Source organism: Excalfactoria chinensis, chromosome 2 (genome assembly GCF_039878825.1).
Source record: "Excalfactoria chinensis isolate bCotChi1 chromosome 2, bCotChi1.hap2, whole genome shotgun sequence".
Taxonomy (NCBI): Eukaryota; Metazoa; Chordata; class Aves; order Galliformes; family Phasianidae; genus Excalfactoria; species Excalfactoria chinensis.
Window position 1 is genome coordinate 63,713,564 of NC_092826.1, and position 72,089 is coordinate 63,785,652.

Here is a 72,089-nt window from a genome sequence, read left to right on the forward strand (position 1 = left end):
TGGAAGGGACCTCTGGAGATATCTGGTCCAACCACCCTGTTCAAACAGGTTTATCTAAATCCATTTGTACAAAACCATATATATCCAGGTCATTTTTGATGTTCTTCAAGGATGGAGACTTCATAATCTCCCTGGGCAGGGTAAAGAAGGACTTCCTAGTGTTTATATTGTGTCCTGTGTATCCGTTTGTTCCCATTGTCTCTTGTTCTGTCACTGGGCAAAATACAAAGAGCCTGGTTCTTTCTTCTTTCCATTCTTTCTGTGAGATCTTTTTTTGGTGTTGTGTCTGTATATGCAGCTTACACACTTTGCCATTTATTCTTGATTTGGGAGAAAAAAATCTCCCTAGGATTCAAGAATAACAGTACCATTTTGCAATTGACTGAACTGCATGATTAAGCAACGGAAAGTTATAAAAAATGAAAACTGTGGTTACTTATAAACAGTGGAAAGACTCAAATGAAAACTTGATATTATACAATTTCTAACAAAGATATTGAAAAAAATATGATAGAAAATTAACATTATTTCACGGCAGAATTTTTGGTAGAATGTAGACCTGGAGTAATTTCAGATAAATCATTGATCTGTAAAACCCTGTGGAAAGTCCAGATGATAGATTGAATCTCTTGTCTTAATTAGCACATCAAGTTTAACTCATGCTGAAATCTTTTGTGTCCTTGCTCATTCATAACATAAAACTGAGACTAACTGGACTAAATTATTGGACAATGAACTGCCTCTGTAGTAAAGGGTTGTCTTATAAAGAGAATCCAAGCAGCGACCTGTCTTGCCTTAGATTGATTTCCATTGATTTTGATGAACTTTGGATCAGTCATGCTTTAAACTCATTTAAGAATTAATATATATTTCAATATTTTGTTTACCTATATATATCTTAATGAAGAAGTCCCAAATCTTATTCATTGACATTATCAAAAATTAAATTGTACTTTTGTTGAATGCACTTGAAAGAGTGTTGATTATATGTGATTCATGTCCAATTCAAAGACAGTAGAATTATAGAACAATTTGAACTGGAAATGACCTTTAAGATCTGCAAGTACTAGCTTCAGTGAAGGTCCATTTGGAGTGACATAGTCTTCTGTATAATTATCATGTCACTGAATGTCCTGAAATCACAATTACATTGTACCATATTTTTAGACTACAAACCCAGAAATATTAATGCAATGGTGCTGGCTGAGGTTCTGACTTGATACTGTTGTAAGTCCTGAATGACAGTGTGGATATCAGAAGAGACTTTAACTGATGTGAGTGGGATTTGGGCTACACTGATCATGGATACATAATGGAATTATTCATGCTCAGTGCATTGAAAGTGATCATCAAGCTTAATTTAAATATTGGTCGGCAAGTCTGCATTTCTAAGACTTCAGAACTGAATTCAACTCTTCCGAAAAATTATAGCAGGAATGTCCCTAGGAAAAACTGCATTTCTGACCAAAACACATAGAATATGTCCTCCAGAAAAGGGAGAGTCTAAAGGGTTGAATGGCTGAATGGCTCCCATATAATTTGTGATTCTACTTTCTGTGAAAAAGATGTGGAAGCAAATACATCTAAAGATGCTGGGCTTTGTGGCTCTTGATTTCACTTAGAAAGTACTTGTGTTTGTTGTATTTCATGGATCATACAAGGATAATTTAAACTCCACGAGTATAATTATTTAATGGATTATTATTTTTATTTAGTAACTCCAAATTCCAAATTGAACATACTCATAATACAGAGGGAATTTGTTTGTTTTTGAGTTTGATTTTGTTTTGCTTTTGTTTTGATAAAAACCGAAACCATCTTTTGTTCAATTTTTAATGAAATGAGCTGAATTCCCAAGTCTAAGTAAGAGCTGCCTTTTTCTTTACTAATCCCCAAGGTTTTCTCTCTCAGCTTTGGCTAGGGGTAGCACATGAAGATTTCTTGCTTATATTGGAGGCTCTTTTTCGACTCTATTTTGCAGTTTTCCACAGGAATTCACATACAAAGTAGCAATAAAGCCGGACTCTGAATTCAAATTTGTGTACATTTTCCATGACTAATTAAATCTCTCCCTTAAAAAATGTTGGTATGTATGTATGTTTTATTTTTTTATGATGCCTTTTTTTTTTTTTTTTTTTTTTTTTTTTTTTTTTTTTTTGCCTGTCTATAAATTAAGATACACCACTTTCTCCCTGCATAGAAAAGACAGTACTTTCAAGTGCAAAACTTCATAGGGGTTTATTTTAATTCAAGTATCATGCAGGATATTGAAAATTTAGACAAAATAAAAAAATAAAAATATGACATGGTGGGAAAAGAGAGACACTTAAGCTCACTAACTGCCTGATGTGTATCAGCTATTTACATTGTCACAACTAATACTGCTAATGATTGTAAAATAGCATTCCCCAAAACAAATGTTGAATATTGTGTTTCCTAAGACCATGCCACACAACTATGATAGATTTTCATCAGCTGCAGGACTTAATTTTCATATGGATCTGTTAAAAGAAATAAAGATCAAGGGATGTTTCCTATCACAAAATTTATGAACATGGAGTTCACAGAATCACAGAATTGTAGGGGTTGGAAGAGACCTCCAGAGATCACCGAGTCCAACCCCCCTGCCAAAGAATGTTCCATACACCAGGTCGTACAGTTAGGCATCCAGGTGGGTCTTGAATATCTCCAGAGAAGGAGACTCCATAACCCCCCTGGGCAGCCTGTTCCAGTGTTCCATCACACTCACCGTGAAGTTCTTGTGCACATTCATGCAGAACTCCCTATGCTCTAGTTTCTGTCTGTTTCCCCTTGCTCTGTCTCCACACACTGCTGAAAAGAGTCTGGCCTGGCCACTTTGTCCCCCCACACAGTAAATATTTACAGACCTGGATCAGGTACCCTCTCAGTCTACTTTTCTTAAGGCTAAACAGACCCAGTTCACTTAGCCTTTCTTCATAGGTGTGATGTTCCAAGCCCTTCACTATCTTTGTGGCCCTCTGCTGGACTCTTTCCAAGAGATCCCTGTCTTTCTTGTGCTGGGGAGTCCCCAGCTGGACACAGTACTCAAAATAAGGCATAACCAGGGCAGAGCAAGGGGGAAGATCACCTCCCTTGACCTGCTGGCTACACACTTTTTAATGCAACCCAGGATGACACTGGTCTTTTTGGCCATGAGGACATACTGATGGCTCATGGCAATCTGAAACAGTTTGTGGAGAAACCTAAAAATTGTTTATAACAGTTTATTATAACTGTAGGATCAAATTATTTCATTAAATGTTTCCATTCCAGAAATATTTTCCAATAGAATAATATATGTGTAGGTCTTTTTGTAAGTAATGTCTCCTATTTATTTCCAGGGAAATTACAACAGATGCACAGAGCACAATAATATGGTTTGATAAAGAAATTCTCAGCTACAAAACACTATTTTTCATGACCTCACAATGCTCATATCCACTGTTTGGTCTCCGTAAATATTCAATAAGCATCAGTGAGTATCAACAAGTGTCATTTTGTGAGCATGGACTAATTCAGTTCCATACCTTTGATTGATACACACTTCCATGTCAGGTTTCATTTTGTCAGACTGCCCCTCTGCTGCTGTCTTCTTCATAGCAGCAAAATGTAATTAAATATTTGTGGGAAGGTTGAACCTCTACTATCGTAGCATCAGTACTTGCCTTTGACATCATGGGACAACATGTAAAAGAGGAGACAGTATTTCAGAGCAGCCCTCATACAGTTAAATATATATCTTTATTACTTTGGAGTTCAGAAAGACAAGGAATATTCGTGATTGGTGCTATGGTGTTTAATGAAACAAAGTTTTCATTAAAAAAAAAAAAAAAAAAAAAAAAAAAAAGTGCAATAAACCCTAGCATCTCCTGAGAAGCATCATATGTCAAGTAGGTAGTCTTTTTACCCAAAATCTCATTCTGACATGACAACGTTCCACTTGATTATTAATGGAGAAAAGTTTGTCAGCACCCCTTCTGTTTTTATAAAACGTCTCTTGGTTCCATCTGTTTTGTTGTTTTTTTTTTTTGCAAGACTGTTCCAAAGGGAGATAACTGCTTTTAGAGGAGAGATGGAGATCTTGAAAAGCAATTCTTTTCTTCAAGATTAGTGACACCTCAGAAACAGTTTGCATAATTCTATTGTTTACTTGAACTGAACAATTGATTCTTTTGCACTAATAGTTCTACCTTTCTCCCTCTCAGTATATATGTATGGGATTTTCAACTGTTCTAGTTTATGTATTCAGTATATTCTAGAGCCAGCTTTAATTTTATGTAATGCAAAATCACTATAATAAGCTGAGAAGTTTGGAGCCAAGTTCTTATGCCCTTTGAGCCTGGGCATGTGATAGATTGTCATTTAATTCAGCTTTTATATGGGTAACTGTCTTTAAGATGCCACAACTGGCCATGAATGACCTAGACTAGCTATAGAGTAATATGTGAGTGTAAAACTGCAGGGTAGACTGCATTAAATTAAGCCTGTTCTACTGAGGTTTAAGCTAACATTTTTTTTATTTTTTTTTTTTTTCCTCTCCCAAAAATGTATTCACAAATAAAGTTAAGGCGTCTTAGCTTTTAAAAACTAACTTACTAACCTGCTGTATCTTGACAGCATTTCACTATATACTAATGACACTTTTCATTATAAGAACTAAGATTCAATATTATTAGTTATGGAAATGAAAGAGCTTGCCACAAAATCCAGTATGAAGAGCCTTTATGCAGCAAGCTGTTCGTATTCTGTTCTGAGACAAGATTTGGATAAATTCCACATTCTCAAGATTTGTCTTTTCACATTATTTATTTATTTATTTTCATGAATAGATGCACAGATTTTTTTCTTTTATCATCTGGTCACTTCTCCTTCAACTTAAAACCATTTCCTCCTTGTCCTGCTTTTATCTGCCCTTTCAAAGAGTTGATTCCCCTCCTGTTCTTATTCTCCCTTTAGGGGTTGAAAGCCTGCAATTAGGTCACCCCACAGCCTTTTTTCTCCAGTCTAATCTGACCCAGCTCCCTCAGCCTGTCTTTGTAGGGGAGGTGCTCCAACCCTCTGACTATATTCGTGGCTCTCCTCTGGGCCCACTCCAACAGCTCCCTATCTTTCCTGTATGGGTAACTCCAGACCTGGACACAGTATTCCAATGGGGCCTCTCAAGGGCATAGCAGAGAAGGACAATCATCTCCCTGTCCCTGCTGGCCACCCCTCTTCTGATGGAGCCCATGATACCAGTTGCTTTCCATGCTGCAAGAGCACATTGCTGGCTCGTGTTAAGTTTTTCATCCATCAGGACTCCCAGGTCTTTCTCTGCAGGGCTACACTCAAGAACTGCTCCTCCCAGTCTGGATATATGCCTGGGATTCCTCCAGCCCAAATGCAAAACCTTTCACTTTGCTGTGTCGATTCTCATTAGATTAACCTGGACCTGTCTTTTAAGTCCATTGAGGTCCCTCTGAATTGCATTCCTTCCTTTCACTGTGTCAACTACACCACCCAGCTTGGTGTCATCAGCAAACTTGCTGAAGGTGTACTCAATTTCATCACTGATATCACTGGTAAAGAGCACCGATCCCAAGACAGACCCCTGGGGGACACCGCTCATTAGAAGCCTCCACCTGGACACAGAACCATTTATCATCACCCTCTGTCTATGGCTTTTTCAACCGGTTCCTTATCCATTGGGTGGTTCACTCATCAAATCCAAATCCCTCCAATTTGGAGGATGTGGGGGGGACCATTCTTCTCTTGAAGATTATAACTGTACTTAATGTACTTGACCCTCCTCAGGCCATAGTTCTTAAAGATGAGGAAAATAAAGTTTATTTAAAAAAAAAAAAAAAAAAAAAAAAAAAGTCAGAAAAAGTTCACTTGGAAGTATCAACTTTCTATAATAAGATAACTTCAAACTGAGCCTGATTTTTGTCTCATCACTTTGGTCTCTCTCTGGACTAGACATTTTTGAGTTCTGATGATCTATCATTGATTCACATACCAACATATATAAAAGAATAGCCAGGCCCAGCGATTGTTCTTTGCTTATGTCAGATAACATTTGAGCACTGCTGCTAACTAACAATATGCGCTCATAAAAAAGACTCAAGCTGCTGGGGTAATAGATAATTACAGCCTCAATTGTCCAAGTAGTGAAATATCCAAATCTTCCATGGGAGACTGTGAATACATTGGGACCCAAAGGTACTGAGTTAACTGCCTGGCTTCAATAAATACAGAAAGGAAACTTCTTAAAAGTCTAGAATGTCATTAGTGTGAGATCTTTTGAAGATTTTTTTTCTTTCTGCTTTCTCCAAAGTACTCTTATTTAAGAGTCAGAACAATTCAGGGGACCGCTGTGGGTAGAGTTCAGAATGCAAAAGCTCTCTTAATATCACAGTGAAAATGAAAAATAGAATTTCTGATGATTTTTCAACTGTGTTACTTTCTTTGGGACAATGTATAAAAGTTAAAATATATTTCAACAGCTTTTCCTTTTTTACTTTTTAAATAGCCATGAAAAGGCATAATGTTGGCTTCCACTTTCAAGGTGAATTGCATATAATCTTTTTGTTTTGTATTATAGCTCAGATATATCTGTTCATTATTTTAGTCTTTCTCAGGGTTCCTGAACTGATGCTTAATGTCATCAAAAGAACAGCAAAAAAGAGGGACAAAAATGCAAAGTGAGAGTTGCATGGCTTTAGTTAGTCTGAGTAATCAAAAGGGAAATGTTGGCTATAATTCTCATGGTGAGAAAAATGGGATAGCAAAATATAGTTGTATCTGTATGAATAATATAAATCTTAAAATCTGGTCTTGTTGAACAGTGCGGCTTTCTGTTTTTAAGCTAAATGAATAGTTAGAGATTAGAGAGAAAAAACTAGTTCAAGTCAAACAAAGAAAATACATTTACACTTTTACCATTGGAAGTACTTTGTTTACTGATACATGATCTTTGTTTGCAATTATCATTATGAATACAAATAAAATATCTTGGGATTAAATCTAAATGATGCAATTGTTTCAAGCATACCGATAGTTATGGAAGAGGGGTGACAAACAAGTGAACTAAGGCTTTCAGTTGCTCAGCTAGAAGTAAAAAGCACTTAGAAAGCACAAATGATGCTCTTTCTTGAAGTACTTACCTATTTTTCTCTGGTATATGGAAAATATTGCATTTGTGTGCCTACTTCCTTCATTAACTGAGATCAAGTCCAGATATCTAGAGCTAAAAGGTTAACCAGTGTCATCTTAACATTTTCTCTGAAATAGTGGAAATGATCAGGGGATGTGGACTTTAGACTTAAGCAACTTTGTCGCAAGAACTTCTTTACGGTGAGGGTGACAGAGCACTGGAACAGGCTGCCCAGGGAGGTGGTGGAGTCTCCTTCTGCCTAACTGTACAACCTGGTGTAGGGAGCCTGCTTTGGCAGGGGGGTTGGACTCGATGATCTCTGGAGGTCCCTTCCAACCCCTACAATTCTGTGATTCTGTGATTCTCTAAGTTACGAGCTTAATTTGAGAGGGATGAACCTGGACCTGGAAACTTCTAACTTGATAATGCTATCTGAGATCACTACATATGCTTCCAACTTGCTCATAAATCTCTTTTGAAGGAGAAAATCTAGATGGTAAAGCCTCAACTGAACTGAACTATTTTCAAAGCAACTTTTCAAAATTTTAAAATAAATTTCAAATGAATATAATGTACTTTATCACAAAAAAATAAAAAATAAAAAAAAAATAAAAAAATTAAAAAAAAATTGTTTTCAAAAGCATTGTTCAAGGTTATTCTACAACAGATATGCATTATTCCTAGAAATGATAATCACATAATCACAGAATTATCAAGGTTGGAAAGACCTAGAAGATCATCCAATCCAACCATTACCAATACTTCCCAGCTAAACCATATCCCTCAACACAACATCCAAATGTTTCTTGAACACTCCCACGGTTGGTGACTCCACCACCTCCCTGGGCAGTGCATTCCAGTGCCTGACTACCCTTTCCAAGAAGTAATATTTCCTAATGTCCAGCCTGAATCTCCCCTGTCGCAGCTTGAAATCATTGCCTCTAGTTCTATCACTGGCTACACGAGAGCAAAGGCCGACCCCTAGCTCACCACAATCTCCCTTCAGGAAATTATAGAAAGCAATAAGGTCTCCCCTGAGCCTCTTCTTCTCCAGGCTGAACAATCCCAGCTCCCTCAACCGCTCCTCATAAGGCCTGTGCTCCAGACCCCTCACCAGCTTCATAGCCCTCCTCTGAACGTGTTCCAGGGCCTCAGTGTCTTTCTTGCAGTGAGGGGCCAAAAACTGAACACAGTACTTGAGGTGCGGCTTCACCAGTGCCAAGTACAGGGGGACAATTATCTCCCTATTCCTGCTAGTAACACTGTTTTTGATGCAAGCCAGGATGCTGTTGGCCTTCTTGGCCACCTGGGCACACTGTCGGCTCATGTTCAGTCGAGCATCAAACCCCCAGGTCCATTTCCTTCACACAGTCCTCCAGCCACTCTGCCCCAAGCATATAGTGATGTCTGGGGTTGTTGTGGCTGAAGTTCAGGACTCGGCATTTGGTCTTGTTGAATCTCATTCCATTGGCTTCAGCCCAGCTCTCCAGACTGTCCAGATTCCTCTGTAGGGCCTCGCTACCCCCAGGCAGATACACACTCCCAGCCAATTTGGTGTCATCTGCAAACTTACTGAGGGTGCACTCAATGCCCTCATCCAGATCATCAATAAAGATACTGAAGAGGACAGGCCCCATAAAGGATAAAGGTGAATTTTTTATAGAAAATCACATTTTTTTTCATGGGACAGGTACAAAAAGTAGCTGAACTCAATACAGAGATGAAGGTGGCTTTCCTGCAAAAATGTATTTCACAACAAGCATCTTTTCTTCACCCACAAAACTATATAGCAGAATTGTGTGCTGAAAAGTAATCAAATTAATTTCAAGAGTATGACATTTCTTATTATTTTTTTTCTGCGTTACGTTATTAATTGTTATTATCTTGTAGCACTGACAAAAGTGATTATTTTAGCAACAGACATCCTACAATGATTACCTGAGAGAAACTGTGTGATAACCTACTAATGTCTCTGAAACAGACGCCACTGCTGAAAACCTGGTGGTAAAGAAGAAACATGTATCTCTGTGTGGAAGCTGGTTGTGTAGAAATCAAAAGGATTTGCTCAGCTAAATGTACAAAAAGCTGCAAATTCTGTCTTCTCTATGGCTTCCATAACTAGTTTATGTATGAAAACAGTACTTTCATAGTGTGTTACCAAAGCTGTTTTGTGATGTGTGATAAATAAGCACAGACGAAGCTTAAAATTCCATTCCAAGACCACAACAGGGAATAACTGAGGCAACAGTTGAAAAAACACTGTGTTTTGAAGATAGTTAGGAGATACTGAGACAGTATGATTTATTTGTGTCCTTTGTGTGTAACAAATAAATGAAAATTTCTGCACTAGCTGAGAATGATTTTTCTCCCCCAGATCTCAAATTTCCCATATTCTTATTTCAGCGAAAGTACTAGTAAGTGCCCAGGGAATAGTGCATGATGCTGTTTAAATTAGATAACTGGCTTATAGTTTTTGAGGGCACCTTCATTACTTCATTTAGATAATTTTGGCCAATCAGACCAGATTGATCAGTTCTGCAGATTGATATTTCTATATTTCTAGATGAGGTGAACAGAGATATCAAGAAGTATACTAATACTCTTACTTCCAGGTTATGTGTCTCTTGTGTCTCTATCTTCAGGTGCTTTTTTTTTTTTTTTTTTTTTTTTTTTTTTGCTTACATAGTGTCTCACTCCAATTTATAGGAGGGAGGCAAGGTTCTTTGATATATTATACCCGGTGAGTGATTAAGAAACAATGGTTCAACTGTTGGTCCAACCACTTTATTACAAATAATAATCAACCGAGAAGATGGGGAAGGGAGAGCAGTGACTACAGTGAATTAGGGTGATGGGGAGGGGAAAGCAGGAGATAGGAAAGGTAGAAAGAAAGCAAGAATTGAGTTAAGTGGGGATAGTCACCACCTGGATGCAGCAGTGTCCCGTCACATGTCATTCTGTTGGTCCAAGGCAAAAGCGCAGAGGAAAGCAGCAGCAGAAGGGAGCAGCAGCAGAGTGACTGGCCAGAAGCAGCAAGCTGGTGCAGCACAGAGCAGGTAGTGGAGGAAGCAGCAGGATCTCATGCAGCAGGCCCAGGAAAGTCCATTGGCAGCAGCAGAGTAGCAGCGAGGGATCTGTAGCCAGATACCTGTCTTGTTCTTCTGCATGCAGGTGTCAGGTCGTGAGGAATCTGATGTCAGAAATCCCTCTTGTTCATGTTGTGAGGAATATGATGTCAGAAAACCTCACTTTCATGGTTGCTGATCGCTTTTTTATCCTCCTTTCTCCTGCCTGCCTAACATTCCTGGGTGCTTGGATAAGAGTCATGTGCAGCACCCCCAGAGATGGCCATCTTCCTCAAGATAAGCCCACACAAAAGACCACTTTACAGCCATTCATCTGCAGCTTATCTCTCTCTCCTTGTCCCTGGCCTTGTCCAACTGTGTCCCTCAGACAAAGGATTTCTCAACCCTTGCCCAGGACTTGCTTGGACCTCAGCAGACTTTGAGGAATTAGTGCAAAATCATGGCCTCTTACACATTACCATAAAGGGAATAGTTGTTCTCTCTCTTCCATACTTTTGTTTTCTTATGCTACTATCAATTAAACAAGGAGCACAAGCAGATCAGTTTCAGTAAATTATATTTTCTGTATTTTGAACTACTATCACACTACAATCTTTATTATTTTCCTTAGTGTCTTAAGGAGAATGCAAAAGGAAAGATGTGAGAGAGTTAGAGCTGTTCAAACTGGAGAAGAATTCATGGAGACATTATAGTGGTCTTCCAGTACCTAAAAGGGGCATACAAGAGAGCTGGAGAGAGGTTCTATAAGGAAGTGTAGTGATAGGACAAGGAGAAATGGTTTTAAACTAAGAGAGAGAAGATTTAAATTAGATATTAGGGGGACATTTTTTTACATGGCCTGCCCAGAGAAGCTATGGGTGTCCCATCACTGGAAGTATTCAAGTTCAGGTTGGATGGGGATTTGGGCAGTCTGACACAGTGACTGGCAGCCCTGTCCACAGCAGGAATATGATCATTCTTTGATTCTATGATTCTACAGCTAAGACTGTAATATACAATGCTACCATAAGTCATTTTGGAGGAAAAATATTTTAATCGGATTCTATTATATAGCAGTCATTTAAACTCTTTTTTCTCCTGCAGATGAATAATTTTTCCATTCTCAACACCAGTGATTTAGTCATAAAAATAAGTTTCCTTTTCCATGTGTGTGCAAAATACATGCTTACATACATATATATACATATATACATACATATATGTATATATACATACATATATATATACATATATATATATATACATATAGTAGGTCATTTTCTGTGTACATACTACTGCCATTCCTACTTCTTTGTCTTCTGATGAAAAATACAAAGTGAACAAGATCTGCTGCATTTGTGAAGACCATACTTCTCATTTTCCTGAAAAACAATAGACTGGAATAATTATTTTCTGGTTTGTAGAGGAAAAGATGTAATAATAATTAAAATTTAAAAAATAAATAAATAAATAAATCCAACCCCTAGAAATTCCCCGTGGTAAATGTTCAGAGTTCAATAAGATAAAAAGTGAGAGTCCTACATTGCTTCAGAGAAGCTGAGAAGTTGCCTGTAATGATGTGAGCATTTAAGAGGGAATAAAAACAGCAACACAGCAACACAAAGGCTGGTAAATTTTTAGGAAGAGGCACATTTCAGAAAGATTTGATGGGCTGTTACAGAGAACAGTAGGGGAATTTGGACAACTTTATAATGAAAATCACTCAATGACTAGAAATGTAACATAAAACAAATGGAGATAGCTGGTGTCTTGTCCCACATGCTGGGTTATGAGGAAGGTGAATCTTCTGAATACCACCAAATAGGCAGCTCTGTTTTCAGCTGGGTCATAAGAGTGATGGAGTCACAGCAATGACTCTGAGAAACAATATAAGGCAATTTGTTGAGACTTCTAATGGCAATTAATCAACTTTGAGGCAAAATTAGGTAGCATTCTAAAAACAATATACATTATGTGTAAAGAGTACTTCAGCACAGGTGTTATTTCCTTGTCAAGTACTTTAATGTTAATTTAGACAACAGTTGCTAAATTAAAGTAAGTAAAAGCGGCTTGAGAAGAAAGAGGGGGAGAGTGAGAGAAAGAGAAAGAGCAGAGTTTAACTACTCCTTGGATCCAGCATAGTCTTGCATCAGGGGTCTTGATCCATGGGTGGATCATGAGTACTGGCTTTTATTCTATTCTACTTTATTCAAGACTTCTCTCAGTATAGCAGCTGCCTCACATCTGCACAGTTAGGTATCCTAGAAGACCTTAACATATATATTAGTGTGGGAGATGGAGAGGTCAGCTTGGCCCCATCAAATACTAATTCACTGATAATGAAGGCTCTGGAAAGGAGACAGAAGATCTGAACAAACAGGAATGTCTTGTACCTAGGCATAAGATAAACTCTCTGCTGATTATGAAAACTTGTTATAGAATTTGCTTGCTTTCTAGCCAATGAATTGTTAGTGCAAATGTAGTGGATACATGTGTTAGAGTATAAAAAGGCTTGCTTAGAAGGTTGAGAGTGGTATATGCGGCATTATGATCATGATCATCATAGCAATAAAGAAAGCTTCCAGGCACAAGAGCCTTGCGTAGTGTTGCTAACTTGTGACATATTAGTATATCTAAGCTCACATATATTACCTGCACATTAGGCTTAGAGTGCAGAGAAAGAGAAAGCTCATAGCTTCAGGGACACTGATGCAGGAAGATGCATGCCTAGGGAAGCATAGATTTCCCTAAGACTGCTTCAACATTTGTCTTTCCACATCTCTCTCGTGGATCAGTAGTTATATGAGTGTGCATTATAGATGAGTTTGTATCTAATATTTGTCTATAGCTATACTAAGGTAAAGACAGTATTCATGCCAAAGATATATGCCAGCGTCCACTCACTGTTTGGTCTCCATAAACATTCATCCAGTGTTGACAAATGTCAGTGGGTGAGACTTTTTTCCACACAAAGAAATTCAATCACGCGTCTTTGATTAGAATGCACTTCCATGTCAGGCACCAATTTGTCAGATTGCCCCTCTGCTGCCATTTGTCACACAGCAATAAAACACAACAGAATATCAGTGGGAATATTCAGTTTCTACTGCCATACTAGTAGCCACCTCTGATGTCTTGGGTCAACATAATAAAACTGGAAGTATTACTGTCTGACCAGGTGTCATACAAATTGTTTCCTTATCTCTGACCAAAGAAAAGGCTTCTTTTTAGCAGGTTGCAATAATTAATTAATTAATTAATTACTGTTCCTTTATGTTCCTTTCTCACATGTCTTGAAAGGAACATGTTAGTGAATTTTTATCAGTGTCTTCTTCAAAACACAACCAAAGAATTCAGCCATTACTTTGAAACTGAATCTGTTTAAGAAAAAAAGTAGCAATTCGATATCCGTGAAAACAATGTCATTTTTTTTCCCTTGGTCCTCATAAGGTATAAATTCAGTTCCTCCTCTGTGTAACTTCACTTTTGACAATTGAAATGACTCAAAAACAAAAGCAGAAAACAAACAAACAAAAACAAAATAAAACAAAACAGTTTTAACTCGGCATAATTTCTCACAGAAGTTTCATGTGGTCTTTTTAGGTCTATTGCACTTCCAGTAATGTGCTTTCCTTCAAAATGGAAAACAAAACTCACTGATTTTTAAGCAGTGAACTGACATAAGAGATACTAGATGTTCAAATATATTTTAGTGATTTCTGAGAATTTTTTGAACCCATGAATACTGTATTGTTTAACACATATAAAATTTAAAGAAGTATGTTTGTCTTCTTTAGAGACTATATAATTAAGTGATAATTATTCTCCTTTAATTCACCATTCCAAGAAGCCTTTGCAAACATTTGACAACTGAAGAAAGTAATTAAACATTCTTCCACTTACAGCTAATCTTGTCAAATTCTTTGTCAAGGTACATGGAAGGTTCATTAACAAAGCAAGAAACAGTAACTTATTTTATTAAAAATTTTAAACATCCAGAATGTTTGTAAAAAACATGAAATTCCAGGGTTTCCTATAAATTTATAACACTTAAGTTCCTAATGTTGGCTTACAAAAACAATGTTTACACCTAAGATGAAGTTCTTCGACATTTGGTCTCCTTTTTGCATTTGTGTTGTTCAGTTCTGAGCAAGATCAGGTAACAATAAAAAAAAAAAAAGACTCAATTTTTTCTGTATTTTTCAGAGCATAAACTACAAAGCTCTATCACAAAGGTTTTGTTTTTTTACTTTAATTTTTATTGACAGAGGGACTCCTGGTTGTTTTTTGCTTGTTTGTTTGTTTTTATTTTTTTTAATTTATTTTTTGTCTATGGGAAAAATACTGCTTCTTTCCATCCATATTTCATCTGTGATTCTCAAATATAGAGTGGCATCAATTTTGCAAAAAAAAAAAAAACCAAACAGAAAAACATTATTAATGTTGCGCTTCTATAGCTACAGTTGGTATTTTAGTAATCTTTTAAAGAATATTTTAAAACCTTTTTAAACAACAATTTTCTTCATGAGCAAATGGAAATTTGATCAGCTGCAAAGGAGGACATATCCTTGCCAGCAAAACTGGCATGCAGTCACTTAAAAACATTTGACAAAGTTGTTAAGACAAAAAAAAACTGCTGTGTAAGTTTGGCTTCTTTGAGGAGCCTTTGAGGAAACAGCTTTTTGAAGAATGAGAAAAAGTGCCTGAGTATATGATGCTGTTCTACATGTTAGTTTTTTTCACCAGTGCATTTAGTTTGTCAGGGCTTATCCTGCGCTCACTAAGTAACAGGTTAAGAAATCTCAAAATCAGAAATACCATCAAACTAAACTGAGAAGGATAGTATAATAAGATTTTTGCAGCTTCTTAAATATTCCAGTTTCAAACTGGTTTTAAATGTGAACTGATGCAGATTTCTAAGTTTCTCAAGTCTGAATGCTTATGGTACAAATACAATTTCTGTTAATTTCTTGATCTGTGGGCTGGATTTGCTCATTTTAGGCACCTAAAATGCTGAAAATCAGGATATTTTACACTGGTAATCAAAATGGAAATTTAGACCCACCTGCAGATACTGATGAGGAGGAATCTTAGCATCCTCACTTTGCCACTAGAGAATGACAAAGGATAAGCAAGCCTAGCAACTTGGCTGATGAAAGGACTCCTCCATCTGTTTAGGAGTTGGACATCTGCTGCACAATTTCTTTCACAATAAGGGAAAAACATCAGTCATCTCTGGAAGTTTATACCAGTGTACAGAATAGGAGAAATATCAGTGGCTACCTACCTTAATGGCCTATAGAAACAATCTGTAGTGCCCAGATTAGGACTCATGTCTGACTTGGGTACCTACAGACAGATGTAGTTGGCAAGCAGAACTGCAGACTCTGTATGCTAATCCTCTGCTACAATAGTGCCATACTGTGCAATGAACTGAGCAGAGCCCTTGCATTGTTTTCTTGATCTCTATTTAAAGAACTGTAATTTACTGGAAAATGTATTCCTGAATATTACTGTAATAACACTCTCGAGTGTCTTTTATCACTGGCTGCAATCGAAAGGGCAGATCTTGAGCTACTGTAAATCATGCTAGCTCAATTGATTTCAGAAGAGATATATTGATTTACTGCTGCAGAGGATCTGCTCTAAAATATTTCTGTGGTATTGTGTGTTTTTCTAAAGGAGACGGAAGATTTACAGGTTGTATAATAGAACTGAGAGTCCTCAGCATAACCATTTTTAATAGCCAATGTAATTCTTTGTGGTAAAAAGTAGATAAACAATTAACTTTGCAGGCCCAAGTAGTATAAAACAAGAAAATGGGATTGTGTGTTGGTATTACCTTCTACGGAACATCTTAATCAGCATTAAAAGAAAAAGATTTCTTGTTATGTGCAGCATATTGGCATAGTCAGAATTCAGGGCGATGCTGCAACTGTTTGGTCTCATAATTGTAAGAGAGAAGACAGTTCAGTAATATGTCTTCTGATCAGATTTATTGCATATAGTTTTTACACTTCAGACAAAATGCTTATGGTGATAATTGACAAATATATCTCTGCAAAAAATATATATATTCTGAATGCAATGAGAGGAATAAAACTTCTACATTTGGGGACTGGTTCATTAACAATTTTGAAAGGTCATTTCAAGTACCACAATGAATTTTGTTCAAAAGCTTGTACTTTAAAGTCTGGAATGCAGATTAGCAGTTGATAAAGAAACGTATTAGTGACAGCTGCCTAAAACACAAGTAGGAATCTTGTGAAAATGACCCTATTTTAGTTACATCAAGTAGTTTCAGTTTCCATTGGCTTTACTTGTAAAATCAAATCTTAATGATTTGGGTAACTTTTATATATGTATGTAGGCCAGAAGGTCAAGAAAAGTTTTTATCTCCAGAATAAGTAGTTTCACCTTATACCCTTTCCTTCTCCTGCTGTTACTAATCGAATAGTTTTCTAATCCTTCTGCTTTTTTACCCTAGTATACTTTTGAAGTACTTAATATGATAATTCACTCACCAGGGTAAGAATAAAGGAATTCCAAGTCTGTAGTGATGAAAATTCAGTGTCAGACAGAAGCTTTATTAACTATGGTCATAGTGAGAGAACATGCAGAGAGTAGCTCTTCCTCTGCTCCAGTTTTCTGTCCAGTGGCTGTGGAGAACTGACGCAGATTGTTTTAGGAAAAAATAAAGAGCTGAAGAAAAATAATTATTCTAATATTAACAAAGACAAATGACTATATCTAAGAGTTGCAGACTCCTTAATTATCTTGTAAAATACCACAGTTCCAACAGCAAATCAAACAGTGAATATGAGACAATATGGAGAGATCATAGAATCATAGAATCATAGAAATCTAGGTTGGAAAAGACCTCAAAGATCATCAAGTCCAACCACAGCCAAACCACAGTACCTTAACTCTAACAACCCTCTGCTAAATCGGATCTCTGAGCAACACATCCAAATGGCTCTTAAACACATCCAGGAATGGTAACTCAACCACCTCCCTGGGGAACCCATTCCAGTGTTTAACTACCCTTTCTGTAAAGAAGCCTTTCCTAGCATCCAATCTAAACTTAACTTGGCACAGCTTGAGGCCATTTCCCCTCGTCCTGTCACTTGTCACCTGTTAGAAGAGACTTGCCCGCTCTCACTGTAAGCACTTCTCAAATACTGGAAGTGAACAATTAGGTCTCCCCTCAGCCTCCTTTTTCCCAGACTAAACAGCCCCAGCTCCCTCAGACTCTCCTCATAGGGTTGATTTTCACAAGACTCGTTGCCCTCCTCTGGACCTGCTCCATTACCTCCATGTCCTTTTTGTACTGAGGTACCCAAAACTGAACACAGTACTCGAGGTGAGGCCTCACCAATGCTGAGTAAAGGGACAGGATGTAGTCCTGCTCACCACACCATTCTTGATAAAAGCCAGGATGTCATTGGCCTCCTTAGCCACCTGGGCACACTGCTGGCTCTTTAGGGAGCCTGGAGGTCTGACACACACAGAATTTATTTTCTTAACTCAAAAGTGAGAAATAGGAAACAATCATAGACTGCTAACTTTCCTGGAAAAGATTGTGCTTTAAGTTAGGATTTAAGAGATGTAGCTAAGCAGCTTATCCTAAGTGTTAACCATTTTACCACTACAAAGAGAATATGTCAATTAAATTGAAAAACAATTTGGAAAATCTCAATTTTGTTCCAAAATAATTTACTGAATAGTAAAACAACTGTTCTTATGGTAAATTGAAGACGTACTTGACAGCAGACTTCCTTTCCCTCAACACTACCCCTAAGCTTTCATGAGTCCGGTGAAACAATCTGATGTAAAGATGATAACATACAGATATCTTCAGGATAGCACATTGAAAACTGTATTGTTCTCATAACTTTACTTACAAATTCATCTGATAATGTAAGCCTAGCTTTTCAGTAGTTCTTTCATAGTATATTTTTGGGCCAATATTGTACCATCTAAGTTGCCAACCTTAAAAACTAATGTCAGTGAAAAATGAAAGACCTAGTTATTTTATTGAAGCCTGGTTTGATCAAACCCTCACCTCTTCATTGTTTGCTACTATAGGAACACAAAGATGAAAAAATCATTAAATATATGGCTCACCCCAAAACTTTTTTTTTTTTTTTTTTTTTTTTTTTCTGAGAACTCCATTTGCTCTCTCTGGCGTATCACTCTCTTTGTGAAGAATGTGTATCAGTTGAAAGTAATGCCTTCTATTTATTTCCAGGGAAACTACAAGGAGCACAGTAACACTATTTGATAGAGCAAATTCTCAGCTAGAACATGCTATTTTTCAACAAAGACATTAGCACTAGCCATGCATTTTTGGCAGCAGTGCACAATAGCCAGCATGTCATACTCATAAAACTATTCATGTCCATCTGGAACATGGCTTGACTTTCATGTCACCATTGCCATGGATGAAACACACCACTCACCACCTCACTGTGTTCACATTCACTGTTTGGTCTCCATAAGTGTTCAGCAAGCACTGATGAATGTCTGTGGGTGCCATTTTTTCCTTATAATGGAATTCAGTTTCATGTTTTCTTCTTATGCACTTCCACATCAGATGCCATTTTGTCAGACTGTCCCTCTCCTGTTTTCTATCACATAGCAAGAAGACTTAATGGAATACTTGTGAGAAGGTTCAGCCTTTAGTACCATCCTACCAACATCAACTTCTGACATCATGAGCCAATATAATATGAGTAAAATAGGAGACATTACTTTCTGAGCAACCCTTGATGTCTTTGCATAAATATCATGCAGTGTTGTTGATTTTTTTCCCATCTCTAACAAATAACTTCCAGAAATGGGAAGAGTATATGCGTACTTCTAGTCAGTTCTAAAGAAGGATAAGGAATGAGATTTTGTATTGAATATTAACGTAATTAACTGTCTAAATATTTGCTATCTGCACATAGTCATGTCCTTCACCTTCACTATGCATGGTGAGAGTCAAAAATGCTAATGATTGCAGGTCTTATGGTAGCTAAGGGAAGGGCTGCTGCATAACCTAACAGCATTTTATCCCAAAATATTTTTGCCTTCTGCAGTTCTGCAGTTGAGAGCAAACATTTTATCATTTAGCATTTGTCATTTATCGTTTGTTTGTTTATCTGTGAAAATTATGCTATTTTTTTTAAGACTAAATAACAGTACTGTCTCCATGGTTGAATTATTACATATTCCACAGCCTAGTAAGCAGGAATATGCATTATTCCTTAATATTTACTTCTTAGACTTGTCTAATAAATGTAGAAGGTAACACTGCATGATAATATCTCATCCAATTGTGTGTGTGCTGGAAACAAGATTTGAACAGAATAGAATTTGTGAAAGTGCTAGAAAATCCTTTCCCTGGCAGCCTCCCTCACTCTATCCATTCCCAAGGATCAACCTGTGTAAAGGCTCCTCAAGAACTATGGTAGTTACAACTATTTAATATTCAAATTCAAAGAATCAAGAATTAAATAAATCTATGGTGATTTTGCAGGTAGAATAAAGCATGAAGGCTTCCTTTTTCATGGTCTTAATAGTTCCTTAACCTGCTCCAAGAAAGAAAATAACTAGTACATCTGCAACATTCTTCAGAGTTTAAATTAGGTATCAGTTTGGTAAAAGCTTTTGAATAAACTGTAAGATTATATCATACCCTTGAAAGTTACTATGCAATTTTCTTGTAGAATTTTGTTGGTATTGATAATGAGTACTGGAACATGTAAAATAGTTCAAGAATCTCTCCAAAACTATATTTCAGTTTTGTGAAACAGAGGGAGAGTGAATGGAGATAGCAACGCAACTCAAACCCCTGATATAAAACAACTGGTCTTCCATTCCGCATTCTGACTGAAGACTTATCTATCCTCCTGGCCTTTTTAAGTAACCTGACATTTCAGTTTCTACAACCTTGCTTTCACTGTCTTTTTCTTCACCAAATAATGTGCTCTTTTGACATATATTATTTCTTCAGTGAAAATAATTTTGATTTCTTTCATGAACATTTTCTACTCTTTTTTGGGGATGCCAGTGGGAGTGTTCGTAGAGAGAACATAATGCCAGTTCTATATTGTGTTTCTTAGACAGTGTTAAGTAATGTTATTATGAGGAAGCATAACATTTTATTTTATCTTTCATTATTTTAGTTTAGTTCAGTTTAGTTTAGTTTAGTTTTTACCCCTGGAAGAAGTAACACATAATGCAAGGTTAAATATGCACACATACCATGTCCATAATAAGACTTAGCTGTTGTAGAGCAGTTCCGATGCAGATCAGTTAGTAGAACTGGTAATTAAAGTGAGTTTCATTTCAAAGACGTGTGTATTTTGCACATAGCATTTTTACTGAAGCCACTGAAATCCCTGCTCTTATGTCTTTGATATAGAGATTCTGAAGATTACATTTGGTGAAAGATTTTGTACACAAATTTCAGAAAAATGTTTGTTTTTGTATTCTCTCTTCATATCAGATTAGTCTGATTTCTATATAGGTAACAATTCCTATATAGGTAACTGCATTATTTAATAAATGTATTTAAAAAAGGACCATACACTCACAAATTATTCTGTATTGTTTAACAGCTGTTTTACACATTTCATCCCTGTACAGAGCTGTAGAGTATCAACTATTGTAAATGATTTTCTGATACTTATATTTACATTTAATATTGTCTTACTCCAAAGGTCTTAATAAACTAGGGTTAGGATGCTACTCAAAATGAAAAGAGCATCATATTCTACTTCCATACTGCTTAGGAAGTGCTGACTGGGGAAGAGGGATGTAGAGCTGCAGTTTTTGCTGGTAATCTACATTGTGGATACTTTGGTTTGTATTACATTGGTATGAAATGCCAGCAGTCAGGAATCTCTTGCAAAGGCAAATTGTCCGTTTTGGACCATCTATCTGATGAATATCCTGAGCACCAGATGGGTGTCTGGAAATGCAGAGAGCTGGAGCTCAAGCTGCTCTACCAACACAGTGAGTAGCCAAAGAGCAGACCAGTAGCAAATCAAGCAGCCAGCAAAAGGATAAGGCATCTGGCCAGGGGAGAAATTTAGAAACTGTCAGGAAGCTGGGAACTGGGCAGCAGGCAAGCTGGTCAGGAGCAAGATGTTCTCTTAGCCAGCTGGCCAGGATCCCTGCTAGTTGGCTTGATAGCTGGCTGGATGATCACTTGTCATCGCACTAAAAGTCCTGAGGCTGTGTTTGCAGTTCATGAATGTTAGAGAAAAAGGTTTTATTTCTGGTTATTTGCTTTGTTGTTCTGAATGAATATAATGCAGGCCCATAGCTATGACTGTGAATAAATTTCTAAGTCTTGTAGAACTGTACAGCTATAAATAAATTTCAAACATGATAATTCATTTTGTAAATCTAACTACCACATAGCTGTTAAATGCAACCACAGATAATGACTTAAAATTACCTTTCTGTCAAGTATTTTTTGTTTGTAGGTTCTGAATATGGGCTAAATGTTAATTTGGAAGCTGTCGTGAAAAAAAGAGAATGGAAACTTTCTTGAAACATGATGAAATATTTCAACATTTCTATTCTTCTTTAGACAATTCTATTTTCTGAAAAAAATTACATAGGATCACTTTTGCAATATTTGCAAGAGATAGCATTTTTTCTTATTAGACTGAAGAATAGAGTGGTGAGAAAAAAATAACTTCATGAGATCTAAAATAAAATCAATAAGCCTCAAAGATAAGTGCAATTTTTAAATCCACTGCATGGTATGATTCAAGATAAGCATTAGACTGGTCAGCAGTACATCCTAAGCTGCTTGAATATTTGTGGAGCATGTAACCAAAAAAGTTGCAAACTCAGCTGAAACAAAATCACATGCACTTCATATCTGCAAAGTGCTTTTGGTATTACTTGCAAATTCATTTAAGATTTTGTGTAGAACATTAGATTTAAACTCAACCTTGTGCCTAGAGGCTACAACTACACTTCTACCTAGATCATTCTGCATGCACAGGGAAGGATAGAATGAAGCAACCAGAGATCACTTTCAGGCACAAAAATCAAATCTTAGGGAGATCTTGCAGGTTTCATCACTCTGCATCTTGCTCCATGGATAATGCTTAAGGTTTAAGAATACTTAAGGTTAAGAATAACTGCTTTCCTTTGTCCCTACTGCAGACTGAAATATAAGGATATATGGTGTCGAAGGCTGTGCACACAGGCAGTTCTCATTTTAACTCTCCACATCTTCTCTTTAACATATGAACAATCTGAAGGACAGATAGGTGTCAGAGGCAAGTGTCAGACACTCTAGATTGCAGCTTTACTGCAGTGATAATATGAGCCTTTAGGTTTACTGTCACTGTGGTATTTATCATCTACTTGATGGCAAATGAATTCATGTGTTCAATTTTATTATGGTGATGTGTAAATTTAATAATGGGTTTTCTTGCAGCCTGTTTGCACTAGTCATTTTGTATTTTCATCACATGAAAGAGGAAGAAAAAACAGGAAATCTAATCCTGTTAAAATCTGGCACCCAGCTACGCAGGTCATTCATCTGCAGATGACAGTTCAAAATAGGTCTGCTTCTCCAGCATGATGATCTTTGTGTCCAGTTTGGTAGATACAAGAGTCTGACTGATACCATCTGCCAGAATGATTGACGTGAGCAGTTTCTTAGGGCAGGAAAATATCGTAACTTCCTTTGTCTCTGCCAGAGTCTTGGAAAGTCAGCATGCTTGCTGCCAAGAGAGACAGAGAGCTGAAAAAGCAGTAAACACATACAGCAAGGATAACATAACCCAGATATATCTTCCACATGCAAGAGCAGAAGATAGGAAGAGGGGCTGTCTTACCAGGACTCTTGAATTTGAAAAAGACAAAAAACTGGTGATTGATCCATGAATAACTGTTAGATGGTTGAGTTACAATGTAGAGCATACAGTCAACTCCATTAAGAAAAATGACCAGCGCAGATTTTGAACTTGTAATGGCATTAATGTAATAATTGAGAAATTAAGAATCATGGTCTCTTTATCATACATAGACTAATGCATTAAGAAATAGTTAATACTATTGAAGATAGGTGTGTAGCCTGAAGAACGTTCTTTTAAGTCTTGGAAAACCTTTGAATAACCTTCCTGATTGAGAGAAGACTGTTAACTAAACTGGAAGCAATTTGTACATTATTTGGCTCAAGAATGCAGTCATTAACCTTCAGTTGTAATATACTAGCCTTCTTTTTTGCTATTGACATAAAAGACATAGTGGTTTTAGTTACTAAGAAATGACACAAAAATACTGGAAAAAAATGTAAGATGTCTTCAATAATGATTTTAGATTTTAGATACATTTCTAATAAATAAGAAATTTAAATACTTAGATGAATAATCCTACAATCCAAGATAGAAAAAGCGAAATCCAGAACCATCTAGGTATGTTTCACAAGCTGTCTGTAATCCTTTGGAAAGAATAGTTCAGTCAGTGCTGACTGAAATTTCCAACAAGGGTGTCCTGCTTTTTCAGAATTAGATGAGTTATATATCAGAAATCAGTATTTAATGTTTATTTCTAGTTCTAAAACTTATATTAAATAATATATAATATATTATATATATATGATATAATATATAATATATATATATTATATTATATACTATATAAAATGTATTATATTATATATAATATAATATATATATTATATATATATATAATATATATATAACTTATATTAAAAAAAAAAAAAAAAAAAAAGCATCAAAACCAAAAAAGACTCAGAGATTAAATGGGCATTACTCCAGGGTAGTCAGAAACACAAGACAAATATGCTTCTCAAATATGAGGTATTTTTGCTGTCATTTAGGTTTTTGCACTACTACCTGTATGATTTCTAAACTTCAAATTAATCTTCCTTTTCAGCTGAAATACAGTATTTATAAAAACAGATACTAGATTTAAATATGTTAATTAAAGTAAGATGCAGAATTATAATTCTGTTTTTATTGTTAAAATTCTTCAGCTCTTTTACATGTTTAGTTTTATGATGCAATTAAACATTGGCTATGAAGTTTACTGTCATTCTGTATAATGTTTTTGTCACTTTAAAACAAGCTTATAGTTAGTGTGTGAAGTAAAATTATGTGATGTAGACAAGCAACAAAACAGTACCTATAAATCTGAAAGTGTTTATCATCTGCAAGCATGTCTGTATTATGTCTCTAGCTAGATGCATTTTTTATAGGATATATTGAACACAATTATTTGTATACTGTCCTGAATTACACAATACCTGAAGTGACAACTATAAATATATATCTATATATATAAAAACAATACATATTTCCAAAGATTTCAGGACTATTATTTATTTATATATTTTAAGAAATTATTATTTTGATTTCTCTGTGTTTTTATGTATTAAATGGAATACAGCTTACATTTTGTCCTAGTATGTAAATACTTGATTACTGAAATAACTTACAAAGTCATGTTTGAGTTATTTCTATCTTGTCAAATAATGTTGCGCTCAGGCTGCATCCTGTTCTGTTTTTTCTGATATCTGTTTGATTACCTGTTTTTAGTTTTCCTGGATCTGGTAAAGGCTTTTAAATCTCTATCCTGACTTTGCCAACACAGTCAAAAGCTACAGAAGAAATGGCTTATAGACTTATGAGCAGATTTATGGAAGATCTAACTTTGTTTCCCTTAGAGCGTTGCAGAAACATTAATGGTAGTTTTCACATTTCTTGACTTACAGCTTCAAATTCTCCTTTTCTCCTGCATCTGTGTGACAACTATTAATATGGGCACCCTTTTAGCTCCACTGAAACTCATGTGGCTTAGTGTGAATCCCTGCTTATATACAGCTTCCTGCAGACCTCTTTTCCAGTCTTCCAAGTATTCACTTATTTCAGTTCCATCACATTTCTTCATCTATTGCATTCACAGATTGTCACCTCATAAAGTTATTGATCTCTCCCTTGCTACAAATTCACTCAACACTGCCATTCCTGCTATAGATGATTTCCATGGGGGAATCTTGAATCCGTTGCTTTGAACTTAATCGACTTTTAAATTGAATTGAAAGAAAGAAAAAAATAAATAAATAAAAAATAAAAAAATAAAAAAAAAATCCAGTTCAATTCTGTTTGTTCTAAGCTAAAAGAAGAAAAAAGGAAAGCTTCTGTCATCAAAACAATCAGAAATGATTCTGAATATAGATAGAACGCATTGTCAAGTAGAGAGGATATATTTTATAATTTCTGCATCTTAATGTTTCTATGTCCTTATCTGTTCAAAGGTACAAATTATTTAGGAAGTTTGGTAGAATCTTTGTTGAATTTTGAAGGACTGCTTTGCAGTTCTCTTCAGAAGGCCATGCTGTGTGTCTGAAGTCCTACAGAGGCATGATTAATTTCTCTCTTCAACATAGTGGGATTTCTAAGTACACCAGTGTTCTCTTGTGAATTCCTAAAGGGAGAAGCCAGAATACTGCAAAGGTTAAGTGAGCTGGCCTTCAGGGCACAGCAGGAAGCTTTATGCTCTATGTTTGTCTCTTAACTTCAGTGTAAAATATTCCTGCTCCTTGCTTTTGTGAGTTTCTCATTCTTTGAAGTTTTAAAAAAACTGTTTATACTTCAGGATACTGCATATGTTAATGCGAAAGACGGGCACCTAAAGTGGCAGCCGGATCAGCTGAGGTGGAGTTGATTATATACTCTGCCAGTATCAGACAGTGCAATTGTAAGATCCCTCCTCTAGGTTTCTAGTCATTTTGGCTATCAGCCATATCCAGCTTGGTTGTACAAAGCACCATCTGGTGATTACTTCAGCAGCCCTGCAAGTTGAGGCATTTGCCTTCCATAAAAAGGAATATAAACATCTATCTGTTTCACAAATTGCACTTCAGTTTTTGTGAAGATAGCACAGTTCAGTTATGGCCAGTAGTTACAGTAGCAAATCTATATGTATATAATGGTACTATACTGGGAAGCTAAAACATTTCCTTCTTCTTAACAGTTCATTTTACAGTCTTTACCATTTTTATAGAAAGGATACTTGAAAGAGCATGTTCTGTACTAAACTGTAGAAGTGGCAGTAGCTTCCACAACAATGTCAAAATTTACCCAACCATCCTTTGGCGCATTTATTGATATGCTTTACTAGGGTTTAAACCTAAGGTTTTTATCAGTAGAATTTGCTAGTCTGTAGGTCATGATTAGAGGTATCAGTCATCAGTTACCATTTCAGTTTGAAGAATTAGATGTCATGAGTATCTTGGGAGATACTTAAAAAAGTCTGCAAACTGGAAAAGGATGAAAAACATTGCTTCATATATGCAACTCCATGATATAAGGAGAAACCTGTAAATATCTGAGTATAGAGAGCCCTAGATGATCTCCTTTTTTACGGACAGAAATGAACAAGGATTGCTGTATTCTGAAAGCTACAACCCATTCCAAGATGGTTTACATATCCTAGGTGGTACATATAAACAGAAATGTAATCAGTATGTTAATTTTAGTATTATGATAATTAATAATTCAGTCAGAAGGAGAGATGCAATAAAGGGCTGTATTCTTTTCACCTTGGCTGTTACCTACTGAGTTAATTGACAGCTATAAATACAGACACAAAACTGACAATAAAAGAAATTGAGATGGGTCTATCAGAATAAACAACGACAGTAACTGTAATATGAGCTGCAAGTAATCAAAACAACATCTACAAAGCTCATGGGGTTGTGAGGTTTACTGTCCATGGCAATGAAAAAAAAAAAAAAAAGGAATGCTGATTGTTTATATTTTTCATTCTTGTACTTATTATGACAAAGAAGAAAAAAAAAAAAAAAAAAAAAAAAAAAAAAGATAATATTTGCAAAATTTATCTGAATGCTTTTTTATTCATTATTTATGTTTTATTATCTTCAGCGTCTGATCAGGTAGTGAGACAGTTTATGACAAAATGATCTTGCAGCTTAAGTATTTTAAGTTTAAATCCCATGGAAGTGATACACTTCTGAAATGACATTGAACAAGTCTTCAGTTGGTTATGGTCCAAAAACCTATTTTGACATTTAATGTGCATCTCTCCCAGCTTTCATCCACCTTACTATCTTAAGATGTGGAAAGAAGGGAAGCATCCTTGGGCTCCCAGGATGTGGACAGAAGTCACTAAGAGGAAGCAATTCATTCCAGGGCTTAAAAGCATCAAGACTGGAAGTAAAGCACAAAATGAAGAGAATTTCCTGCCTTTCTTTGTCCTACCACTAAGACTTTTTGTAGAAGGATAGTTCCTACCCCAGCAATTACTGCTTCTGGGTTTTTCTGTTTTCTAGTGGCAGCTCTGGAACTGCTGATGAATCAAAATCTTCATAGATGCTTTAGTAATGCAATCTGTTGTTTATATTTAAAATTATTTTAATTGTCTAATTAGCATCTACTCACTTCAACTTCGGTCTTATTTTGTGGGTTTTGATGAGTCATATATTCAGCTTTCAGTCCCATTTTTCCTTCTAGATTTTTTTTTTTTTTTTTTTTTTTTTTTTTCCCTAAGAGGAAAGCTGAAAATGTGCTTAAAATCTGCTGAAAAATTCTATTTCGTTTTAAAACCACTTGACTATTTCCAGATACAGGCTGAAGTTAAAATATTAATTAAATATCTTTCAGTTCTGGAACACAACAAAATCAGATTTGAACAAAAGAAAGCTTATTAGTATAATTAATCAACTAATATTAATAGTATGTTCATGATTAACATATTAGTAGCTTTGCTGTAGTCAATAGGAAGGTAAAGAATGACAAGGAGTGTTTTTCTAAGACAAAATGACAAGTACCAATATGCTTTTGCTATAGAAGATTGCTCAAAGTAGGGCAAAAAGCAACAGAATGTCTCTATTTTCCAGTTTTATAATTCAGCCAAATAATTACTGAAATATATTAGCTAACCCACTGGGAAAAAAATCACTCATATGTTGTTTTTTGGTAGAAGACATATCAGATAAAGACAGATGTTATAAAATCGGGAAAATGTCTTTCATTGGAACAATATAACTTTTTTTGTTGATGATGATCTTGATACTTTCTGTTGCTTCTGTTTGTTTGTTTATTTGTTTTGTTTTGTTACTGCTTTTATTTCAGATTATACATTGGAGTTCTAACAAAACTGATGGAACAAAGAGGATTCCACATCTAGCAATTGAGCAGAGCCTACTACAGTGGTGTCATTTCTATTGCAGAGGTAAGATGATGTCTTGAGGCCAATTGCAGGAAACGTTTTCCATTTGTACAGGTAATGCACTTAAATCCATGCCCAACGTGTCTCTTCTATTGTTTTTGTGAGTCTCATAATGTTTCCAGCAACTCAGAAATTTTTGTTGCAAAAGCTATCATTTGTTTGAGCTGGGGGGTAGTGCTGTTAATACTCATGTACAAGCGGAAACTGGTGCTGCAAATGGATGGATGCTGCTCCTCTGATGTTTCAATTCAAAGCTAAGTAGGCTAATCTGCCTTTAATTGGGGTGACTTGTTTGGTTTTAGACCAAAAGAGAACAGAGAAAGGAGCTCATCTCATTGCTGTTGCTCTTATCAGTGGGGAGATAATGTCAAATGAGAGCTGAGCTTAGTACCCACAATTGTCTCCTTCCCAGTGTGCTGGCTGACTGCTTTTGTCTGACATGGAACTGTAGAGGGAGAGTGTTATAAGTCTTAAGATCATACTGGTTATTGCACATGCAGTTTAGGTATTACCATATGTATATTTTCATGATCATTCTCTGAGATGAAGGGTATTTACTATCATTAAAAAAGTAATAACTGTAAGAGCCTGCATGGGTTTTTAGTTGAGCAGGATAGTGGAAGGCGGAACAACAGTGTCTCTAGTAAAATACGCTGAAGCTGTCATGCAGTGTTAAGGCCAGTGTTATTTCATTTACTTTAATAGCAGTTGTGGTTTATAAGTGTTATCTCAGTAAAAAAATTCACTCGTTACTCAGTATAATTAATTATTGGTCCTAAATTTTGCCATTAAGTAGCATTCAAAAAGCATCTGGAATAAAGATATTATGGACTGTTGCTAGGAAACTTACTAATAAATTCAAATAACCAGTGAAAGCAATAAAGGAATTATAAAGAATGTTTATAAAGTAAGAATAAGAAGGATGCTGATCAAATGTTATGACTATCAAATCTGATAAGATTTTCTTAGAGATGGACTTAGTCATGATAGAAGGAATAAACTCAAATCATGAAAGTAATTTTTAATTCAAATCAGTGCAAATATTTGATTTCTTGTTATTTAGTTGGTAATGCTACCATCACTTTATCCCTTTGAGAATTTTCTGAAATTTCCTTTTCCAATTTTTGTAAGGCACAATTTTGAAAGGTTTGGAAAAATAAAAAGATGATATTTGTTGTCTTATCCAGAAAATGTCTTAGATGCTATTGCTTATAGTGTCTTTAAAGAGATGTGATGTGAGTACACATTAATCCAGTTTTTTGGTTTTTTTTTGAAAAATAGATGACAATATGAAGAGAAGAATGTGTTGCAGTGTTCATCATGGACACCCATACGCAAAGTCAAACTTGCTATATAAAACATTATACTATTGTCTTTTTTTTTTTTTTTTTTTTTTTTCCCCGCTGTTGAAGACAATGGGTTCCCTTGCCCCTGTGCCATATATTATTGCTAGTGCACTAGCATGCTCTCTTGGTGCAGTCCTTGTAAATGCACGCCACATAAGGCGTGAAACACGGACTGTCTCAGGATCATGTAATTGGTTGGGATCATCATGTCTGAAATTAGGGCTGTATAGCATTTCCACCACAGCACGTTCTCTCAAATATCGAATACCGGTCTCTATATCAGTCCATTTCTTTTCCTCAGGTGTCAGATCCTGTTTAAGGGGAAATCTTTCTTTTACTGCTAACAGCATCCTCGTCCAGAGGGTGTAGGACTCATCTTGGCATGTGCCAATACCTCTATCCACACGTGAGTCCCTGGAAACGCTACCCAGTTGGCGAGCTTCATTGCCATCGAGCCACACACTGTTGGCCCCATTGTCCCAACATCGAAGTAACCAAGCAGCTATAGATTCTTTTGGCTGGCGTGCATAGTCCTTTCTTAGATCCCGAATTTCACTCAGTTTTAAAGACCGATCAGTAAGAGTTGTGATTTTTTCCTCACCTCTTGCTCTTCCAGGAGTCCTTGGTGTTGATGGCGGCAACTGTATTGATGAGGACCCCCCATTTGAAATTTTGGGGGCAAGAAATTCTGGCATAGAAAATCTAATTCTTGGCTCCTCCTCTCCTATTTCCTCTATTTCCTCCAGTTCACCCTCCCTTTCTTTTCTCTTTTCTTCTGCCTCCTCCTGCTCTTCTATCACCCTCTGCTCTTCTACCTCCAGTGGTTGTTCTAACTGAGTTGAAACTCGTTTCGTTTTTCGTCCTCTTACAGGGGCAACCAACATTGAATCTGGTGCCCCCTGTGATTGATCAGGTTGGCTGATTTTAATGCCCTCCAAGTTAGGTTGGAGTCCGTCTCTGAGGGCGTTCAGTTCAGATTCGAGGATGTCCCTCTCAGACTGGAGGGTATCATACATGGACTGGAGGGCACCTATGTGATTCCGGAGGGAGTTACGATCAAACAGGATGGCACCGTACTCAGTCTGGAGGTTGTCGCGCTCGAACCGGAGGGTGTCTCGCTCAGATCGGAGGGTGTTACGCTCGAACTGGAGGATGTTGTGCTCGGACTGGAGGGCATCATATTCAGACCGGAGGGCATCTCTCTCGGATCGGAGAGTATTACGCTCGGACTGGAGGGCGTTGTGCTCGGACTGGAGGGCGTTGTACTCGGACCAGAGAATGTTGCGCTTGGGCTGGAGAGTGTCATGTTTGGACTGGAGGGCATCGTGCTCGGACTGGAGAGTGTCGCACTCAGACTGGAGAGTGTTGAGTTTGGACTGGAGGGCGTTGTACTCGGACCGGAGAGTGTCTCGCTCAGATCGGAGGGTATTACTCTCAGAACGGAGGGCGTCGTACTCAGACTGGAAGATATCATACTCGGACTGAAGGATGTCCCTCTCAGACTGGAGGGTGATACGCTCAAACTGGAGGGCGCTGTACGTAGACTGGAGAGCATTGTGCTCTGACCGGAGGGTGTCTTGCTCAGACTGGAGGGCATTGTGCTCGGACTGGAGAGTGTCAAGTTTGGATTGGAGGGAGCCTTTCTCATTTCTGAGAGCCTCTCCCTCATACCAAAATGAGTCTCGTTGATGTAAGAGGTCTCTTCTCTCAACTATGAGACTCTCCTTCTCATACCAGAGTGCGTCTCGTTGTTGTAGGAGGCTATTTCTCTCAGCTAGGAGACTCTCCTTCTCGGCCCAGAGTGCATCACGTTGTTGCAGGAGGCTATTTCTCTCAGCTAGGAGACTCTCCTTCTCAGCCCAGAGATTCTCTCGCTTGGCCTGGAAACTCTCTCGCTCGGCCTGGAAACTCTCTCGCTCATTTCGTACTGCCTCCCTGAGACTCTCTTTCTCAGCCTTAAGACTCTCTCTCTCAGCTTCCAAAACTTTTTCCCTCTCTGCCTTTTCAGCTCTGAGACTCTCTCTCTCAGCTTTGAGACTCTCTCTCTCAGCTTTGAGACTCTCTCTCTCAGCTCTGAGACTCTTTGGAATGGTATTGAATAAGGCCCGATAAGCTTTAGCCAGGCCCCAAGTCATTTGTGCCTCCTGAGATCTTCCTGAGCCACAACATTCCTGTCTCAAATATTCTATCAAACTTTCGGGATTCTTCAAGTGTTCAGGAGTAAAGCTCCATGACACTGAAGATGTTTTCCCCTTAAAAATCTCTCCAAATCCTCTCCACACTCCCTGCCATTCAGTATTCTCTGGTTCTGGGGAAGACTTCCTCAGAATGTTATAAATCCAGATACTGATAAATAGAACAATAAACAGTAAGTTTAGGGAGATTGACACGAGAAACTCAATTGACAGTGTGGTCAACTGGGCTTTCAAAAACTGTATAAAAGATTCAAAAAAAGAACGAGGAACATGCTCGAAAACCACCATTTCTGTAATATTAGTTGCTCCTTTTGGAGCTTCTGGAGCTGTATGCAGGTACCAAGTAAGCATTTCTAAAAATGGTTTCAATCGATTGTATATGCCTATAGCCCCATAGATAAAAGTGGCGAGCTTAATTATGGCCCAATAGGTTTGGATCATTACAACGGAAGAACCAATGGCATGCAATGCTTTGCAAAATAATTCAATTAGAGGCCACATTTTTATTTATTTATTTATTGTCTTCAACAGCGGGGAAAAAAAAAAAAAAAAAAAAAAAAAAAAAAAGGTAGAGCTCAAGTTTACAAAATATACTGGGCTGTTGGCAGTCTGCCTGGATTTCAAGACCTCAAAGTTTGTAAACTATTCCGGGGTATTGGCGGTCCGCCCGGACTTTCAAGGTCAAGCTCCCAGGTGCAGAAACGTAAACTTAGATAGCTCCTTAACGAGAAAAACTCTGTAAAAACTCTGCAGCTCTGTAAGAAGCTAAAAGAACAGCAGAAAAAAAAAAAAAACGGCAACTTGCCACAGCTGAAAAAAAAAACGGCAAAACGGCAACTTGCCCGATTCTCCACCAAAATCCTGTCGTGGGTTAGCCTAAAATCTACCTGCACCCAAGACAGGGGGGCAGTCGGCCCGCAGGCCGCTGGCCCAGAAGGAAAAGAAAAACAGGGAAAAGGAAATAAATACAGCGGCAGCGATCTAAGGAGGCACACTTATTTACTAAATACTATATCGGAATACAGAATAACACAATATAATACAATATAATTGGAATTAAAGCTAACGAATTGAGTAAAATAAGAGAGAGTGAGTCCCGAAACCGAGAGGCCTACTGTAACTCTAGGCGAAACGGCTGGAACGCTCCCACACGGCTCTCCCCCTGGCTGGCAGGATCCAAGAGAGCGAGTCCAGCACTGAAGTGAGATTATATAGTCCTGGTCATTTGACTGACCGTGATGCTCCCTGGGACATGTAGTCTTCTTTCTGTGAGCAGCAGATTTGTCAAATTATCTATGCTTAACATGATGTTATGATGTGGAATACTGATAGCAAAATTACAAAATTGCAAAACCATGACAACTATGGAAGCTGTGGTATTATTATCTTTCTACATATAATTATCATCATCATCCTAGTATCATAGTATTATAGTCAGAAAGCTTTCATTTAATACATAAAATAGTATTAAACTGATTTTTTTTCAGCAGAGTTAGACATAATACATACTCCTGATCTTAATAAAACAAGCTTCTGTTTTTGTTTATAAGTTATTACAGGAACAGATGAGCTATCTGAATCAGGGCAAAGCCTAAGTATTGTCTCTAGCTTTGTATCTGTGGACATGCATACTCTTAATTAGCATTTTCAGTGTGTTACATTCTTCCCAGAACTAGAAACCTTGTGATGCAATCACCTACATCCCGTGTCTAATATTGATTCCAAAACTCTTAGTATCTAACAAGATGTCTGGATTTTATTTATGTCAACATGTATGTCATAGTTTGTGCCTGGACTTGATATATGAGTGTCATGGTTTTGCAATTTTATAATTTTGCTATCAGTATTCCACATCATAACATCATGTTAAGCACAGATAATTTTGACAAATCTGCTGCTCACTAAAGAAGACTGAATGTCCCAGGGAACACCACGGTCAGTCATATGACACGGACTCTATATAATCTCACTTCAGTGCTGAACTCGCTCTCTTGGACCTTGCCAGCCAGGGGGGAGCCGTGTGGGAGCGTTCCAGCCATTTCGTCTAGAGTTACAGTAGGCCTCTCGGTTTCAGGACTCACTCTCTCTTATTTTACTTGATTCGTTAGCCTTAATTCCAATTATATTGGAATATATTGTGTTATTCTGTATTCCGATATAGTATTTAGTAAATAAATGTGCCTCCTTAGATCGTTGCCGCTGTATTTATTTTCCTTTTCCCTGTTTTTCTTTTCCTTCTGGGCCAGAAGGATAACCCATGACATTATTGGTGGAGAATGCGGGCAGACTGCCAATAAAAAAAACACAAAAAACAAAACAACATGACAATGAGCTCATATATAGACCTCAAAACACTTTGAAATTTAATCACCAATAAGTGGAGAGAAAACTCCAGAAATACAGGAACAGAACACTTGTATATCCATTCCTGCTGAGAAGGCATATCATGCTTCATTCCTTTTAAGGCCTTGAAGTCTTCCTAAGTCTTCTTTAGCAATTCTATATACTTTATATTTTTCCTGCAAATCTTTCAGCTTCTTCTGCAAACAGCTTTTTCTTTAACATGTACAACTAGTACTGTAGTTAAATAACAACAGTCAGACAGAAAAGTAGACAAATAGTACTTTGTCTTTTGAGATCAAGTATGTTTTCTTTCCTTTGAGTCTTTTTAGCATTTGTATTCTGACCCTACTATTTGATGTCTTGGCCCTAGACTGGGGAAAATGTCAATTTCTTCAAATCCCTGTGGAGCAATAAGAAGAACCTAATTTTACTCCTTTCATTGCCTTTTTGCTACTCCTTCTGATTGCTGTCCAAGTATATTCATATATACTTCCTAATAGTAGTACCATATGCCTGTGCTTATGGACATTAAGTACCACTTCCCTCTCACCTTAGTAAGAAGAGGCTTACGGAGAGCAGACAGGAAATGGTCCTAGATGTGGTATCATAAGTTCAAATATTAGACCAGAATATGAATGTATATGCTTTGAAAGGATTTAGTATGCAGTCAAGATCTAAATGTCATATATCATAATTCAGTGGAATACAGCTTTCTTCCCCCATTTCCTGTCTCCCATAAAGTTGAGGTAAATTTTATTTAAAAAAATGAAGTATTGTGTGTAAAAATCAGTAACACAGTCAAATGTCAGTGCATTATGTGGAAAAAAGAGAACAGCCCCATGAGATATTTACAAGTAAATTAAAATAAGAACACTATGTGATTTTAACAAAATGGTTATTTGAAATGCCTCTGATCTGTGAAAACTGCAATGGGAGCTAGTGCTGTTCCAAATTGTGTTATATTTCATTCAGAATGTGCTGTTAATTATAGTACCACCTGTTAGACTGTACTTACTCTTATGTCAGCATTACAAATAAACAAGTTTTTATTTAAATGAATTCTTTCATGGCTGAAAATTATGATTGTATTTTAATGTATTTTTTACGTAAATATTTTGCTATTACTCTTCTATGAAACAAAATGTACACTTTTTATTGGAACACACTATATTCAGGGCCAGAAGGTCCCTTTGGGACTCACTATTCAGTATTGTGTCTTGTAGTTCAAATAATCCTACATTTAACATTAACATCTGGCTAGGTCTACTAGAAAATATTTTAAATGACATAAATAATTCACCTGGAGTGTAAACTAAGTTAAATTGCTCAAAAATCCAAAATATCATTATTTCATTCAAGATACTAGTCTTGCCCCTGTCCTGAATCTGCCTAGTTTCAGCCACTGGACCATTAGAGTTCATTTGCTTACCTGCTTGTAGGTTATTTGCTTACTATTATTACTAACATTTTGTTATCTTTTCGACTTTGTTAGCCATAGTATGTGTGTGGACTCCAATAACTGCAAAAGCTCAGCCTTCTGTTAAGCGTTTACTCATACAATAGCATTTATCCAATGGCAGATCAGAGGGAGTTTCTGAAAGATCATTTGAGGGAATAATTGCTTCATCCATATGTTACTGCCAATTTGTCCCTTTGTGGAATTTACACTCCAGATTTATCAGATGTTGCCCTGGTGAAGGACGAACACTTAGCATCTGAACAGTCTTGCTTGTTTCAAAACAGAGGTACTTATCTCTCAAGAGGCCACCTAGTCTCACACTGTAATACAGTAAATACAGAGAAGGTCAGAAACTCTCAATTAATTAGGTCTTAATTTCAGTGAGAGTATATTTGCAGTTAAGCTGAAATTTTAGGGAAAAATCCTGCCTGGATCTAAAAAAGTTTGATAAAACAAAGAAATTTGTTTGTGTAGTTTGAGAATTTCTGGAGTGCCATCTTTTGATCAAACAGTTCACTCAGCTCACGGGCTTTCCCTGAAAACCCTTTCACTTGCACATCTCTTGAGGTAAGTAAATATAGTGACTCAGTTGATATTCTGCTCTTGACTGCCATTGCAGCACTGTGTTTGGTTTTTGGTGTGTTGCTATATGACTGAGGAGCACAGCATCTTACAGATGTGTGACTCCACTCAGGCAGGTACAGTAAGTCTAACATTTTTGGCATGCACACTCTTTGCCTTGCCAGCTCAACTCGGATGGTCTGTCACCAAGTCAAACAGGTAACTCTGTTCCTTGGATTCCCCTGCACGTGATCAAAAAAAAGGTGATCACAGCATATCCCTTCCTACTACTAACAAAGCTATGTTTCTGACCTAATGGAAAACTTGGGTACTGCTAATTTAATGAAACATACCATATAAATAATTCCACAATATTCCACTTTAAGTCTTGAAAGGGCCAGCAAGTTTCTAGACATAAGTAAAAAAAATTTAGCTCTGGAAGGGACCCCAAGAGGTCATATAGTGCTTAATCCTCCTCTTACAAAAAACTACCTTTCTGGAAAACTTCTGAAAAGATTCTGATCATATCAATTTTTAAAACAGAAATTAAAAGAGTGTAATAATATGCTATTATTACCCAAGCCTGTGTACAGAGAGTAGAATTAGAATACCTTATTGTTGTCTAGTTTGTTTCTCTCCATATCTCACACATAAAAAGACAGGAGGTAACTACAAGGGTAGTGTGCTACAGGCAGTAATAAGCCTGCAAAGGAAAATCTAGGTAAGAACTAGGTAAGTCTGTCATAATCTAACCAGTTTTCTACTTGTCTGAATATGAAAGGAAGGACCAGAGACTTAAATATTCAAGTATTTAATCCTTTAATTCTTATAGAAAAAATACTTTCTTTACTAGTCATATTATCTACTAGAATGTTTTCGTGTTGATCATACAGATGTAGATTTTTATTTTTTTTTCCCAATAAAATGTTCTGCTTATTCATTTTGAAGAATTTCTTCTTTATAAAGCTGATGAGATATGAAAAAAATTAAGGATAAAATTTTCCTTCTAATATAGGTGTTGGGCTGCTATTTAAATAGCCATGTTTCAGTTTAAGTTGTCATTTTAATAATAGATGTCTTTAAAAAAAATAAAAATCCAAAGCAGCTGAAGTGAAAGCTAGGAAGGCATACCCCAAGTTTTATGATCTGTATACTATATTCTTAAACTGAATGATGTGACAGAATTTCCCATATTAAAATATATATATATATACCTGTATTTTTGCAGCACCCCCAGGCTACTCTATGATCTCAGGATAAGTCCCTTCTTTTCCTTTCTCTCCCTCTCAATCCTCCTGTCCCCCTGTGATCCCCTTCCCCCCTCACTTTGTCCTCTCAAGGAAGTCCATTCCAGTGACTGACCGCTCTCATGGCTTGCTCAATTTCTGGTGCAATATAACTTGCTCACATAGAATCCCAAACCCTGTAGGGCAGATTCCCTGGTGTCATTGTTAAGTAGGTCCCTGAAGAACTACATTTTTGCTCTCCTAAAGTTCAAGGTTGGTGAACTGACCTTTTTTTTCTCTTTGCAGCACAGATTTTGAACTCAATTACTGCATGATCACCATGGCCAAGACAGCTACTTGTTATCATATCACTCACAGGACCTTCTTTGTTCTCAAACAACAGATCTAGAAGGGCACCATTTCTAGTTGTCTCAGTGTTTCTGACTGACATTGATTTTAAACTTTTTTTATTTTTTTTTTATTTTTATTTTTATTTTTTTTTTTTAAATTTTCCAGACTCACCTCTCATGACTGTGTGATATTCTATTCTATGTCTGAGAAATTGAAGTTGCCCATAAGGATGAGGGCATCTGATGCAAAAACTTTATAGAATAACTCATCTGTGCTATTGCTCTGGGTGAGTGGTTGATAGTAGACTCCCTTGACATTTGCTTTGATATTCATCTCCTTAATCCTCACCTTCACCGAGAGGCTGTCTGTTACACCAACACTAACTTCATGGGTTATGTAGTCTAATTTCTTCCTTATGTACAGCATAACACTTCTTCCTCCCCTGCTCTTCCCTTCTTCCCAACAGCTGATAAGCCTCCATTTCAGCACTCACCAAATCTCACTAACACAAATGGTGTCACAACTCTGAGAAAGGACAAAAGCTTCTGTTTTACCCTGGTTATCCCACATTTAAGAAAAACTTTTCAGATGTGCTCCCTGGAAGGACATATACTTTTCAGTTAGCCTTGACAACTTCAAATGGAGAGATACAAACCTTTGGCTTAAGCTCTGTTCTCCTGATGGTATCCTCCCCCTCTCAAATTTACTTATGTGGTACTTTAGCTAACCTGCTGCTGTATCTAGTTAGCTCATCTAGAGTTAAATACCTGTCCTACTTTAGAGTAGTTTTTCTGCTAAGTATAATGTATACTTTCTAAACACAAAAGGTACTTTTAACATCAATATTTTTCATCAATACCTATTTGTTTTCACATCATATTTTTTTCCACATTGTCACGGGTTAACCGAAAATCTACCTGTGCCAGTGACAGGGCACCCATGACACACATAAAACAAGGATGTTTTACAGGAAGTAATCCCCTGCATTGTTTAATAAATTTCATATTTAAAATGCATGGAAATAGGTTGGTGCCATTTCTATCATAAGATGTAAGAGTTTACACTGTGTTGATTTCCCAAACAATTAAAACTCCTCCCCACACCTCAGATTTACCATACAACTTGAAAGTCATGCCTTTGTTAATCTTTTGTGTGCAGGTGACACCAGTGATAATTAGACATAACTTTTCAACTTTGAAATACACATTATTTCACCAATTAATAGGTCTCTTTTGAACTATAGCTGTATAAAGGTGAATAGATTGAGGAGTTTTTTTCTAGGCTTTTTTAAGACAGTCTTCCTTATCTTCTCTTCTAGTGGAGAACATATGGCTTCAAAAATTCCCCTGGACTGGAGATAACATGTGAATAATACTGTGATCTTGCTAAGTGTTACTCTGGTGCTTAAAGGCACTGAGCTCAACGTGTGAACAGATGTGTTTGAAACAAGATGTGTTTGAAATAAGATGTGTTGAAAGCTATCACAGCTTTATAGTCATCAGCTATGATATACCGCTGAGACCAATGGATAAAAGAAGGTGAGATTTGTGCTCTCTTTTCTTAGTTTCAAGGAAGGAAAAAACAATCTTTTCTTCTCTAGACTAATTACTATACAAAGAGCAATTGCACTGCTGGTCCCCCCGCATGTCTTTGCATAGTGCACCTCAATCACTACCCTGCTATGTACTAATAAATTGTGGAAGTTGTTCATTCTGGTAATATGTGCTTTGTAAACTCATTTTGGAATAACATTTACAAAATAAATAAATAAATGAAAATACTTATGGTGTTTGTTTGGAATTGGCTGCTGAATGCTTGGGAGCCCTTTATAACCATAAAAAATTACACTGATATTCACAAGGGAGGGTTTATGGAAGGTGATCATGTAAGATAATTTTTACGCAGGGAAATACTGTAAGAAGTTTATAAAAAGAAGCAACAGACTGTGATATGTAATTCTTTTAAGCAATAACAAATTGCCCATATAGAATTAATGATCTCCAGACATTTCTTCTAAAAGACTTGAAAAGAACTAATTAATGTTGCACATTTCAAGCTAAGCAAATTGCAATGATAAATGGGATTACTGGAAGCTATCAATGCAATTCATAACTGAAGGAAAAGAGCAAAACATCACTCAGAATGTTAAGGAATGCTATTAGGCAAAACATTTGGAAGTACTTAATTATATCTGCAGAGGACACTTAAATGAGATCTGGTGCTTTGCATTGGTAGCAATACCAAATCTTCAGAAAGTTGTTTAAGAGTAAAGTAAGTAGACCATTTGCTGTCTGATTTGACATGCAAGAAAGGAATTCTTTATTGTTAAACTGAGCAAACATCTGAAAAACAGTTTCTTGACAGTTAAAAAGTTTGAATTAGAAAGAGCTAGGAGCTAAATTTGAGACAGAGCCTTGGGTTGGAAGGAACCTTAAAGATTATCTTGTTCCAACCCCCTACAATGGACAAGGTTGCTACCCCCTGGAACAGGGGACCAGGGTCTCACCCAACCTGGCCTTGAACATCATATAAATTTTCCCCATTTTAGTTTAAAATCATTCATCCTTGTCTGCTGCTTCCACCTGAAAGATGATGTTTCTTCTCCTCATGTGGGAGCTCAAGAATAGAGTAAAATATATCTGAAAGAAAGCTCACTATAGAGCTACATTCCCCTTGCCTTCATTCAGTTTATTTCAGTATTCTTTCTTGGAAATGCTGTGACTATATTATTGCCAGACATCACAAGTTTATATTCATTACTCAGGTACATTGTCAAATACATAGGCCAAAACCACTGAGTTGTGCCTCTTCAACATTCTAAATGAATAAATATTCACTTAAAAATTATGCCAACTTCAAGTTTTGTTGGCACATCTTGCATCTCAGATACTTTGGTATGTGTATTCCATAGCTATCTCCTGCTTAGTAATTACATGAATGGAATATTATGAGATGATAAACAAGCAAACAAACAAATACCACTAGTATGGTTGTTGCCCATTTCTCTTGAAATCCAGAGCTCATTTATAATTGTTTCTGTTGTACTACCAAGAAAGTTGAACAGTTACAAGGCAACGTTTTAAAATCTACTATTTAAATCTCCATAGCTTTTGTGGTAAAAGAAGTTTTAATATCATTTAAGAAGTATCTAACATAACTTCTGTCTGTTCCATTGACCACAAAGATAGCATTTCCATTTTTAGTGTTAATGTCAGAATGAAATACCGATAAATAAGTGATTAAGTCTTACTCATCATAATACATAAATATGTTTCTATTCAATTTTAGTTCTGCTTCATGGAAGCTATTGTGACTTGTACACATACTGCATTTTATTTAAAATAAAAGGGAAGCTAATTGAAAAATAGGGAAATCTCAAAAGTACTGCTGGTGAACAGTATTGTGGAACTAAAAAAAGTATTTTAGAGAGTAACAAATATTTAAAGAACTCAGATTACCTGAATGGAGGAAACTTGTTAAATAAGTTAAGAACACTTGACTTAAACAGCTCTGGGAGGAAAAAGTCTTCTATATTTCTTATCTATGTATATGTAATTTATTGCTGTTCTTACATCAAAGATGACTTCCACAGGAGATTTTCTTTAGAAAAATGATTAAAGTTATGGAAAAACTTCCATGTTGATCAGTTCTGCCACAAAATGACACTTGAATACTTATCTCATGACTTTTGTTTCAGTTTACTGTAATGACTGAGCATTTATCCACCCCTCGTACTTTGGAGTATTTAAAAATTTGCAGGGATTTTTTTCATTTCAATGAGAACTGTTAATGTATTTCATAGGGTCCACAGACTGTTAAATGCTCGATGGTAATTATTTATTAAAAATATGCATTTGTTTTTGTCTGACTCAGTATAGGGCTCCCTGGACTTATTTGGAACCAGAGAAAAACGGATGGCAGATCTTTACTTTTTATTTCAATCCATTTAATGAAAACAGATGGGAGACAGGTTGATTTTTCATTTTAATGATTTAGTAGGCTAATTTGTCCCACAGTTGCTCATTCCCTTAACTTTCATTCATGGTTTGAAGAACCTGTAAGTGTATTCCCTTTATGCAACAAAGCGTACAGTAAGCAGTAGGTTGGCCAGCCTGGTATATCTCTGGATTTAGTCTTTAGCTATCACTAATGGAGAATTCATTCTCTCCTGCAGTCACATTTATAGAGCTCGAGATTAGCTTCTGCTTTATCTAATTGGTACTATAATTCACAGTCATTCAGCATATTAGTGTTTCAGCTTCTCTGTCTAAAATTGTAGCAAAACACACATAATCATAATGGGCTGAAAGTTTTATGTTTCGACAATTATATTTTGTAGTGCCTAACTAACAATAATTATTCTCTCACAAGAGATCATTTAGTTGGGAAGAAATATTTAGTTGAACATTTTTCCATATGGGAAAGAGAACATCGAAAATCATCCTTTCATCCAAAGCCTCAAACTTATGTTTCATCTGGCCCTCCTTTGTGGACTCCTTTTTCTTCTCCTTTATTGCATTTGTGTCCTCCCCATTCAAGCAGTTAAAGATCACACAATTTTTCCTTTCTTCCCCTTGCTTCTTTCTGTTCTCCATATACTTCACTGTCCAAGCTCAAGCTGCTGCTTTGCAATTCATGGATTTGCACCAAAGTCTGTCTCCAGTTTAAAAAATGATACTCTCCTCTTCCTGTTCACTATTTATATCCAGTTCTGGCACCTTTTACTCAATTTCTTCACTAAGTATGAGAACAATTTTTTTCTAGTTTGGGTCCTATTATATTTTATGGTAACATTTGAATCCCGCCTGATTTTGAAGAAAATAGGGAAATGTTTCCTATTCTGTGCTATATTCCAATACGCTATCTGGTCTACATGCAGACTTTTCCTTTCTTTTCCTGTCTTCATCAATTGGATTGTACCCTTTATAGCAAAATGTCCTCTTGTCTTGAGACTACTTGTTCAGCATGTATGTTTACAGTGTTCTATAAATGAATGTTTATATAAGTAAGCATGAGGCTTATCTTTCCAGGATTAAATCAGTATTGTCAAAGGTTGTACACAGGAGGTAAAGAATGGAAATATACGCATGTTTTCTTGAGCTGGAAAGTATGAAACATCTTTTCAGATCTTGTTCTTGTTGCTCAGGACAAGGATGAAAGTTGTGTCAGAATACACTTGGAGAATTCTTTGTGTCTTGTTGCTGTTTTTTCTTCAGACAGTGGTTATCTCCAAAGTGACTCAGAACAAAATGGAGAAGGAAAAATGAGGACTGAATAAAGAGCAAGATCAAGATGGGATCAGAATGTATTTATTTATTTATGTATCAGAATGTATTTATTTATCAGAATGTATTTATTTTTATAACTTGAAAAACCTGTTTAGTTTTCTGTTTGGTGAATATTCCTTTTCCTGTGCAGGACACATCAGAACATAATTATTTACAAGTTCACAACAAACATGACACATATTTCTGTTGGCAGTTTAGTTAATTAACATTTTTATAGGTGCAATAATTAACATTTTATGAGCTTGATTTCCTCATTTCATGAACCTAATTTAGCTCACTCCATGCTGGAACATATAAGTGGGTTAGATTACAAAATGCTAATGTTCAATTTGATTTTAAGGGCCAAATAAATGCTGTTGAATTGTGATATTAAAACAAAGCTTCATTTGAAGGAAAATAAGTGGCAGAAAGCCCTTAGTGCCAGTCCAAGATGCTAAACTAACTCTGAATAGTAATTATTTCTATAAATGTTATTCTGTTTGCTGTTATGCAGGCTAATATTGTCTTAGTGATATGATGGTCTCTCAGCTTTCTGATTCTGTGTGTTTTTATATTTGGATTGTAAGCAAATAGGGCTTGCCTCTGTGGTGACACTTCTAGCAAAACGGGATCTGGAATAAGTTGCTGAAGTGCTATTCCATTTCGGGTTTTACTTGTAATAAATGGCCCATCAGATCATCTGAGGTGATGTCTAGGGAAGCCAGATGTTTTAATTCCGTGCCTAAGCTAGTCGCTCTCCACAGTCACCCAAAGTCTAATGTTTTTTGTCTGCAATAGCACTTTAGACAACTGCAGACACCAGGACACAGATTTCCAGCAATAGCAAAGTGCCTATCAGTGCCTTTACAGACACTGTACCCTGTATTGTAGAGAAAATGTAACAAACTACGTATATCATATTTGGTTCTCTTTCTTCGGTGTCTGCTCTTTGCAAGTGTTTTACTATACCCCACTGATTTCAAAAGACCGTTTTTTTAGAAGAGAAACCATATATTTTTAATAATAGAGCAAACTTTAAAGGAACAACTATTCTATTATTAAAGAATAGATTAGTAGATAATCAAGATGAAAGGCATGTTATCGTATTGCAAAATGTAGGAGACACTGTTATCTCAAAGTGCACCTAAATATTCTTAATACTTTTTTTATCATCCAAATAGCATATTCTTTAAATTTCAGGTCACAGAAATGTGAACTAATGGTTATTTCCTCATAAATATTCTTTATGTGTACACTATTCTTGTGCCAGTACTTTCAGCTCCTTGGATCTTTTTTTGACTATTGATCAGTGCATTTAATTTATATGTTGTGAAATATGTATTTCCTTTTCAAGCTAAAGAGGAGCATCTCACTAAGGAAAAAAACCCATATTTCACATTTGTCATTTTAAAAATATTTTAAATCAAGTTAAACTCTTGCTTAATGAAACCAAAATACATCTGTTAAAAATTTATCCACTCAAGATTTAAGTGCATCCTTTCACATTTTGTGGAAAACTTAGAGCAATGATGGAAGTTTATTCAGATACATTGCTCAGCAGAAAACATCTGCAGTCTGTTTTACCTGTCTCCTGATACTGTTTAAAGCAGCAGGAAGCCTCTGTCAGTGGAATGTTTCACAGCCTGTAACATAGTGGAAAACACTGTTTTGTCCACTGGAAAGATCACATAGAATGGAGCCTTATGTCATTTAATGTCCCAAGATTTAAGGTTCGACTGGCTGGGACAAATATCCTCTTTTAAAGTTCTGTTTCTGAAGAAAATCCAAGAGGATGAGATGGCACAGAAAGGAAAAACAAGCACAATGTATGACTTTGTTACTAGTTGAAATGTTGTGGATCAGCAATCAATACTGTCTCTGCAGCATTGTTTCATATGCAAACTTCAGATAATTTGTTGGCTTACAAAGTAATTTTAAAAAGGTAAGATTGATGATGCTACTACAAGGAACTTGCCATTTCCCAGATATTAACAAACATTTGAAAATTTGAAAACCCAAGATATTTAACCTACTTCATCCAAGCTGTAATATCATCTTAAAATGTGACTTTTTAATTATACAACTTTTGTAAACAGTATAACACTGAAAGTAAATATATCTATGTCAATAAATGTGAAACAGTATTAGTTTTAGAAAAATCAAACCTGTTGCACGATAAAGAGAAAATAATGTAATCTTGCTCCCCCCCTGTAATCTTGCTCCTTACCCTCAGGCAGCTGGTTACCATCTCCCAACTTGGTGCCATCTGCAGACTTACTCAGGATGGACACCAGCACCACCCCCTGGGGGACACCACTTGTAACAGGTCACCAGCTGGACTTAAACTACTAATTAATTAAACTAATTAAACTACTAATATTTCAATAGTGTAGCTCATAGATTTAAATTCTAATATTTTGCCTGGAAAAACTCTCAACATTAGTCGTTGTATGTGATCTCTGCTGGAGCAAGTTGAAAATTATTACTCTTTCAGACAAAAAAAACAAAACAAAACAAAAAAAAAAAACAAAACCTAGATTTTTAGTATGGCATTGGAACTCCAAGAATTGAAGAGTTGAATAGTCAATGTAGAACAAAAAATCTTTAAAATGTATGAATGAATATCAGCACTATACCTTTGATTCACAAAGCTTTCTGATAGAAGATGTAGCTAACGTGCTGTTATCCACTGCTGTCTGCCAATATAGGGCTCTTTTTAATTGCGTTTCTTGTTCTAACCTCATGTTTTTCTTTGCCATTTGTAATTTATGAGCCATTAAAGATGTTGTTTTTTGTACGTACATCCCAGAACAGCTGTAAAATAAAAGGTGTAATGCACAAATTTTGGCACTGTCGATCAAATTATGCTTTTTGCATAGTAATGGCAGTTTTAACAATATCTGAGAAATTGTTTTAACTCATTACCCCTGTGAATGCAAAATAACCACATGACTAAGATATAGGTAATTGTGCTGAAAATTAGAGCTTTGATTCTCATCAGCTCCCAAGAAAGTGAATGTGACTGTTATGAGCTCTGAAAAAAATCTTCTTATACTGCAGGTATTGTCTTGTCTTATCTTAACTGCTAGAGATGGAAATTATCAGAAGCCTTTCTGAATAACATCAGTTATTGAACAGGACATCAATACTGAGAAGTACATCAAAATTGTGACCATTTTCTACCAAGAAACCCTGTTTAATAAGATACTGTTTGAAGCCTGGGATGGTGTTTTAGTAGAGGAGAGCACCAGCAAAGTGGAAATGGACAATAACCTCACCAGGATCAGTGAATCATAGAATTGCTCAGGTTGGAAAAGACCTTAAAGATCATCAAGTCCAACCTCAACCTAAGCATACTAGTCTAACAACTCAGAAGATGTTCTGCACTGGCAACTTGCCGCTTCCTGGTGACTTCCATGGCCCACAGTGACACCAGGACCACACTGTCTGTAACTGTTTTACAAGTGCTTTATAATGGAAGCATTCAGTACCTACACAGGCTGGTTTCCAGTTCCTTGTCAAGGCTTGATCTACTAGGATGTTATCATTTTTAGAACTGCTGCAAAGGAGTTAATTTCCAATAAACTCGATCATTCCACTCATTTCACATTTTGCTGCAACTTAAGTATTCTTATTATCCTTTTCTGGTAATAGAAGTGGTTACTTTTTTTGTTTTTGTGCTATTTTGTCATACTTACTCTTTCTTACTTCTGACTGGATGCTCTTGAAATCTTTTCCAACATTGGTGATTCTACAATTCTATGATTTTTCACAAACTTTGATGAAATGATGAAATGTATTTTTCGCTTGTTTTGTTTGTGGGGATTTTTGTTTGTTTGTTTATTGGTAAATTGGTTTGCTTTTGTTGTTGTTTTTTGTTTTGTTTTGTTTTTGTTTCTGACCAACAAGTCTATATAGAGGTGGTAGTTTAGTAAACAACAGATATAAGTAATGAGGTTAAAGCAGATATCTTAGGAAATGTTGTTTTTGTTGTTTTCCATGGTTCTGTGTGCATTTATGCACCATTTCTTCATTTTCAGCTGAATTAGTACTATATTCAAGTCTTTCATTTTTTCTATAATCTGATGTGCCGTATTGTAGGCAGCAGGTGGCTCTTTTTTTTTTTTTTTTTTTTTTTTTTTTTTTCCTGCAAAGAAAGGAAGTTAATTTGAATACATTTTTTACTAACGTGTCAGTTTTTAAATATAACCCTGGGGGAAGATAAGGCCCATAGATTTCAATCAAGAAGAAAAGCTTCACTTTCTTAATGCTTATATTACACTCAGTTAAAAATGCATAAAGAGATTCAGATTAAAACCTGCTTCTCTCACTCCAGTCCCATTTATGCAAAAATTACTAGCAATAAGAATATTTCATATGTGGGAGCTCTTAATAATTCTTTTTTATGCTCTCTGTAACTGTAGGTAGTTTCATGGTACAACCTGAGAATAAGATAAATATCCTTAATTTACTGTATGTGATCCTTTATTCTTTAATTTATTATTTCTTTTTAATTATTTTTAGAGTGGTAATAATAGTTTAAAAAGCAAAACAAAACTAAACAAAAAAATCCACAAAATAATAAATGCTATCTGAATGGGAGAAAGCCAGATTCCTTTTTTCCTTTGTACGGTGACGATCATAGTATATTCAAAGCCAACATAAATAACAAAGTCACTCTTTAAAAACCTTTCAGCAGCCTTCGTGAGAAAGATTCCTACAAACATTATGTCTGGATCCTGCAAGTTGAGCTCTCTCTAAATCAGTCTTTTGGATCAGTCCAGGGGTGATGTAGACATCATTATGCAGTTCCCATTCTTCAAAAGTCTGGCTAAGACACCTGTACAAGATTAAAGCAGTGCTCGATTACTTGACCCACCTGTCCTCACTCTCTGCAGAAGGGCATAAAGGTCACTGTCATTGTCATAACATATTAATTCAGCCAAGGTATTGCAGTGTTGTTGACAGTGACTATTGTTCATGAACTACATACAGGGTGGAAGGATGTAAGTAATCACAGTTACAAAAATGTGGAGTAGCCTTCTCACAAGAACACGGTGTTTCTCATCCCTTTTTGGTAAGAAATTGAAAAGAGTGATACAGTTCTTTGAATTTAATTTTTGTAAGTGTTCTAAATGTCTGTCTGTAGACCAACCCTTATTAATAAATCCTTCTAAGCTTTCATGTAATTTCTGCATTTCCTTTTTTTCACTTGCAGATTGTATATTATTTGTTGTGTAAATTTATTTATTAAAATTCAAGTAGAGTCATGTGTTAGCTGGTTCATGATCTGTGCCTTAAATTTTTTGTTTAAATTCAGTGTCAGAGCAATTAATTTTGCAGAGAATAACTATGTATTTAAAATATTTGCAATATATTGTACTTTCCTTGCTGAGAGATGCTATCTTTTTTAGAATTGCTGTAAAGGAGTTAATTTATTTTCAGTAAACCTGGCCATACTACTCATTTTATATTTTGCTGCACCTTAAGTATTCTAATTATCCTTTTCTGCTAATACAAGTGGTTTCTTTTTTTTATGCTATTTCATCATACTTACTTTTTTACTACTTCTGAACACAAGCTTCTATAGCACAGTTTGCCATCTGTTATGATATTTTCCTTAGAAAAACATTTTTTTCTTTACTATTTGCTAATTGCTCCTACTTTCTGCTACAGAACTTTCATTATGCTATATATCTGCTTCAAGACAACAATCTGAGAAAAAAACTCAGCTTGATTTTCCTTTCCTCACTCTCTTTCTTTGTACATGTGTATGGAAACTGCACTCCCTTTTTAGGTATTCATCTCATGTTTGCCATGCTTCCATTGTTCTTAACAACTTGCAATAGGGAACAGTACAAGCTTAATGGATGGAGGTATCAAATTATAATTCATTCTGTATTTATCAGGCTTCAAATTATAGCAGAATCTGATTTGTGGTGATTTCAAACAAACAAACAAAATACGTTTCTAAGAAAAATGACAAAAGGTGTGAAGGACAGATGCAGTCATTTCATTTACTGCAGGTCTTTTACTGGGATCTCTACTCAACTGCAACAATGGATACAGTGCAGTGCAGAAGTTCTGAGGTGTTTGGTTGTTTTTTTCCATATTTTTTAAAAAATGAAATATGCATATATCGGTTATTCAGATGTGATAGAGTAAAAAATGAATATTTCTTTTAGTAATCACAGAACAAGTTTATAGTATCCATCATGAGTCTCATGATCCCCTAAGCATAATTTTCACAAAATGATTCATGTTTCCTGTTAGGGGCACAACTTCACACCTATTTGTCCATTTTTCTTGATAATATTAAACTTTTTTTTTTTTTTTCTTCTTGCTTTTAGGCTAAATTGTTTCCTGAAACACTACAAGTCTGCACTCCATAAATATGAGAACTGAGGCCTTACTCAGCATTGTCACTCACCAATACCTTCAGTATTACTCTATATGAGGCCTGTAATTTCTGTTGAAAATTAGTGAGTTAAACTTAGAAACTATTAATTATTGTGATGTTTAGATTGGGAGATCATTGTATTGCGCAGCCCTCTTTTGGGGCATTTCTGTTTGTAAATGACTCACAGCAATGGGTATGGCATGTTGCTGTCACTGAAAACACAGCTGTGAATATCTGACACAATGGGGTTGAATGTCCCTGCACTTACAACTCTGCTAACTTGAAATATCACACAAAAGCACTGGAAGTTGTTCACAGATGCTGTTAAGAAACTGAACAAAAGGTACTGTTGTTTTAAGAAATAGTTGTGGAAACATTCAGATCCATCAAACCTTTTTGAGCCTTCCTGCAAAACATTTAAATTTGATTTGCTTCTGAGTACTTGTCACTATGATTAGCAAACACTTGGTCATTTAAAGTTGATCAACATGGCAGTTTCTTTCTTGTGCATGCCACAGACTGGGGCTTTAACATATTTCCCTTGAGGCAGAGCTCTGGTGAACTATATTCCAGTGTACAAGCACTAGGTGGCATGAGTCATTTTATGGGCATTTCAGTATTTCAGCTTGCTCCATCTGTTCAGTGAGCTAATTACAAATTCAGCCACAAACACATTTTAGATATACATCATAAAAAGTTAGCTGGAAATGATTTGTATCAATGTGTACAGTGCGTTCTTTATTCCGCACACCATGCAGCTGTTACATTTACTGATTATTCCAGGCTCAAAATGGGGTAAACCAGTGATTTTTCTGTGTCTGTTTACCATGATATGTGCCATGTTTTGTATGATCATATTTGAAGGATTGCAGTGTTTAATTGTTAATAAAGAGGTACTGTTTGTAATTTGTAGACTGGGATATAGATACACAACCTCTGTTCCTTGGTCAATAACCATTCCACACACACAAACTCCCTCCCCTCAAAGCATTTCTTTGGAACTTTTGCCTTCAAAAGGGAGTGCTTGGGAGTGTTAACTGGCTGAAGACTTGGCCTGTGAATAAATAAATCCAGCTGATAGGGAGACTGGGAGATTATATTCATTATGTCCTGTGAAGAAATGAAAAAATAAGCTGGAGTCTCCCCGCTTCCCCTTATCTGCTCACTTAAATTTGCAAGGCCTGGAAGACTGGAACAATGGAGTTCCTGCTGAGATCCCAAAGCCACAAGCTGTCACTCTAAAAGAGCTGATAGGGCATGTACATTTTTCTTTTGACTAACACTGCACTAGGTGTTCAAACATACAATTCCCATCTTAAATATACTAATTTCTTAGATATTCAAGAATAGAGTCTTATGGATGTCTCTTCAATTTCTCAGTATAAAGACATTCCAAGGCCCATTAAATATTTAAACATTTTGGTTGTTTAAACTAAAAATATTAATTTCAGAAGGGGAAGTGCTACTTCAGTATGCACTGTTCAAAGTTAACATGTGTGCTAGTGGTTGAACTTGTGATTTCCCACTACCTTTATCTCTAGTGTTTAAACAAGAATGTGTCTCTTTAAAACATTTATTTCACAGAGAACAATAGACTTCACCTCATGATGCATCTCACATTTTTTCGTAAATACTGCTTGTGAGCATTTTATGATTCATTATTTACTTTATTGCACAACACATCAGTATTTTAAGTTCACCAAAAAAAAAAAAAAATCATTAATCAGTTTAAATAGGTTTATCATAGTATCATAGTATCGTGCAAGTTGGAAGGGACCTTAGAGATCATCGAGTCCAACTCCCGGGTTTCGAGCCCCCTGTGTAGCGAAGCGGCACTTCTACCCCTGCGCCACAGGGGGGATTCGAACCCGGGCCCTCCAGTGCCGCAAGCAGCAGCTTAAACCACTGCGCCACTGGGGGCACACAGTTTGGTGTACTATGTGACCATTTTTCTGCCAGTTCATTATATTGTTATCTAACTGTGCAATAAATACATCTCATTATAATAAATTAACCTTTATGTTGGAAGGAAAAAAAAAAAAAAAAAGTACTTATTTGACTCATCATATTTAAATGAGATAGTTTGCCTAGGAGAAGAGTCCCAAATATTAAGAGATTTTTACATCAATGGGTCGTTTTCTCTTAAGAATCCCTGAAATTCTTTTATTTAATCTTACATGCTGTTATTTGAAACAAGTTCTGTATCTGCTCCCATCCATTTAACTTTGATCTTATGTATTTATCTGAAATTATGTTGCAAAATGCAAGGTGAGAAAAAGTTACTCAATGCAAAAATAAGCTGAATAAAACTCCTCAGTCATGTGATCATGACAACAAGCCTGACAGAGTTTGAGAACATTTGATCAGTGATCTCAGACATACAGTTTGATTTTTTGTGTGGTTCTATGTGGAGCCAGGAGATTGAATGAATGATCCCTGTGTGTCCCTTACAATTTGAGATACTTTTTGATCCTATCAATCTGATGTCTCCATATATCTGAAAACTTCTATAGTTTAAAAAAAAAATAAATTAACTGAAAGAACTTAACTTGAAATAGAGACAACAAATGAAAGTTAGTAAATTGAAACTAAATAATTGCTTACTGAAAAATGTTTGCACTTTCTGTACTTATACTGTTATATGTTTCTGTACTTTTCAAAGAGTCTGGCAGCTTCTGTGGGAATACTGATTGTCTATGGCAATTGAAATCAACTTAAATAGGACACATTAATTATTAAATGCCATCAATTTGAAGTTTTTGTGGAATTTCTTTATCCTCACACTTGTGAATATCAAAAGAGGAAATGCTGAGAAATAGCAGAAAAAGGGAGAAAAAATCCAGAGCAAAAAAGTTTTGCTTCATTTCTATTCTCAAAATCATTCAGCAAGGCAATCTATTTTCAAGGAATATATATCATTTTGCTTCCTCAAGTCCTTTTGCTATATATATATATATATATATATATATAGTTTTGCTATATATATATATATATATATATATAGCTTCAAACATTAAAATCTTGGTGGTTTCCAATGTAAAGTCAGGTACAAGCATTAAGCTATTAGGAAATGCATTTTGTGATGTATTGTTAAGTTCTTTTGAGTCTACATCACTGTATATTCAAACATTTAAGTATTTAGGAGAGGAGAAAACACAATTATATATGACAAACAGAAGTCAATAATGAACAGATAAATCTGAGGTTTAATGGATACTCATATGTTGATATTTGTATTAATAAGCTACTTGGAAAAACATATACATCCAGAGAAGTCAGAAATGACGTACTAATCTCAGAACTGACTTTTTAATCATATGTAAATAGAATCTAAGAGTTATGTTTACGCTGTATGGTATTCATGTTGAATGGTTTGACTGATCCAAAAACAAACACTGATTTTTAGTAAGTTTTGCTAGAGATTTACTAAAGGAAAAGAATACTCACAGAAAGAAATGTGTCTTAGTGTGGATGAACTTCATGTATATGGAAGAAGAATAAGTTTTCAGGATAAACACTGTGCTCATGTCCATCCTGAGCCCTATATCACAAATATAGTACTAAAACACTCTTTATTTTATCTGATGTCTCATTTGCACTGGACTCAGTAATACTAAATATTTACAATTCAATATGCAATTTGCAGCTTCACATTGGCAGCAGCTTTTAAAAAGTATTTAATGAACCATTCCATTTAGCAGCTTATGCACCATTTGGAAATAATATAACATAATTGTTGGCAAATTATTCCACTTTCTATGATATTTTTTCATTCCAGAAAAGCACCTGATAGTTATTACTGCAATCAGTTTAATAAACTTATATGATATCTGAAATTACTCTGAGTAGCTTATAGTGTTGCACACAACATAAGATTCTAGTTTTGTGATATTCTGATATGCTAATAAATGGTATTCTAATTCATTGTTACCATTAATTTTCTTGTGAAAATATGGACCATATTTTTATTTTATAAAGAGATAAGACCCAGGCTATATCTGTAAAATGATACTCATTGATATTTCAGTCTAGATTTTCTGGATGGTCATAGCTTTTTCACGTAGAACATTGAACTCTGCAAAATTTAGAGACATTATTAATTGAACAATCACAGTAATGAGTGTTATGCAGGAGGAAACACTAAGTCCTGAAATTCATTAGATCATTCACTTTTAATCATTTCTTTTCTGGAGCTGCAGCATGGATTGAGAAATACAAATGAACAAAGAACCATACGCAGCAACCTAAAGGCATTAAGTCAACTGTCCTCATCATTGCTGTTGGGAACAGTTACATTTAAAGTCTGGAAAATCATCCAGTTCTCAGTACTTGCTAATTGACTGAGCACTTAACTACCCATCCACTGGAAAAAGAAAAAAGGAAGAAAAATGGAGAGAGACAGAGAGACAGAAAAAAAAAGGAAAATGAAGACTACACAGAAAAGGCAAGTTCAAATTAGCTGCAGCCTAGTCTTTAGTTTACTGGAAGCAGAAATTACAGTGTGTCTGCAGTATCAGCTCTGCAGTATTCTAGCTGAGCTTTTGCAGCTGCAAATTGCTTTTGCCCTGAAACCAATTCAAAAAGCAATGTTTATTTTGGAAAAGACCAAACCACTGCAGAAGTCTGGGTCCTCTCCCTGCTTTGGAAAGGTGAGGCTGAGGCTACAGATAATTTTTTCACCACTTTGAGTGAAGGAAGGACACTTGAAATGTAGAATAATAATAAAAACAGAATAATAGACTTTTAAAAAGTAAACAGGTTTAATTTAGACATTCTTACACATGTAAATGTTGGGATTTTTCAACATCTGAAACGTATTTTGCCACTGGCTCTTTTTAATGAGTCATGCTGAATATTTAATGATGTTTCTTAAAAATGTCCACATTAACTAAACATGACCCCTTATTTAGGTCAATAAATAAATAAATAAAAATAATTTAAAAAAGAGAACATTTTTTTAGTGACCCAGTGCCTGGGGAGTCTTCCTTTCTTAATAGTACAGAACAAGTAAATATATTTATAGATCTAATGGGAGATTATAAAAAGTGCCCAAATTGCACTAGGAATCAACAGGAGCACTCTTTGGACCTTTAAAAGGCTCCCATTTATCAATTTATGGGAATGCACATGGGTTATGTCATAAAGTTAAGTGAAAAGATAAAGCCATTTGGGATAGGGAAAAAAAAAAAAAAAAAAAAAAAAAAAAAAAAAAAAAAAAAAAAAAAAAAGGCTATACTGCAATCTTAATAGGCAAATTTTGTCTTAGCTGAACCATTTTCTGCATGTATAAACTGACCCATCATAGAATCATAGCATTGCTTAGGTTGGAAAAGACCTTAAAGATCATCAAGTTTAACCGCAGCCTATCCATACTACCATAACAGCCCTCTGCTAAATCACGTCCCTGAGCACCACATAAAGATGGTTTTTAAACACACACAGGGATGATGACTCAACCACCTCCCTGGTGAGCCTATTCCAGTGCTTAACAACCCTTTCTGTAATGAAGTTTTTCTCTATGTCCAACCTAAGCCTACCTTGGTGCAGCTTGATCCCTTTTCCCCTCATCCTGTCACCTGCCAGCAGTGAGAAGAGACCAACCCTGCTCTCACTGTAATAACTTTTCAGGGGTTGGAAGAAAGCTGTAAGATCTCCCCCTCAGCTTCCTCTTCCTCAGACTAAACAACCCCAGTTCCTTCAGTTGCTCCTCACAGGGCATATTCTCCAAACCCTTCACAAGCCTTTTTGCCCTTTTTTGTCCTGCTCCAGCACCTCAATGCCCTTTTTGTATTCAAAAAACAGCCCAAAACTGAACACAATACTTGAGGTGAGGCCTCACCAGTGCTGAGTACAGGGGCAAGATTCCTTCCCTCATCCACCACACCATTCCTGATACAAGCCAGGTTGCCAGTGGCCTTTTTGGCCACTTGGGCACAATGCTGGTTCAAATCATCATTTGTCAACATGTTAATTTAAGATTACTCTATTTTTGTTCTGAGAGGGTAGGTGGCAGATTCAGTTGCTATTGGTTTCACAGCAGACTTCATAGCAAGTCTGCTCTTCATGAGGACAGAAAACTGTTGCTTTGAAAGGAGAGGGCTATTAACACGACACTTTGCAGCTACCAATAGTCTTTCCTTTCATGAAGCACAGTTCCCCTCATCCTGAATTCCTCTTTCTGCATTTTAGATGTTGAAGAGAACCAAGATAGATGCCTGACTGCATTTTGACTAATGTGTGTTGCCTCTAGAAAGGTAAGCATCTCCAGGGACATTAGGGCATGCTGTTGAGTTCTATTGCCGTTTATGGAAACTTGTCACTCTGCTTCAATGATGGAGGACTTTGCTTTGGCAATGGCTATAAGGATAACAGTTCAGTGTATCATATGGAATATTTGTAGGACTGCAATTTTACTCCTGAATGATGGCAGAGGAAGGTAGGAAACACTAACTCAATTTCCTCATTAAATTTTGGCTTTTGTGTTTTCAGAGCCATTTTCAGGTAAAACCAAGAGTTTAATGAAAACTTAACTTTAAAGAAATAATGTAATTCCTCTGCTTTCTGCTAAAAAGTGTTGATTAAAACTAATGGATGAGCTGACTTTGATGCTCTCCATTTCATGGTGTGACAGATATGCTTAACCATCCTTGTCCTTCACATTGCTGTCTTCACTGCTGAAACATAACCCACTGTATCACTGTGCTCACATACACTGTTTGCTCTCTATAAATGTTCTGGAGGCATCAGTGAATGTGCAGTCTTTTAGTTCCACATCTTTTCTTCAAGAGCATGTCAAACACCAGTTTTTTCAGACTGTCCCTCTTGCCATTTCTCACACAGCAACATTTAATTAAATACTGGTGGAAAGATTCAAACTCTATTGTTATACCACCATGAACTGGCCAACATAATGTCGTATGTAATCAGCATAGCTTCCAACTGACCAGTGTTGGCCTAATACTACAGTAAAATCAGAGAATCAGATGATATGCTGAACCTTGTTAACATAACTGAAAATGGTCACAACTTCTTGCATTTTTGTAAAATCATAGTTTATTGCTGCACACTGTTTCTAGAAAGTAGAGATGTTACAGGGTGCATTACCTTCAAAAATGTTGCAGTAGGTAGAATTGAATGAAAAACTGTCATACCTACTAGCTATTGAGAAACTGACAGATGCTTTAATTCTCCTCCTGTCTCTTTGAATTATTGAAATATGGATAATTCAAGTCCTTCCTCATGACTTCCTCAATGAAGAAAAGAATGCACAGTGCATATGTAAAGAGCTCCTACAAGTAAGAGCAGGCAGAACTCAGGTGGCTGCTGCGTGGAAGGATGTCTTTTCTTTATTAAGAGAGATGGAATTATTTATTTTGGGTTTCTGGCAGACAAACTAGAGAATTCTACTAACACAATTTCTTACAAAACACACTTGATGCATGTAAACAAGGTTTGTTTTAATGACCTGCTTGCCAAGAGGAGGCAGACAATTTTAATCTTAAAAGACTTATGTTCTCTTGAACATATGGTGACAAATTAATATTTTTCACAGCTAAGCTAGTAACAAAAACTAATCCAAATCAGGTTAGCAGTAATCTGTAGTAGACCAAAGAGGAGAATCATAATTCCTATTCAGTGAAGTGTTAATTGCATTTGTAAAATTTAAAGTACAGTACTTCACTGATGTTGAAATTAATTTTGAGGTGGATATAAACTAATGAAATACAATGTCTGCACTCTATCACAGAAACAAAAAATAGTGAGGAACATACAGCTAGTTAAAGGACATGGAATAATAACCATTACTATAATGTTTCTGCCTTATATGAGACCTCACATTCTCATCCACATCATGAACACTGCAGCATAATCAAGTATCAGTTTCTAATAAGTTCTGGAAGACTTTATAATACAGCTTCACACTGTACAACTCAATTGCAAAGACTTAGTGGAAAGAAATTGGTTAATACCAACATTCTTGGATGCATAAAAAAAGTTTAAAAACATGCACACAGAGAAACAAAGGAAGGAAGAGGAAAGAAAATGAGGTAAGGAAGGAAGCAAAGGAGGAAATAACTGGTATATGGACTACAGCAGAAAAGATCCCACATTTTCAAAAGTGTTACAACAAAGTAGGACTCCTCAACACCATAAATCACATGGGTATATTATTTTGCCTGAGTTGTTTGCTGTTGTTAGCACAGATATTTTTCAAAATAATGCTAAAAAGGAGGACTTAGCATATAGTCAGAACATGCATTCCAAAGGATTGGAAAATTAAGCAAAGTTAACCTGACATTAAGTCAAATAATTAAGTACAAGGCAATCTTATGTAGACCATACACTTAATCATTGTGTTGCAGATGCAGACTAGGTGTACTATTGCTTTTTTCACTGACTGAAAAGATTAGAGAAGTGTTGCTGAGAACTCTACCCTTAAAATATTCTGTGTTGGTGGCTGTGAGAAAGGTATGCATTTCTGCTATGATTTTGGCGAAGGAATATCATAGAACTGCTAAAGGATAATATTAATACAAACATACAGTGACATTCAACATGTTTTGGAAAGACAAGTATCTAATATACTGATGGAGAGGAAACTGTACATATAATGGATATATACACTTATATTTCATATATATGTGAACTTTTGGATCCACATACATTCCAGTATTTAAAAATTCTGTCTTTCTATTTGAAATTGAATGATTTCTAGACAATTCTGAGTAAAATTGGACTTCTTTCCAGAATGTCTATTTTCACATATTTTACACCATTTTAAAAAAAGAGTGGGACATATCATTTTTGCATTTTTTATACTTGCATGGTAAAACAGATAGTTTTTTTAGATAGTCCAGCTCCCTTATATGTCATAGATTGTTTTACTGTCAGGCTTGAGATACGTGGACCTATTTGGCCAATAGAAAACATTACACTTAAAATGTTAAGAAGAATATGTTTCAAAGAATATTATTCTTGTTGAATTCAGTGCCCGAACTGGATTCATAGCACTTTTAAGTATGAGATGCATGCAGTAAGAAATTTGTAAGCATGAGAAATCTACATTAGAAAAGTACTTTTCTACCACACTATTTTAGCTTCACAACTTAAGCTTATCTCTTCTTGTATTTTCTTGTTGAAATATATTTACAGAAAAGTGTTCATAATGTTTGTGAAGCTGGCACACACATTGATTCATACGGAAGTAATGGGAAAGAAAATGGGGTGCATGCATGCAAATAACATGTGGAGTCTATTATTGCTAAGACTATGCTGAAAAACACTTAAGAGCTAAGGAGTTATCCTCTCCTAAAAGGACCAGGCCCTTTGACTTTATCCAAATAGCATTATAGTGGCTATCCTGTTTGTCCCTTGGAAGACTCCTACATCATTTTTAATCCAGGCAGATAATTTGGATACATTCCAGAAAAGCAATTAAAGAACTGCATAACTTTTGGTGTATTTTAATTTGTTCTTCAAAGCAACACTTGCTGATGTAGACTAATCAGCTTTTATGTGCCAGCAAAAGCATAGAACATAGTGACAGATGGTAAGCCAGAAAAATTCTTGTAGCTAAATACCCACTGCCACAGTTAACCTAGAGAGTGACATCTTTGGTGTTATTTTGTACAGAATGTGAGAATGTTCTTCTAGATATAGTTAAGTGCTCAAAATATGATGAAATGCCTGTAGAATGGTATGTTTATATGTGAAAAAATCCAACAGACACATGAGTAAGGTAGTTCTGAGGAATGCTGAATGTTTCAGTAAGGTAGGACAAGATTTGTGACAACATCACTGTGCATTGTCTACCTTCCTAACCAGTTAATCAGATTAAATTTGAGGGGAAATTGTTCAGGGGAAAAAAAAAAAAAGCTAATGTTTCTGCTCAATAGTTTAATGAATCTACTGTACATATACCCAGATTCATATCAATTAAGGAAAATCATGCTTAAGGACTCTGTTGAACGATCAAACTCTTAATAGCAAGAACACCATAGGAAAAATGCATTTTAAATTAATGTGCATATAAAATATAAATAAAAAATATAAATTAAATAAAATATAAATAAAAGCAGTTTAATGAAACTGCACATGCTCTAATTGAAGATTTCTGCAGTATTAATGGAATACTACTGTAAGAAAAAAATCATTTCCAATTTAAAGACACTTTTTTATTGTGATGCCTAAATTATATTTTAGTTCACAGATTATATAATTTATCATATAAGTAATTGGAAAATATTGTATTTATTAGTATTTTCAGGAAAAAGATATTAAGATTTAGGGTAGAGGAGTGAAAAAGAAGAAAGTAACATTCATCTTACATTCAGATCATCAGAGTTACATTCCAGACTCATATCTGGTGCTGAAACACACTTAAATTTGTGACACTGGAACTGTATGACGGAACTTTCCGGTACTTCTGGTGATAAAGTGTTTTTTAATGGCAAAAGTTATCATCTTGCAAAGGTAAGGATTTCAGAGGGCATTGCAATGAATCCCTTAGTATTAGACTGTGATGTGATATTGCTGATGTTGTTATTATTATTACTAGTGAATATTTGATATTTTGGGAATTTTTTTGAACAGTTCTTTTTTCCCAAATCTTCCCTACCTCAACTCCCAGAACAAAAAAGTTTCCTTAGAGAAGTAACATGAATACAACAAATTAAGTATACAAACAGTTTGCCATTGTTAAGAAGTAAAAAAAAAAAAAAAAAAAAATCCCAATGGCAAAAAGGATTCTAGTATGTCTGAAATAAAAAAAAAAAAAAAAACTTTGTTACATAAAGCGTTATTTATTCAGTTTTGATGAAAACATAGAATGAATGCAATAGCTTGATTTTCCTGTTTTATTCCATGCATTTTTTGAAAGAAGAGGGGGAACAGCAGCAGCTACAAACAAACCTATGCCATTAACCTCAGATGTTTTTCTGGTTTGCTCATTGACTGAATTCCTTCCAACAGCCAATATAAAGTAGAATTCATATGTCAATTCTAATTGTAGAGCTGATGTTAAGTGAAAAGAAAAAAAATAAAATAAAAGGAAAAAAAGAGGATGCTGTAGGCATTGCCTACAAACTCTGCTCTTCCATCTTAAGACTCCAAAATGTGTCCATTATTTTCACATATAAAGTACCCTAACACACTCTTTAGTTTTTCAGTATGGTTTGGATTCTCTCATCCCTTTCACAGGGATCAGGTGGCAACCTCTGACATTTAATGTCAGATAACTTCCTGTCTGGAAAATTTCTATCATTAGCAAGCTGTCCTACAGACATCTTACATAGTCACTACTACTATGTTACACTATGTCTTTTTAGTAAGCTGCAGCTCATCACTGTAAATCGGCACATTCAGCTATTTTTGAAAAACATATTACCAGCCCACATTTTCACATTCGGATTGGTTGTTTAGAGTCTCCCAATCCCTAGGCACTGATGCGTTGCCAAAGCACTTTTAATGCTTTGGTTAATACAAGTTTTGCTTGTTTGTTTTTGAATATGTGTAATTGCCTGAGGGTTCCTTATTGCATTTCACAGTAAAGTTCAGACACAGTTCACACACACACAATGCAACCAGCCAATAATAAAAGTAGTCATGCTTCAAAGTGTCAGGTAACTGTAAAGCAAAAGCTAACAAGGGATTTCAAAACATTTCAAGCACGTTATCTGAAAAATTGTAAAATTCTTTAACTCTTCTTTGTTCTATGTTACATTAGAGGTCCACATAAAATCCTACCTCAGACAAGAAAGAGATGTCATAAAAAGATTTATACAGGATTGTAAGGTGGAATGATACAAAGATGATAACAGATATTCTAACGCTTATTTATAAGCAAAAACTCACCAGTATTGCAACCCTCACTGGGAAATGCCAAGGCAATCTCCAGCAAGGAGCAACCACCAAAAGAGATGCTGCCTCAGTGGTGGTCAGCCCTTAAATGAGGTCTAGAGGAGGTGGAGTCAAGCTCCACCCCTTCCAGGAGCACAGCTAAATTACTTTCACCTGTAGTCTCACAGCTGACCTGACACTTGCCTCAGCTGACTAATCAGAGTTTCAGGCTGTGATTACCAGTTTCCCATACACAGGATTCTGGCTGAGCAATTTCATTCCACTATGCTAAGCCCAGGTAAGGCAAAGGAAATCCCCAGCATTTACAGTCAATGAGAATACGGGAATAAATATGAAGCTCAGCTTGTTTCTATGCTGTTTTGAGTGTTTTAAGCACTCAAGCTTAAGAGATGCTTTGATGTTCACCTGATATCATGTTATTCCCCAGTAAATCAGTCATTATTGTTTCTTTCTGGCACATGGACTAGAGAAATTAGGCAGCCATTTAATATATCCAAGATGACAGGTTTTTGTGAAGGAGGACAGCAAAGAATCTCAGCAAAAGAACAAGGAAGCCTGTAATGATCAAAGCTAAAGGGAAAGGAAAGCATCAAAGAACAACAGAGACAATGGATTGCAAGTAATTGCTCCAAAGTAACTCATTTCAATTATCGCCGTGAAAACTACAATAAATACAAGGAACAAAATAACACTACTGTTAGAGCAAATTCTCAGCTACAGAGCACTACTTTTCAACAGGGTCATCACCATTAGCAGTACATTTTCACCAGTGATGAACAAAAGCTTCTATACCACACTTTTAACATCTGGAAAGCAGCTTGTCTTCTCAGCAAGGTTCTAGGTTGTGTTTTGGTTCCTTGAATCAGTATTCCTGACCCTGGCTTTGTATCGTGATTCTTGTTTCTGTCCCCTGCATCCCTCAATTAACTGACTGTATCTCCTCATCTGAGAATCTTCTTCAAAATTCAGGAATGTTCACCATCAATACAACTCCCACTTTCAGTTTTGCTCTGATGTTACAGCTAGTGTAATCCACAACTTTTACAAGTTAATCACAAACTCATAATTGTGAACTGCAGTCCTCACCCTCCACATTGCCCTCTCTAAATTAACCTTCTGCAGTCATCTAATACACTTTTGTGATTAGTTCAATCAAGGTGAGAGCTTCACATGTTAATTCATTCAAGATTCGAAAACTGCAATATGGTTTCAAAAATTTTTAAAAACAGTGTGTTCTCATGTAAGATATTTATTTATTTATTTTCATCACAAACAATTTTAGAATTTCATAACTAGAAGTGTTAAAATGTAACAACACTAAAAAAAATGTCTTCTTCTCTTACTGTCAAAATTAGTGAGCAGTTATATGTTAGTTTGGATGATTAATCAAAATCTATTATTCCAAATTCATCGCAAAATTGAAGAAAAAAATCAAGTTTTCTTTTTTCTTCGTGATGACAGCAGTCACCTTCTAAATACTTCTAACTGATATCTGCTCAAGGGTGACCTTTCCCTTACTACTGTAAGATAACACAGGACATTTTGTTATAAAATTGCAAGAATAATAGCAAAATTTCTTTGTCTTTATGATTACTTGAGAGTTAAGTCACTATTTAAAAAGGAATAAGGGAGAGGTGAGAACAGTTAAAGAATATTGGAAACATTAAACCTAACATTTTTTCTAAGGAAATGCTTTTAAAAAAATACTTTGATTATATGAATTGAACATGGATATACCTTATCCACACAAATGAAAAGTGCAGGCAGTTTCCTTACTTTCTATTGAAACAAATTACTTCAGTTACAGATTTAGAGGATCTTTTTGAATGCATTTTGTACAGTTCAGGAAAATGTGCTTTGTCAACTATTCACATTGAGATTTTAAAGAAAAGCAATAAAAATACTGGGTTCTGAAGGAATAAAATGTTTTCCTCTTAGTCATCCAAAAATAACAAGAGATTGAAGACATAAGGGTATTTTACTCAGAACTTTTTTCTTCCTCATGGCTTCCAGTTTTTACAGGTTGCTTAATCTGCTACAACCCGAAAAATCAATATCTTCATTCTTTACCGTAGCTACACATTGCTTTCCTCTATATATCTTCCTGTCAAACAGGTGACTGAGAATGCGATAAAGAATCTTGCATGTGGATTGGTACATTTCATGTTGTAGAGGTGATATAAAACCTGACACACTGGCCAATCAGTCTCTTGCTGAAAAATGAACTGCTTTTAATTTTTAATCTGACAAAACTTGAACTGACCAGAACCTAGACTGTTTCCATTTATTTGTACTGGAGTGAATAAAAACAACAAAACATGGGAAGACAGTGTTTACTGAACCTCATTGAAACTAGATATGTATTTTGGATAATTGTATGGAAATTACAAAGGAATGGAAAAATAATTATCGCAATATACGATCTGGCCTGGAGTTCTAATATGTGCTCTAGAGAGCAGTGCAGCAGAAAGGAATTCTGGCTGACAGCAAGATCAACACTTTTCAGTTCTGTCAGCCAAGAGGGCAAACCACATTTTGGAGTGCATTAAACACGACATAGATGGCTGGTCATGAAAGTAATACTGACACTAAGCTTATCGGTGGCATAGCTTCACCTTGAATATTGCATGCAGTTCTTGGCTCCACAGAATGGAAAGAAGATATTAAGGTCCCTGAAACCATGCAGATGAGGGAAACAAGGCTAGTAAATGGACTGGAGGGCATGTCCTCTGAGAAGGTTGTCCAGGGTACAGAAGAGGAGGCTAAGAGGTGATCTCACGTTTTTGCTGAGAACTGGTGTCAGGACATACTGGAATGGCACAAAGCTGCCAGTGGAGTGTCAGACTGGACATTAGGAAAACGTTTAGTCTGAGAATGGTCAAAAACTAGAGTCACTGATTCACTAGAAATTCAAAATATTATTTAGCAAAATCAACATAATTAAAAATGTTTCATCCAATCTGGAGCATACATAGAGTTTGATAGTATATTTCAGGATAAATATGCTGTAGTATTGCTTTTAAAAAATTATCTCTGGAGAGAGTTTGGTTGTTTATTGCCCAAAATATAAACAAATACTGATCTGTTGACAAAATCTATGCATAGATAGAATCATAGAATCATAGAATTACTCAGGTTTGAAAAGACCTTGAAGATCATCAAGTCCAACTGCAGCCTAACCAGTAGCCTATCTCTTAAAAAAAAAAAAAAAAAACAAAAAAAAAAACACAACAACAAACCTCTGCTAAATCATATTGTTGAGTACCACATCCAAATGGCTCTTAAACACATGCAGGGAGGGCGATTCAACCACCTCCCTGGGGAGCCCATTCCAGTACCTAACCACCCTTTCTGTAAAGAAGTTCTTTCTAATATCCAACCTAAACTTGCCCTGGCGCAACTTGAGACCATTTCCCCTCGTCCTGTCACTTCTCACTAGTGAGAAGAGACCTGCCCCACTCTCACTGTAAGCGCTGTTCAGATACTGGAAGAGAGCGATAAGGTCTACCCTCAGCCTCCTCTTCCTCAGACTAAACAGCCCCAGCTTCCTTAGCCTCTCCTCATAGGGCTGATTCTCCAAGCCCTTAACGAGCCTCGTTGCCATTCTCTGGACCTGCTCCAGTACTTCCATTATCCTTCTTGTGCTGAGGTGCACAAAACTGGACACAGTACTTGAGGTGAGGCCTCACCAATGCCGAGTACAGGGGCAGGATGACTTCCTTAGTCCTGCTCACCACACCATTCTTAATACAAGCCAGGATGCCATTGGCCTTCTTGGCCACCTGGGCACACTGCTGGCTCATATTCAGCCAACTGTCCATCAACACACCAAGGTCCCTTTCCGTTTGGGAGCTTTCCAGCCACACCTCCGCAAGCCTGTAGGGTTGCCTGGGGTTGCTGTGACCAAAATGAAGGACCCAACACTTGGCCCTGTTGAAACTCATTCCATTAACCTTGGCCCATCGATCAAGTCTATCCAGGTCCCTCTGTAGTGCCCTTCTCCCCTCAGGCAGATCAACACTCCCTCCCAGCTTACTGTCGTCTGCGAACTTACTGAGGGTGCACTCAATCCCCTCATCCAAATCATCAATGAAGATGTTAAACAGAAGCGGCCCAAGCACTGAGCCCTGGGGGACACTGCTTGTGACCGGCCACCAACTGGATTCCACTCCATTTACCACAACTCTCTGGGTCCGGCCATCCAACCAGTTCTTCACCCAGCAGAGCGTGAATTCTTCGCCCAGAATCACAGAATTGCAGGGGTTGGAAGGGACCTCCAGAGGTCATTGAGTCCAACAGTCCACACAGATAGACATCCAGGCAGGTCTTGAATATCTCCAGAGAAGGAAACTCCACTCCCCTGGGCAGCCTGTTCCAGTGCTCTGTCACCCTCACCCCAAAGAAGTCCTTACGCACATTCGTGCGGAACTTCCTATGCTTCAGTTTCTGTCTATTTCCCCTTGTCCTGTCTCCACATGCTGCTGAAAGGAGCCTGGCCTGGCTGCTTTACCCCCTCACACCTTAAATATTTATAGACTTGGATCAGGTATACTCTCAGTCTTCTTTTCTCAAGGCTAAGCAGACCCAGTTCACTTAGTCTTTCTTCATAAGGGAGGTGCTCCAGGCCCTTCACCATCTTCCTGGCCCTCCGCTGGACTCTTTCCAAGAGATCCCTGTCATTTTTGTACTGGGGGACAAGAACAGGACACAGTACTCCAATACTTTTGTCTGTTTGTACAAATCCTGGCCTTGAGAAAAAAAAAAAAAAAAAAAAAAAAAAAAAAGAACTTTATGTGCAGTGTTAGAAGCAATGAGGAAAAATAGCTTTTTAACTGCTTTTAAAATCACAAATCAAAACTATCATCAGTAATTCCAATTAATGCACTGTTCAGAATTCCCTTTTCAGAAAAGATTAAATATTTTCATTTCTGGTGCATTTTTAATCTTCAGTCTTTATACACAAGAGTTTTGCTTTTTTACACATCTCTGAACTAAAATTAGAACCACCACATTTTTGTTCAGGCCATGTGGCTAAGAGATTTATAGAATCATACATTTCCTGCAAATCTTTAAACATATTTTAAAAACCATTCAGAGTGTATCACAAGCCTGATTTTACAACATATTGCTTTGTTAATACTTTAGCAAGAGATTACTTTTTATGTCTTACATTAAATGAAGCTCCATATTATACAGATGTTGCATTTTTTTATGAGTTTGAAATGTAAGTTTCAGAGTTCTTTGTTTTTGAGTTGTTTTTGTTTTTCTTTTAAGGAGATGTCATTTTCCTACCAAGCCACCAACAGGAACTAATGTGGAAATGCAGCCAAGCAAAATTCATGCAAATTTAGATAATTCTACAGGCATTTTGTGCCTTTTCACCATTTCTGATATATTCATGCATTTAAATTTTATCCATATTTTGTTTCTTATTTCAATTATAAATTATTTCCATTTTAATATAATCTAAGATAGGAATCAAAATATTGACACCTTTCATCTAATAATCTCAAAATGTTTTCTAACTTTTCATGAATTATACTTCACAGCATTTTTCTCATATAGATAACCCTTGTCATTTCAAAGCACTTAACAGACAGGAAAATAGGTGTTCAGAAAGATGACTTGCCTAAGATTAAACAATGAGTTGCAAAGGTTCTTACTGGAGAAGGAGGAGCACAACCAGATATACTTCCTACTTGTGAGTGAGAGTAGCAATTTATGCATCAAATGACTGTAAGATTGATAGACAGTGTGCTTTTTGCCTGTACTCTGAAACGGGCTTCTGTAAAACACAGGTGGTTTGTAATCTGCAGTCAGGCATACATTAATTCAGGGCATGTTTACACCAGTGAGTTAAATGACAGAAGCTTGCATTTGAAGATGTAAATTTGAATTACCTGGCAAGGACACTAACTAGAAGGATACTTATGGCAAGAAGTTTTGCAAAGATGGATAGACAGATGCTGCCTGGCTTATAGATTGTGCTGAGCTCTGTTATGTGGTGTGAACCCAGCCAGAAATATGAGGATTAGAGCAAAACTATTGCATGTGTTGATCCTGGGAGCAGTCAGTATTTGGACTTCAGACATAAACCTTTGGAGGTAACACTACAACTCTCAGACCTGCCCAGTGAAGACATAACATCTGCCCCATCCTGAAACTTCCACACAGCTACAGTGAAATACAACAAAACTATAGAAAATGGTTGTGGCTTATTGTTACAATTTACCACCACCTTCTCCTTTACTTTCATGTGTAGACACCACTGCAAGCAATATAATAAATCTACCCAGGTGAACAAGTACTAAAAATACTGGCAATAAGTAAAAAAGTGACACTGTGATATTTAAATATAGATCCTATTGTCTTTTATTCTACATGTACTTTTTCTTTTCTTCTAGAGTGCTGTTGGAGCTAAACCACACACTTTTACTTGTTCCCTTCCTCCTTCAGTGGTTAGGTGGAATAGGAAAGGAAGTGAAAAAGCAAGGAAACTTTTGAATGGAGACAAAAATTGTTTGATAAGTGAAGAAGTGGAAGAAGTAAGAAAGAAAACAAGATCTAATAAGTGATGCAAAGTCAGTCAATTATCACCTCTCATATGTAGATTCATGCCCAATCAGTTCCCAAACAAAAGATGGCTAGTGAACCCAAACATTCTCTCTTCATTTTTGTCACTGAGCATGTGAGTGGCGTGGAGTTATCTCCTTAACTAATCTTGTTTTGTTTGTTTGTTTTAATTTGTGAATCATCAGAATATTCTAATCCTAGTCTAAAGGTCTGCATGCAAGTTAAACATTTAGCATGCACATGTAGCATGCACGGTGTATGCTATGTGAGTTACGTAGTGAACTAAAAACAAACAAAGATGCTTCAGGAATTAATATAAATTCCACTGAACTCTTAAACCTCAGATGCAGTTGATCTAGCTTTAGGTATTATCTGAAGTACTTTATAAAAACCCTCACCCCCTCGACTATCCCTCTAATCAGTGAGCTTTCACACGATGACTAAGATTTCTTGAAGTATGTGGAAAAAGTGTCCTTTTCTCTCTGGTGACTCCAGAGAGACCTTGTGGAAACAGAGCATCTCATTTATGTATCTACAGTTAGATGAGAACAACTTATATCTGAATGCATCAAAATTTTCATGTCTCAAATGCTCAGTGCATAACTGAATCCTACAGTCTTTTCAGACAACTTTTTAATTGGAAGTGAGAGCAGAATTCTCATACTCTTATATAAACAGGAAAACTAGATGTTCTCTCAAATTTAATAGCAATTTTTTATTTTTATTTATTTTTTTTTTTTTTTGCCTGACACCACTCATTACCAAACACTGAAATTTAAAATGATGTAGGCAGATGTCTTTTCCACATTAATGGTATGATTTAGTGCTTTTTATGAGCATACCAATATTTCCTCCTATTCTATTACTTAAGCTTTGCAGTTCTAGTATTTTTCTTCCAATACTTGCATTTCCTCGAGGGAAGAATTTGTAACCTACTTTTACTAACAAATAACTTCCCGTCTACCAGGTAGTCTCTGCTTCCTTTGTTCACAAATGTCAAAGTACACCTTATTCTGTTTCTTATTTTAGAAGGGTTTATTCCATTCTGAGTATTTTCTTGATGTACTTTTAGCCAACACTTGTGGTAGTTGCCAGTAATTTTTATTATTATTATTATTATTAATCTGATTTTGGTACTTAGAAATCCAATTATGCAAAAATTAGAAATGTGAGGAGCAAGCTCTTAACAGTCTAGTTCAGAAAATAACAGTGTACTTTTGCTGCTATTTCATATCTAAATTTGAAAAAGCCTCAAGTTTCTTGGTATTTTAGCTGAAATAATTTATTCCTTCCTGTATTCTAGTGCCCTTTTTTCTTCCTGCTTAACAATATGTGTGTGCATATAAATATCTGTCCAGGAAGCTCCAGCATTGCTTTCCACAAGATATATCTCACTTGCTGAGTGATTCTTGGAATATGTGTCAACCAGCCTTCATTTCTGTTGGAAACTCTCCTGAGCATATATGCATATATACTGAAAACATAGCCCAAAAACACATTCAGAGTTTGATTAGAACAAGAAGTAAGCAAGAATGAAGTGCACAACTCCACAGAAATAGCAACAGCAAAACACGACTAGGGTCAAGACCCTTTACTGTCATACAACATCAACTTAGTTCAATAAAATAAACTTGTTTTCTGAATAAAGACCCCAAAATATTTTGGCTCTGTGATTAATCAGTGTACTTATCTTTGTATCTTTACTGTACATAGTTAAGATATTCTATGATTCTATGATCCACAACCAACATGAAATTAAATGTCTTTGGATCAACTGTTTTGGTTACACATACAATAGCAGAAATCACATATATAGTGGGAAGACAACAAATTCTAGGGGACAGCTTGACACCTTTAAGGATGATTAGATAAGGGAAATTAAATGTCATGTTTTAGAGGAATATACTAATTAGTGCAGAAAAAAAGGAGTTATCCTTATTTACATTCATCCATAGCAATTTTTGAGCATTTTCTTGGACTGGACTTTTTGAAGTTAAGATTTATCTATTTTAAGCTATTTTATTTCCGAGAATTAAATAACCTGATTGGACCTGATCCAGGCCTGTTTGAAAATAGCTGCTATTGAATTTGGATCAGTAAGTAATGTACAGATCATAGTACAAGTTGGTATTAAGGTGAACACAGTAGTTACTCTTTCATTCTTTGCTGACTGCGATTCTTTCCAACCTCCCATAGAAGTAGCCATCTGCAAATTTCCAAATGTGAATTCCTGCTGCTTCTGCTGTAGATAAGTGTTGGGAAGCTTTCTAAATGCAATTGAAACAAGTTTTGAACACCCTGTGATGTTCTTTCTTGCAGCACTAATAGGACCTTAAGTGCACACCAGAAAGAAGATGATCTTCTCATTTTTTAATGAAAGTGAATGGGGTCATAGAGGAAAAAAATATACATCAAAATTTTCTGTTCAATAATTTATCTCCCCAGTGTGACTAAGTGTTGTGACTAAGTGTAATCGAAGTCATACAGACCAGCAGCTGATGGCATACCTTCAGGTTCAGCTTTAATGGTGACACAAACCACCACATACAAGTCTTATTTGTTTTATGATTTGATTGGCAGTTAGGAGTCTTGATGTTATTTGGATGAATTGTCACTGGTTCAGGGTTAAAGGAAAACAGAATAAGGTTGTCCTTTGGCTGTAAACTGTTAGTACGAGGGAGAACTACTGAAAATGATAAATATTTTCCTGAGCTCTTCTGCAGTAATTAGTGTGTTTCATTTTTATATTTTTATTTATTTATTTATTATGTTTTATACAAGAAAATATTTATGAGACTACAGTTACATTGTTTACTAGTGAAATCTTTTCCTTTAAAAAGAATAATAAATAATTTCACCAGAAAAAAATGGAGAGTATATGAGAGAGAAAATCAAGTCTGCACTTTACATTTATTTTATTGAATTACTTTGAGAATTACCTAGTCATTGTATTATTTTCTTCTGGGTTATGTTATGTTTGTTCGTTGTAAATGAAACAGTGCTTAGTAGCTATACTAAATAGTCTTCTGAATCTGTATGGTATATTTTGTGTCAAGATGACAGTATCTTTATTTGTTTAATTTCAACTGTCACAAATGCAGAATAATAATGTTTAATGATTATTGAAATACTATTATTGCTTTTTTTTTCCCCTTGATTATTCCTGTGTTTCAGCGTCTGAAACAAACATATATATATACACATTAAGCTTTAATATTACATTTAAAAATAATTGATTATTTTTATTCATAAATATTTAATATGTGGATTAAATTTAAAGTTAAGATCAGTGAGTGTCTCGCTCCTATTTATTGGAGGGAGGGGAGGTTCTGTGATATATGTATGCCTGGTGTAAGATTAAGAAACACCGGTTCGAATGTTGGTCTAACCAGTTTATTACAAGTTCTAGCCGTTTAGCGAGATAGGGAAGAGAAGATGGGCGATAGATAGAAAACATAGGAAATATAAGCAAGGAGTCTCTGTAGAGAGCAAAAGAGATAGTCACAACCGTGGGTCCAGCGAGGTACACAGTAGGTCTGTTGATCTCAGGAACTGGTCTTATCACCGCAGGGGATGAGAGAAAGCCAGGAAGCTTCGGAAGAGGTTTTCCCCTCAGGGAATTCTCTGTCAAAAGTGTCTTTGGGAGTTTGTCTCCAAAGTCCCTGGTTTAGTCAGGGCTTTTTATCCCCCATTCCTGTTTTTTTTGTTTGTTTGTTTGTTTGTTTTTTGTTTTGTTTTGTTTTGTTTGTTTGTTTTTGTTTTGTTTTACTACTTCTTTTTTTTCTCTCAGTTTAGCGTGACATACCTGGGCCAACAGATAAACCAGCAGGGAGTGGTGCCTTTGTTGCCATGCACAGGCATTATCACCTTTTACAGTGGTCAGCTCCTTCAAGCTGCACCCCTGAAAAAGATTGCTTTTCCTGCTTCTGCTTATCTTTACAATCATAAACAGAGGTACCGTGGCATGGTGACACCCACCATTCAACTCCCTGGATAATTAGCAGCTGTCAGTGAGAGTCTTATCATCAGAAAGGCCTCAGGAAGCAAGCTTTGA